Genomic DNA, 72,089 nt, shown 5'->3' with positions numbered 1-72,089 from the left:
CTGAATATATCACTGCAAAGAAAGGCAGAGCATATGGAAAGAAACATGTTTTATGGGACTAGGATGCACCTCTAGAAGGTAATGCTGAGCTCTGGTCCTTGCTACAAGGGAGTCCTGAGTTTTGTTGTAAAGGAAACAGCCACTGGGAATACTGTCTAACAACTTGGACTTACCTGTAAGGTACAAACTAGTCAGAAGGAGATTTCTCTTGGCCTTTACCCTCGTCAGCTGGCTTCTCTAACCTCTTATTGTACTAAGGCCTCTGTGCTGGGACAAGGTAAACTTCTGTCTACCCTTCACTTCAAATCCTCTTCACCTTGTGCTTTTTAATTTTTATTTAAAAAAAAAAAAAGGCAAGCAACATCTCTTTCTGGAACACGGTATATAATCATCACTTGCTTAATCAATTTGACTTCACTGGAATAATGCTAAGACCTTTATCTAATGCAAACTATGCAGCAGTTGTTATTTGTTGTGTCAGAAGCGTGACTAACTCAGGACCTCAAGTTTCTTCAAGGAGTGAGTTGCATATTACTACATTATTCTCTCTCTGTTGTGAAAGTAGGAAAACAGCAGTTACTTACACATTCAGCTTTGAGTATTATGTTTCACCAACCTCACCTACTCATTTTTCTGCCCTATGATGTTGATTTCTGAGGTTCCTGAGGGATAAATGGAGTGGAGATTCTTCACAGGAACATTACTGTTAAGTAGTTTCTCGCCACAATTTGCTATGTATCACAGGTTAACCTGGAAGCACAATGTCAGGAAGACATGAATCTTTTCAATGGGAGTTGTAATCCGATCTTTGGTTCTGAGAGAGTATTTCTGCAATAATTACAGATGACTAGATCTTTTGTAGCTCTTTCATTTGTCCTCTGTGTTTGGTAGGTGTTTTTCCCTTTTTAAAAGGGACCCATTTTCAACTTCTTAATCCCTCTGTCAAAGAAAAAACAACACTTACAAGATCTTGTAAGACTTTTTTTCCTTCTTTACTTTAAGTAAAATGAGAGTCAGAACCACATCAATGAATAGCAGAAATAATGAAAAACCTACCCATGGACTGTTCCCTTTCAATAGTGATATGTTAAAGTTGATTCTGAACTGGGTAATGTTTCCTGGATATACATCAAGATACCAAGGTATAAAGGTTCTCATAAAGAAATCTCGAAGTTGGTTGAAGTCAATAAGACTTAGTCTAATTGTGAATAAAAATATTTCTGTAAATGGGAGTTGTTTAGTCTTTTATCTTTCACTGATGTTTTCTTTAGTTAATATTTTAGTGCACTTATAAATGCATTCAATTACTGCAAGATAAATAGAAGGACACTGGATATCCTATGAACAAATATTAAAAAGAATATTCTAGTAATCCTTGGCTCTGATCCTGATATCTCTGATACCTTCTGATTTTTCTCAGGGAGAAACCATTGTTAAGTCACCTTGTTCATAGACTAAGAGTAGATGCAGACCAGTAAGGTAGAAGAATATTAGAATTTTTGTACCAGTCTCAATATGAAAGCCTTCTAATCTTTTGTTCTGCTCTCCACTGGATCATCTATATTAATTTGTGAGATATTGTTGTAATGGATTATTATAGTACAAGTCATTTCCTAGCACTTCTTGATCTTGTATAATTGCAGTTCAGTTGAAAAACTCCTGTTGATATCAATGATGCAGGATCAAACTTACTGTTTGATCCCATTATGTTAACAATTAATAAAAATAAATGTCAAGATAAAATTAACCTAAAGGAAATATATTGACTTGCAGCTAACCTTTGGAGACACACATTTGTACCAGTTTCTGAAACATTTGCTATTTTACTTTCACAGAAAGTGAGTGTTCCAATAGTTCCTGCATTGTTCCTGCATTACATTTAAAGAAAGAACACTAGTCTATTTAGATTTCATACATATGGCATGGACTTCAGCAAACAGGTGTCTGATTTCCCTCCTCCCCCTTCAAACCTTGTAATGCAGCTACTAATTTTCCAGAGACATTTTTAGTATATATTTTTCACTTAGTTTTATTGATGGCCTATAATGATTATTTTTTTAAATAAAAATTCCCCAAAAAAAACAAGACGACAAAGAAACAAGAAAAGAATATAGATTTCAATAGTCATACAGTTCATCAATGTAGGATCATAAATATTCTTGCAGTGCAGGTGGCTATGCTTACTTCTTCATGGCTTGGCACTCAGCTCCCCTTTAAGCAATTAAACTGAAGGACAAGGTTGTGAGGGCTCTTCCTGTTCCAGTGAATGCACCAAGAATGTCCTGGATACCGACTGCTTTGAATTTTGAATATCTGTGCACTTTGTTTAACATCTTCTGTCTCCTCAATTATCAGCTCAACAGTAGAGCAGAGTGTGTTTTCTAGAGCTTCAGTATAGCGTACTGCAGTTGAAAAGTATGGCTGTGCTGTCGTTTTCTATAGCAGCTTGTGCTATAAGAGTTGAATTCTGTCTGTTATACTTGGAGAACAAAGTTCATTCCCTTACACAAGATTGACTGTGCAAAGCAAACTATTTTTAATATGTTTTGTAGTGCACATAAGATTTGACTGGAAGTGTTCCTTTATTTACCTCTAAGGATCCTTTTTCATTTTGTGTGTGTGGTTTCTTTTTATGCCTATTGATGGTAAAACAATTCATTTATAGTACTTCTGCTTACATTGAGAGGAGTATGAGCTATATGGTACTATCTAACTAAAATATTTTTTTATAGCTACTCATGTAATAAGACACTATTGCCCTCTTTAAAGCCTTGGGTATTATGTACTTGATAAGTATCACATATTTCAAAAGATTCCTAATTCTTCTTTCTAGGCTGAAAGTAACTACTCCTACATTTATACAGCCCTAAAATGACATTTGACCCTTTGAAGGCAACAACCAGGCTGATGTGGCCCCCAGTGAAAATGAGTTTGACACCCCTGCTCTACAGTTTTCTTTAAAGCATGGGAGACACAGTCCAAATAATGGATTAGGAGAGTTATTGCTTTTTATTAATACTTTTCACTTTAAGAGATGGCATGTCTCAGAGCACTAAATGAATAAATGCAAGGCATAATACTCAGTAAGTAGGTTCTGACAATAATTTTAGAATAAATGAAATCTCCTCCAAAGAACTGAATTAAAAATACATGGAAGAGAAAGATATTTATATAGGGTGTTACCAGCTATATGTCTAATGTTGAGTGGTGATGTTGTGCTGCCATTTTAGCTTCTATTATTTCATTGATATTGTAGAGCTCACACAGCTCAGATCTGTGGTGTTGATTTATCTAAGAAATCTTTGTTCGTGCAAACTCTGAGGCTCATGTAAAATAATGTTTTAATTCAACAATAGACGTTTATAAATCTTTTGTTACGAATCTCCTTTATTTCAAGCCGATATGATTAGAATTACAGAAAATAGCAGTTGAAATGAGATTTAACTTTTTTGTGTGTGTTGTTAAGCATTTGGATCTGTTAGAGAGTGCTTTTTAAACCTGTGGGCTATTGCAGATCTTACTGAATAATACTAATTGTCTCCATTAATATTTAAATGAGGGAGCAATTAAGGACCCTGCTTCTTAATAATTGTTAAAAGAATAAAGGTTGTTGTTCAAAGCACAGATGAGTTATACTGCTAGGTTTTTGTTCATTATATGAGAAAATTCCTTTAAGACACACTGCAAATACAAGGGCTGTGTTCTTGACTGCATTGTAAACGTGGCAGAAGCAATCGCTGGAGGCATGAAATTACTAGGAGAAAGTAAAGGGAGAAGTTTCTTTGGAGTTTAAACTTTAGCTGAAAAGGTAAATTCTGACACTTGAACAAATAGCAACTGTCCCTTTTTCTTTTTTTCAGGAAAATGGGGTTTGGCTTATGTTCTTCATAAACAGGATTACAGTGACTCAATACCTGACTCAATAACTCACTCTATATCTTCTAAATTTATTTTCTTGTCTTAAGGTAAATTCCATACTAGTTCAGCAGTGGAGCCTTGATGTAATGCAGTTAAATATTTCTTTTTCATTCTCATCCTGGCTTGGTAGTTTCATTTACTTGGGGAAAACCTTGTGTTTCTGAGACAGCTCAAGTAAGCAAAGCTTCCCTGTTTATAGACAATAAAAGAAATAATTCAGAACTCATCTCTGGCTTCTCCCATTGCTTCTCTTTTTTTATCTGTCCTTCTCTAGTTATTTGGGCTCTGTTCCTTACAAGTCAAACAATTGACACAGGTCACTAGATTAACTTGCTTTTTGTTTGCAGAAGTAAAACCTAAGAGGACTGAAACAGGAATGTGTTGCTTCTAGACTGGGAAAGAAACTCTGTCTACATACACATTTCCAAAAATTAGAGACATTTTTGGTGCAACAGCTGTGATGTGTTGCTCCACCTGTGTGCTACTGTCTTGCCAGACACAGATGTAAGGATAGATCAGTCTAGCTGTTCTTATAGTTTTAAGGAAGAAGTGATAATTTGCTCTAGGGTTGCAATTTTATTGGGTGAACATCAGCCTAAACTACTAAGAAATATTTGATTTATCTAAGTGTAAAATTTCCAATCTCAAAAAGCAAAGAAGAAATAATTGGTGACAATAATTTGATGTGTCATTAGGAGGAATCCACAGTGTGAAGATTAGTGAAGGTGGATGAGGTGACAGTACTTGTGTACAAATGCTGAACACACCTTGACTGAAAGGTTCAAGATTTGAGGACTGCTGGAACTAAACTAAAATGTGGTATTTATTATTGTAAGATTTGGGATACAGTTTCAGGTCTAGATTTTTGAAGCTTGTGCTACTTTTGAACATTTTGCCTAGTGGTTGTTTTCCTCATCTGCCTCCAAAATTTTGTGCAAGTACAAAAAACCTTCCAATTTCCACACCAGCTATGTAAAAATCAGTGAAGTAGTTGAGTGGAACCAAAGAGAAGCCTGGCAGAAGGGACCGAATCCAGAACACAATGCCATACATTATTTTCATATAGATCCTATACCCTTTATATATTCTGTTCACTTTGGGAACCAGATGCTATCCAAACAGATATTTCAATTCTGTAAGCCCAAGAGATAGTAAATTAATTGAAACTTGTATTCATCTATTCTCTAGATTTCTTTTCTTTATGGAACCATTGATTTGCTTTATTCTTGCCTTCCCCCCATATTTCAGTGATGGTAAAAGACGAGTAATACATTTCTACTGATTTTCTGTATTCTGTTACTCAGATTGTTGCTTGTAATATAAACCATATAAACTATAATACTACTTCTTTATTCTGTTCTCTAGAAGAATAGCTAAGGAAATATAAGGAAAAATTATAAAAGGATGAGACTAACAATATAGTCATCTAGCTACGCATTGTGTTCAGTAATAAGGCATTATTTGGATATTACTTCTGTAATTCAAAACTTATTTTAGTCTGAAATCCAAGCTCTGGTGTGTCTACTCCTTTACTGTGGGTGTTTAGATACTGGACATATGTTCTGCCTTTCCTCTAACATGTCCAAGATTTAATGAATCAATACAGCTTTTTTACTACCAGCTCTGCCCCTGGAACTTTAATTTTCACTATCAAAATCCTGAAATGTACCTATAGAAGGTTTGAATGTGATTTTTCTTATTTAAAAATGTTTAGTACTAAGAAGGTAGTCTTTCTTGCAATGTAGAGTCTTGATCTTTTAACAAACCCTTTATGAACAGATGCTTATGCCCATACAGGGATGCACCACAAGATAGGTGCCAAGGTTAGATATAGTGTGGCTATTGATAAAAGAAAAAGGGAATTAAGGCAGACTTGTATGTCATGAATTCACTTTATTTAGTGTAGCATATTTTAGAGGAACTTTTCTATAGGCTGCATAATGAGAATAAGCAGAGAAGCAAACAACAAAATGTTGCTTTAGCAGATGGGTTGGACTAGATGATCTCCAGAGGTCACTTCCAACTCTAACCATTCTGTGATTCTGTGATTTTTTTTTTGTTTCACGTCTTAACTTTGTTTCTTCCTCTCCTCATATCCCCATTTAGAAAATTGTTTCAAAGGAAGGAAGTCACATTGTCATCAATGAAACCTTTATATTGACCTTTGTGAGAAGTTTGGCCCACTACAGCCAATAACTGTTAACATCTATCCTGCCCAGCTAAATACTTCATTCCACTCTTGAAATTAAGAAAAAATATGCCATTTGAGCACCCTTCCTTTTTAACTACTTGATTATGTGAAAATTGATACTCTTTAAAGTCCCTTAATGATAAATAGAATATAATTAAAATATGGCAACTGTTTTTTAAATCAAGTTTTATTAAAATTCCAATTACTGTGACTTTTTTTACAACCAGTGTACTTCAATGTTTTCTTCTCTTATGGAACAAGAATATTGGCTTTGTGGATCTTCTAACACTAACAAGACTGTGTACTAGTGCAATTAAAGACAGTAAAAAAGTTGAAAGAACTTCAGTAGCGTGGTTTGTTTGTTTTTTGCTAGAAGGCGAGTACTTGATTTCCTCTGAGTTGTGACTTCTCATGATTCACATATAGCCAATATGAAAGGATCCTGGTGAATTCCCTGCTGCTGGAATACCACAGACATGATGCTGATTTTACAGCTTCACAAAATTAAATTCCATGAAAATCAATAAAGTAACAGTGCAGTAAAATTGACATAAACCGATGAGGCTCATCATGTTGTCTGAAAAATCCTTTACTAAAAAAATAGATAAAACAGAAGCATAACATTTGGGCTATTGACTAACATTTGCAAAGGCTTAGATTTATTTGCCAGTCCTTACCTATGACTTTCAAGTGGGTCTGAAATGTCATAACAATTATATCATCTGTTTAGGAAAGATGATTTTTTGCTATGACATTAGGACAGTGAAATATTATGAAATTAAGTCTTTTCAAAACAAAACAAAAAAGACAACACGCACAAAAAAACAGTTAAAGAACGTTGGCAAGCATATTAATACACACTCAGTTTTGAATGAGTCTTTGTTTTTTGAGTAATAAATAGACTTATTTACAGATTAATGGAGAATTTTAGCCCTCAAAAAGCCGCTGTATGGGAGAATACCTTAACTGGAAGAAAACAAAACCAAAACAAAACAACACCAAAACAAACCACACAAGCAAAAAAACAACACCTGAAATGAACCAACCAAAAACCACATAAAAACAATGGGCAGTGTTCTGTCATTTGTTCCACTCTCCTGAAGTGTAACTGTTAGGATATAGATGATATTTCAGAACTAGATTTTCAATAGCATTAATTTTTTTTGTCTCTACCTGTGATACCCTGTGTTCTTCCACATAATAACGTTTATTGCATTTTCTTTGTTATTGCTACTGACCCACTGAAGGTTTGAGAAATCAGGTTCAGGATGTGCTTTTGGACCTAGGGAGTGTGTGGGGGGTGTACTTTCACTAGTTGAACTTCAACCCTGACCATCTGGAAAGGAGGAAGGGAATTTGGCTATCTATGCTGTGTTTATGTGAGACCTGGTAGTGTTACATGTGGATGCTGTTAAAAGGTAATGCTCAGTCTGTGGAAGTCTGCAGCTGGCTGTGTTGCTTGCTGTCCTGGGCTGGTCACACACTGAGTTGAACTTGCAGATGGGAAAGCAACAGTCACATCCATTGGTCTGAGATGGAAAAACTGATCCATTGATCCCTGGGTCTACATGCATGCTAGGCTACAGCAGCTGGAAAAGAACAATCTCACAGGCAGTAACATTAAGCGCCTCATAAAGGACACCTGAGCAATCCACTCCCAATTAACAACTACCAAAAAAAATCAAGTTATAGCTGTAAAAAGCATTTTATTTTTTTCAGTATTTCAATACTGTTAAGAAAAAACTTTTTTAACGCTTCTTTACAGAAGAACTTACTCATTACTTGTGTTCAGTTATTTTTTGGAATTTCTGTAAGGAGTCATGTGAAGACAATTCAAAAGTAGATAAATGAATCAAGACAATCCTTAGTTAAAAATTCAAGGGAGTTTTTTGCTGTGATTGAGACCTGCTCAGTTTATGTATGTTATGATAAAACCCAACATCACTGGTGGCATGGTCTCAGATACACTAGTAGCACATGCTGAAGGATAAAGGAAGTAAATTTAAAATTGTGTGAAGGAAGAGTAAAAGACTGATGAAAAACAACTAGTGAACTGTCCAGTTATAGCATCAAAGTTGTCAGGTTGATAGAAAACTCGGTTTCTGACTGTTCTAAGGTGAACCAGAGGGGGAGAAGGAGGAAAATTCTTTGAGTATGGAATTTAACACGAGTTCAATTCACAGTATGATTTTTTTTTTTTTAATCAGTCACAAAAATGAAGATTTGAAGCCTCAGATATTTATGCAAAAAATATTTCTCAGTCCAAGCAATGGTTCCAATTAGAAAACTTGTAGTGGTAGTGACCTGTGAAACTCAAAGGGCACAGTTTCCATAATACATACTCTAAGGGCCAAGACATGTCAATGAGACAGAAATGAGCTCTCTTTCCAGCAGGTGAACTTTTTCATGTGAAAAATGACCTTGAAAAATGTCCCTTTCACAGGTGGATGCATATTATAGTGTCCAAGAAGCTTGTCTTGAAAGTTAAAAGACTATATCCTTGCACAAGTTGTAGGTTTTATGTATGTTTTTCTCATATCTTGAAGGAGAATAGAATAAAAGCTGTGGAGTAGGACTACTTTAGATGGTGCAAAGAACCAGTCTAGAAAGGATTCCACATAAGCTATTGTAAAAGCAACAACCAAAGAAACCACAGGCAAGGATCTGGCACTAATATCAGGTCTCTAATCAAGGTCAGAATAACTATATTGAAAATAATTGTTTAGGATGTAGAAGTTGAAGTACTTATTTTGAAAAAAATCCAACAGCGTCTTTAATGTTACTAGAATATGGTTAAATACTTCCATAATTCTATTCTTGGTGTGGTAAATTAGATTAATAATTATTTTAGTCTCCTCTTTTAACCTTACATTGTCCAGCCTTTCCTGACCATGTGCAGCTTGATTTGCCTAATGTTTACTGCTGTGTTAAACATGGCATTTTCTTTCTGAAACCATGTTGCATTTAAAGCTTAGTGATGTCACTTGAAACAAATTCCTCCATCTTTCAAACCCATACAGGTAAGGGAGTTCCAAGTCCTGTTTCCTGTATTTCCTTTTGCTTTAAAATAAAGGGAGAATTCTTGTTTTGAAGTTTCTCCCACTATCTCTCAACTCTTACCTCTCCTTCGAGCATGGATTTTCTTTAAAAATCTAACTTTTGTTGCCTTCCTCTTGTCTTAAAGAAAAATCCCTTTGTCTTTGTTGGCTTTGTAGCCAACACCTAGGATGCCGAACTCTGGCTGCTGATCCACTGAAGTGAAAATGCAGCAGCTGGAAATAGGTTATGCACTCAGGCCCAGGCATAGTAGGTGGTCACTGAGTCAGAATAAGGACAAACTCTTAACAACTTGGAGCCAGCTTCTGGTTTGCAGCCATTAAAGAAATGGGAGCTATATCTTTGGTTTTGAAGACGAAAGAGATGGGATTATTGCTAGGATATCCAAGAGGCCAAATATTTATAAATAAAAAGCCCTCTAGCCATATTCTAACACTGCATAAAAAAAAGGAAGTGTCTAAAACATTCTAACAGCTACTTAAAGAAAACTAAATACAAACCAGGTTTTATAATATTTTCTCAGCACTAGTTTCATGATCTTTAGTGTACATTGAATACAATCCTTTTTAAATCTATTACTGATGAAAACTTAATTTATTCTTTCCATATCATTAATTTCTAACATTCTTCAGTTTTACTGCGGCACTCTGTATTCCTTGTCAGCATCTAATATTTCTTTCATGATGCAGCTCATGATGAGTGAGATGTCTGGATTAAGCAAAGTGCAGCAGCAATTATGAGCAGAGTGGTTGCTGCAGTTTGAGTGCCCTTGCACAGATGATACCACTGAACAATAGCAAACAAGGCACTAGTATTAGGAAAAATAGAACCTGTACCAGGGTGTACTTGGTGGATACAAGACTAGAGTTTGAAACTAATATTTGAATATTTGAAACAGAAGAATGGGTCAAGAATTGTTTTTTTGAAGTGTTAGGGGTGTTCCTTTTCAAAATTGACTAGCATGTCCATATTCCTATATAAAGCTGTTTGGATGCCAAGGAAGGAATGTATGCTGCTGCTATTCCCATGGTTAATTTAAAGGTATTTTTTAATGGAGAAATGGGGGAAACAGAACAAGGTAAACATGAAAAGCTGAAGGAAGCCTTCAGGCATTGATGTGGATGTGCTTAAGTGATTCATGGTGAGATCTTAAATACCTTTGTATTATAATAATGCTATCTGAGGTCATGCTAGGTGATAAATGTTATAAGAGCTTTGCTTTTGGCTTGTATTTAGTCTTGATGCCCAGAACAGGAAATGTCAATGCCACTGCAAGTATTCAGCTCAGGCTTATTCATCTGCATAAATGCTATCTCAAATGAAATAATCATTCTGGTTGTCTTTGACCTAGTTACTTCTAATAATTCAGTTTCCAGAGCAGCAAACCAATTACAAAAATGAATACACTGTATCCATTGATTTGTTTCCACTCTGACTTGGACAACCACTACTTCTTTCTCTTAATTCTTGTCACTTACTTTATCAGTCAGTTATCTTAATTTTGCATGGTTTCTCTTTATGCCTAAGGAATCATCTTTGTGTGCAAGTCACAAAATATTTCACACTGAAAATGTACATAATCACTGATAGCAAGTCTCTTATCTACCATCCACTATCTGAGTCCCAGTACAGTATTTTTTAGAACTTCAAAAGCTACTGCAGAAGCTGTCAGAGAAGATGCATCATCTTAAACATAAGAACTAGCATTTTTTCTCCCTCTTCTGCTTGTTAACAGAGAGCAGTTCAACCTAGAGAAGCAGACTTCTGCTGAATTGTAATTGGGTTGCTATTCACATATCATTTTACAAGCTCTCTGCTTTCATTTCTGAGGCAATATGTAAAACTCTGGTTTAAAAACAAAAGGACAACATTTCAGTATTATATTGGCAAAAGGCTGACTTGAACTCTGTGACAGTTGCACATCCCCCTGAGATCTGGAGCCTTCAGTAGGGCAGTTGATGGCTCTTTAGCACCTTTTGTGCCTCCTTGTGCCTGTCCCAATCTACACATCGAGGGTGGAGCCGAGAGGCTGACAGTTACATTCTCCCCTACACCGGGGCAGGGTGACTTCATCTCCACCCAGCTGGAGGGGCAGGAGGGGTGGGACCCTCAGTCGATTGACAGGGTCCTCAACAAAGAAGATGCCCAGAGTAGCTGAGAAGCTTCTGGACCAAATGACTTCTGTAAAGGAGGGACTAATCTGTTTTTTCATACCTGTAATGGATAGAACAAGTAATAGGCTTACACTACAGTAAAAAATATTCAAGATAAAAGTTCAAAAAACCACTTCTCGGTAAAAAGAGTGAAGCACTAGAACCAATTGCCTGGAGAAGTCATACAATCTGTGTATTTAAGGGTCTTTAATACAAGGCTAGATAAATATTGATCAGAATGACATAGGGAAAGGTATTCATGCTTGAAGGCAGAGGGGTTAGAGAAATGTAAGTTGAGACTTTTCAAGTCTACGTCACGAAGTGAACCAGTATAATAAGCATAAGGCAGTAGAAATTTTCATTTCTTAAAAGAAGTACATTATAATCAGCATTCAAGTATCTCAGAAAGAGAGCTGACTGAGGATGTTGCTGATGTATGTTTTGGATAAATCTAATAACTCTGGGATATTTCAGAAGTAGAATGGTTGCAATAGCTTGACGAGTCAAAGCCACTTCCATCGAAGAATTTGATTTTCAGTTAGGTAAGCTTTTGTAGACCTCTGAGTATTCATTTACTTCTCTTCTTGACTTTTCTAGCTAGTGTGCACTCTTACTGAAATTCAACACCCAAATCTGGATCAGAGATTACAGTTGAGTATGAGACACTTCTTGGTCTTGTGGACCTTTTCCCATTATTTTTTTTACAAATACAACAACTCCAAGTCTACTTGAGTGATCCCACCAAGCAGAGCTAACAGAGGAACTCATTCAGCTGTTCTTTCCTACTGCATTCCCACTCTGTTAATTGGAATAGACAATTTATCACAACTGGTCTTCTCATTGATGCAACAAGCCCAGTTAGATATTTCCATTTCCTCAAGATCAGCCTTGGATACTGGTGATTCAAGAGCCAACAGGAATACTTTTTTTGCAAAGACTTTTAATTCTATTCTTATGGAGCAGCTTCTCGCTTTACCTTGTCCTGAATTGTCTCTACATGCCTATGCTCCATTTGTGTGTGTGTCCTTAATAATTTGACTTTTTTCCATTTTCTGTATGCTTTCTTCTTATGTTTGAGGTCAATGTAGAACTCTTTATTCGTCGTATTATCTTTTGACATGTTTCTCACCTTTCTTCCATAAGAGGATGATTTGCTTGAAATATCCACTTGAAAACAGGAATATTTATGCTGTTGCTTCTCCTTTGTTTTCTGAGGGTTATTGACTATTCTGTTTACTTATAGATTTCACTGAAATGACTTCTTACCATGACATTTTGCTCAGCCATTACATCCTTGTTCAGAATTATATCTAAGAGCCATTTGGGTGCTCTCTGACTTCTAGATCAGGAAACATTCACACAGCACTCCAAGAATATGGTGGACATCTTAGCTGCCAACTTAATAATCTAAGACAATGCTAATCACCTAGGATTCTTCTGTAATTAATGAAGACTAACGAGCCTCTGCAGACCATGATGATAACTTTAAGATAAGGAATGAAGCATTCTCTGAAATAACATTTTCCATTGCATTCTCTATAGAGTTTTAGAAGACTGGTTTAGATTTTGAAGAAAAACTTTTCAGGTTGCTAAAGTTCAGTGAACTGAATCATGCTCTCTTCATTTTTTGTATAATCTTTTGTGAACAGATGTTTGTGTAACTGGAATTCTTCATTACTACTGAACTTTAAATTCTGAATCATACTGCCATTGATTCTCACCAAGTCTAATCTTCTTGAAGCTTATGGTTTACTCTCAGCTCTGAGCATGATGGTACTTAGTATTGCAGTGCAAGGCAGTGCCTGCCTTCCTCTTTTCAGGCGTTAATTGATAAATGTATTGGCAAATCTTTAGTATAGAATTTACTTTTTTTTTCTCTAAACAGGGAAATATAAATTAAATCAAACAATAAACTATCAACAGAATTACTGAGATTCAGGCCAAAAGAATAAGGTGTGAATGCTTCAGGGAACAATTTTTTAACTTACCTCCTAAGTGGACAAACCAGACACTTGATATGTATACTGGAAAAATATTTAAGCCTTGTTTTTGTGTGTGTGTGTTTTGGTTTTGTTTTTTTTTTTCCTCTTACAAGAATTGTGGATTTTCAGAACATTTTGTCCGACTCCCAAAATACCAAAGTAATTTGCTATAGTGGTTCTCATTTTGTCTGTTGGTAGTAAAATAAAAATATTTTATATCCTAAACAAGTTGGGAATGGTAATTTCTACCATTGACTGTTTCACAGTCCAAGCTGTTCATCAAATGTGTTGTCACGATAGCTTCTTTGGGTAATAATTTGAAGAATCAATAGTCTTCTCTCTTTTTTATTTTATGAAATCTGGCAGCTTTTCCATCGATTGCTTTTCTTCTTCCAGCACCGCACCTGCTGCCTTTGCATTTTTTGATAAATTTTCTAACATCTCAGCTCATCCGTATATTTCAACATACCATGGTGATGTGAGTTTCTGAGACTATGCCGACTGTTCCTTTCCTGCTTGGATGCTGTAACATAAGTTGGTAATCAGTGCCATATTTTACATAACATTGTCTGCTTTAGGTAACAAAAGAAACGCATAGATAAAAGTATAACTCTTTTCTGCATACAACTGTGGGATATTATGGTGAAATAAAACAGAAGAGAAACAAGTAATGTTTAGTGTAATTGCTAGCTAAACATGTTTTATATGGTAGTTAAGCAACAGAAGCTAACTATGGTGTCCGGAAGAATCTCTCCTACTTATGGTTTGCAGTATATATGGTAATTAACAGTGAATGTTGCAGAGTGTAATAATTACTGTTGCAGGTAAAAATAAAAGGAATGTTTGCTATGGCCATGGCATGGAATAACCTAACTGCATTTCCCTCTTGGGTCTCTTTTGAAAGGAAAGGTTTGAAGTAATGACAAGTTTAATGCTCATTTGGTGTTTCCAATTGGAGTGCAATTTTGTGTTATCAAGTGCACGTTCAGTTATTACTAGAAAAAGTTAATAAATGAAGGGTGGACGTTATGAACATTCACAGACATGATGTTTTTCAGATGGCTATAAAAATTTGAGTAGAAGTGTTCTGGATGGCTCTGAAGTTACAGTTTATCTATGGCTAAGTGGACTCTAGCAAATAGCCATTAAATAGCAATTATAATTTATAATATTTAGCTAGCAGTTTCTTAATTATTGTTCAAAAAGCCAGCATTATTCAGCCTTCCCTAGTATTACCTCATCTTACTGTCAGTTCCTGGAATGAACCATCTTCGACCAAGACTCTTTCAGTGCCAGGGACATGCTGAATCTATATAGCTCAAATTTTCTTCTCTCCCAAACTGCAAATCTTACAGTCAAACTGTTTCCTGTGTACTAATCTTTATACTTCAGTTTCTTTTAGTTATTTTTATTGCTTCTTGCCTTTTGAGAGCTGACTAGATTTTCTTGCTGTCCACATATGTAGGATACGGCATGAACTGAGCTCTAGACGGGCCTTTTAAAGTGTGCATGTTGAGCTGGTGGTGATGTCCAGGATTTGGAGGGGACTGATCTTACATATGTATACAGACAGTATTAGTCTAACTGCTATTTCAATACCAACTTACTGCACGTTAGCAGATTCACCTTTTGCCTTGTATATACCAAAGCTACTGAGTAACTATTAATTGGCCTCTCAGACGTAAGTATTCCATTTGTTTCCTATTCATGCCTTTAGAAGATGGGCATCAACATTGCTAGTAGGATGACAGCTCTGATTGTCTCTCTGGGAAAACAGACAGCATAACGCACCTTTACTGTGTGTCCTGATGAGATGCAGGAACAGATTTTTATAATCTATAAATTAATGGTGGTAAACATGGATCAACTGATAAGAAGGTAAAAATATCACACTAAATTAAGTACAGACATCTGTGCATCAACTTAATTTGCTGAGGCGAGCCTAGAATTATGGGGCATATGAGTATATCTTTTGTCTATTTACATATTCTTTTAACAGAACCCATTGAAAACCTGAATGTCTCCTTATCCCCAAATGTTCCATACTCTCATGAAATGTGAAAGCAGTCCAACAGAGACCACAAGAGTATCAGTGTTCTGTTTTCATAGTAGAAGTCCCAGAGCAGACTGTGGTATACAGGAAGCTCTCTCTAAATCTATTGTCACTTCCACTTTGTAATTGGAGGAAAAACTTCAAACATTTTATTTTCACTTATCTAATTATGGATATACATTCAGTTGGTTAAGTTGCTGATGTTATCTTCCCCTAATAAGAGAAGGGTTTAGTTTTTTAAGAGATGGCAAGTGAATATTGACTGCTGCAGTTTTACAAACTTGCAGAAAAGAGCATCTCTGCTTAAAGCAGATCATTAACAATATTTGCTTATCTGCTCAAGGATAAAAAATACCAAACTGTCATGTTGCTTACCTGGATGATGCAGATGTATACATTTTAGTTACTTCAAGTGGTCCAGCAATGCATTTGTGAAGCCAGTCCGCATCTGGTTCAGATTAACTGAAAAATATCCAGCCACATCTTAGATTTCTGGGATATCATGGGTGTCTATTTTATTTGGTTTGGATATAGGATGAAGAAAAATCACAGGCAGTCAATGTGGGGTTTTTTGCCTTAGTCTTTGATATTACTGATAGACCTTGGACTGCCTGGTTCCCTGAATTGGAGGACTATGAGTGCTGGAACATTGCTGTCTGCAGCTTCCTGAGGAAGGGAAGTAGAGAGGGAGGTGCTGAGCTCTTCTCACTGGTATCCACTTCAAAGCTGCACTAGAGGAGGTTTAGACTAGACATTAGGAAGCATTTCTTTACTGAAAGGGTGGTCAAACACTGGAACGGGCTTCCTAGAGAGGTGGTCAATGCCCCAAGCCTGTCAGTGTTTAAGAGGCATTTGGACAATGCCCTTAACAAAATACTTCAGCTTTTACTCAGCCCTGAATTGGTCAAGCAGTTGGACTAGATGATCATTGTAGATCCCTTTCAACTGAATTAGTCTATTATAATATAGTAATATTTGCAAAAGCAGTACTAACTTCTAGAAAATTTTCAAGGAGTTTTTTGCATTTCTAAATATACTTACTAGACAGCTATCTGTATTCCTGTGCTCATGAAACACTTCTACAAAATAGGTCCATGGGGAATACCATGAGCATCTCCAGCAAATTCTACTCTGTAATTTAATGTTAGCTCTACCTTGTTCTGCAATCACAGCTGTAATTATCTAAGTGTTCAGTCTAAGCTTTTGAATATAGACATTTGAATTAATTTGGATCTGGAAAAAAGTTATAGACTCAACTATATTTTACATACAGATAGATTTTCAAATTCAACTAAGAATCCCATAAACAATGTTTTGTCTTTTGAAAGCAGAACCTTGATTGTAGGAATAATTAGTTCTGCAAATCAGAAAGCTTATGCTCCTAACTTCATTCTTTGCAAAGGTGGACAGGTGGATAGATGCACAAATACATAGGTTAGCGTGTTTTTGAATTGTGGTTACAGGACTGAATGCAACTTGATTACTAGTGTTTATTACACTTGAGGAGGAAAAAGATTCTTGAAAACATTGATGTGAATCCATCCTATATTTGTAGTAATCCAATTTTCTCTAACTGTACATTATTGGTCTGTCTGTGTACACTCACCAATTTGATTTTGGTGGGATTAGTGAGTCTTACAGTGAGTGACTGCTCCTCTCTCCAATGACATTGTTTCTGTGGACAAGGTATAGAAAATTGAAAAGAGATACAGCCTTCTCAAATCATTCACATCTCAATTCAGCAGTGAAATACAGTCCCTAATAAAGTTGAATTCCTCAATTAGCTGGTTAAGTAGGAAGATTTATTTGTGAACATTGATATTTTGTGAAAGGTTAACACTGTTGAGGAATTCTAGAGCATTTCTGTATTACAGACTCTGGGTAAATATCATCCTGAAAAAGCATAGGAATGCTGCTGAGAAGTGAAGCAACACTTCCATTTCTTGGATTATCACGTTCAATTTTGCAGGGATTTGGGAAGGGTACAGATAAAACTGAGAAAGTCCAGAGGGAGAAGATAATTTCTGAAGGTACTTTGAGCCACCAGGATTTTGTTATTTCAAGCTATATGCATCAACTGATAACTCAAGTGACACCGATTTCTTATACAAGCAGATGTGTAAAAATGCAAGCATCTGACACAAGTATCTGTATAGGAATACCTTGGCATTTTTCAGTAATCTGGAGATATCTACTAGTTCAGAGCTGTTCCTTACTGTCATTAATTCAAGCTCACTAATCTGAGTAGATGAACAGAGATGGAGGTCTCAGCCTGTATTCACGACAAACTATTCTTTTGAAGACAATAACCAAGCCATGCAGAACTTAATTTCCTTTTCTGTGTAGATAAGGACAGCAATTTAAAGTCAAGGGTTATGCTGATTAAATCAAATACTGAATTGCTGGGAGTTAGATGGCAACATTAGCTTACAGTACACTTCTTATAGTTTGTTCTTTTGTTCAGGTTTCTGTAACACTCTTGTGACCTCAATTTTTTGGAGCATCTCTTAATGTTGTATTAAGCAACATGACTAATCTGTCATGCAGTTCTCTCATTCCTTCGCTATAGGAGAGATGTGAGCAGTGGCGTGACTTGTTTTGCCTTTTTTTTTTTTTTCTTTCCCTTCCTACTTCTATTTGATTTGCAGTCTTAATTTTACTCTTTTTTAGGAAGTCATCTGAGTCATGTTGCTACTCTACAGAGACTTTGAGCCATATTTGGAGATGAGTAATGCAGCCTGGGAGACCAGAGGGATTCTAAATTGGTGCAACTTGTAGCTTCCTCTGCCATCCTAATACATCAGCTGCACTTTGTAAAATCTCTGCAGATTGTTTTAAACACAGCATTTATATCCAAGTTTGTTTGTCAACACGTAAGTTACACTTCCCAGCACATCCTCTCTTGAATGGCAGAATTCCAGTGGTGAAGGGTCCAAAGAGGGAAGAAAGGAAGAAATTAACGTCTAGTTCCTCCCTCTGTGAAGCTATTCTTGCTTTAGTCTTCTCTTTTAGCACTTTCACTATGAGAGTCTAAGTGTAAATGCAACTGATTTACCTCTGTGCCTTAAAGTAGGTTTATGTTGTAACACTTTACAGTTGACCCTAAATATAAATAAGTGTGGAAATAGTTTCTCCTAACCATTTTAGAGTTTAGATATTTCAAAAATAAACACTTTAAATCTCACACTGCTTGTTAAAAAGGACTTTATGAAGAAAAATTACTCCTAGTTGAATTGGCTTAGACTAAACATTTAGAGATGTTAAAATATGTGCTGTTGATTTACCTCTGCAGGTGTAAACATAAGCTTACTGAATAAATCACCTCTCCATCTTGGCATAGGTTAAAGTATGGCTTTTTGGATTATGTTAGTCTGAGAAAGTTCCTCAGAGTACATTAAATCATATATCCAGTTTTCTGGATTCACTATCTTCTAGGAGAGACACTTTCTCACTGAAGACATAAGCACGGAGGCGCTCAAAATGAATGTGCATCAGTGGGTGTGAATTGAGATATATATTAATATATATAGAGAGATATTTATATGACTTATGCTTTGGGCCCATGCTTATGCTTCATAAAGTGATGGACAGTCCATTTGTTAGAGCTTATTTCAAGGCTGCAGCTGAAGCAAAACTAAGTTAAAGGGGAAGCAGGAGAAAGAGAATAACAAATATGCCTCTGCCTTACTGACTAGGATATTAAGGGAAGGACGGATCCAATTCTACATAGATCTGGATGCTTGTCAGAGTAGCCAGTCAGGTTAGAGGGCGCTAAGATGGCTTCAAATTGTATTCATTTTGAAAAAAGGTCTCCTATTTCCTTCTGCCAGACAGTAGCTCTTCCCTCAGTTATGAAATATGTTCTTGTTTCGAAGAATGTGACCACTCATGCATGCAGACACAGACGCATGCTAGTCTCACCAAGTTCCAGGGACTGTGCTTGTCAGCTGATGGTCAACATCATATATTTGCAGTTTCCACCTGAAATTTCTTCCAAAACAGACAAGAAAAATGTAATGGAGTACTGTATTATTTTCAGGTTGACCATTAGTCTATTCCTTTATGGCTGCAAATTTGCAATGTTCATACTACCTTTTTGGGGAAAACAAACCAAACCAAAACAAACGAAAAACCAAAACCAAACAAACCCCCAATCAACCAAAAAAACCCACAAAACAACAAAAACAGCAATAACAAACAAACACTGACTTTCAGTGTTAAGTTCTTTGGGCTCTAAAATGGCAGTTAAATATCCATACACATTTGGTCTATAGTTCTCAAGCTCTTGATGTTTTGGTTTTTTTTTACCTAGTTTCAATATGTAACACCCTTGAGCTGAGAGCATTTATCCTTGCATTTTTAGCACTTTGGGATCATTGGCAGTAAACATTTCTTTCATTTAGAAGGGATGCAAATAAAGAAAACATCCAAGAAAGGAATAGTTCCTCAAGGACCTTCAAAGAGCATCTGTTCTGCCTAGGGCCAAGTTTTGCTTCCTTTTTAGTACCAGGTTGTACACATTGGGTGTTTCATTTAGTTTTTCTTGTTTGGAGGAGGTGGGAAGCTATGTTTTTCTGTGTATTTTCCTTAATCAAATTACCACATCCAGGTATTGAAGTCTAAATCAGGCATAAAAGTGTCTTGGTGTGAGGATCTCCTTTTTGGTGGGATAACACTGATGCACTTGCAACACAGGGAATTGAGAAAACACAATGCATGTCTGGATATTTGAAACTTGAGACATGCTGCTATTCAGATATGTTGGTGGAGGTGTATGTACTTATTTGGATTATAACATCTTCATTCATTAAATCATTATGACTGAAGTTGTTTTTTGTCCCTAGGAAATAGTGCACTAATTATCTTAATTTTAGCTAATCAACATCATTTATTTATTCTTTGAAAGACAGGATGTATCGACAGGTTGACAGACCTGTGGATAATTTCTTATCAGTCCAACCACAAGTCAAAAATTGCGCACATCAGGAATTCTCTTTGCAACAATGAGTAACGCTATCCCTGATCAGTAGCATTAACAAAAGCAGACACGAACCATCCTTTTTGATGTTTACTGATTGAAGGTAGATAGCCTATAACCAGCTAGTCCCAATCTTAGGTTACTAATTTACATCTTGTACTGTTATTTTCAGTGATACAAAAATGCAAGTAAGGAGAAAGGGAGGAAAACACCACTTTAGAAGTGCATTATGCATTTCAGAGTTCTTGTGAAATTTCAGGAGTATGGAAAAAAAGTGTTGATGCTTATTGAACCTAATAGGAGCTCTTCCATGGCCTTCATTTGGCAGTGAATCAGGGCTACTACTATTATGATTGTATGATGACTTTGAAACAAGATTAGAAAAAGCATCAATCATCTGCTTTTCAGGAATACGCAAAAGACTAGGCTGGCTCTGAAGAATATGCTGGGAAAGTATGCCATGATCCACTGTGGTGAGGAGAAAAGAAAAAAAAAGGGGGGGGAAGCACTAGAATGATGGTCTTCACAGCCTTTACAGGCAGAAAGAAACAGAGTGAGAGAGAGGAAAATGTGACGTTCCATCAAAACTGAGATATTGGCTGGCATAGAGGATTGTGGGGGAAAGGTTTACCTTCAAATACTGGTGGTTTTCGACTACCATAATACTTTCACTCTTAATCTATTTAGAAAAAAGAACAGCTCATGTGAAACAACTGTAATTCAAATGTTTCTGACGGGAAGTATAAAGGGTAGTGACATTTAGAAAATCCTTGATTTATGCTATTTTAATGTCATAAAAATTTCTTAGTTGCATGGGTAGAAGAAAAACAAACATGATTAAATAGTCCGTGAGTCACAGTCAGAAATTGCAACTGTTGTATCCCTTAGGTAGCAAGTTCCAGTAGTACTTTTTTGCAGCCATCTAGGTGTTTGCAATTTGTTCAGCTATGATAACTCTCATTGATCAGTATCTTAGTAGGGATAATTATATTATAAATGATGGTTTCTTTCTATGATTAATATTTTTCTTTGTGTCACACATGAACTGGATGTTTATTTGTCAACAAGGTGGTTTTGATAGAAGAAATAAAAATCCTAATACCGTTTAAATATATGATAGATAATGTGCCATTTTACCTTGAAAAAAGTCCAGTATATTAGTTGTAAGGTACTTGTGAAACAGTAGATTAATCATTCTAGTCATCTAAATTCACCCCTCAGTCTTCATTGAAATTAATTGTACAGACTCTACTGTCCCTCATCACTTGGTTGGCCAGCCCACAGTTTATAGTTTGTACACCTTTAAGCACCTAAGCTTGCCATTAATACCTGCTATTAATTCACTGATTTGACAAGAATGGGCAAATTCCTGGGCTCGTGTCATAGGTACAATATCCAGTCCCTTTGCCTTGATGTCTGTACCAAGAGAAACATCTTCCACAGATGTAAGAAAATTGAAATGCTGTTAGTTTTCATAGTCATTATTTTCTGAAATAAAGTATACTTAGAATAGACACCTGGCTTATTTGAGGACAAAATCAAAAAACCTAAAACTTTAAAACCAGTATAAAGGATTCATTTACCACATTTACCTGTGTTGATGCTTTCCAAGTGGGTACCTACAGCAGGAACTACCTGGTAGCTGTGGAAAATACTCTCCATGCTAGCCCATGCCACCAGTAAGATGACTGACAGAGTTAAGTTCTGCCAGGTCAGAAGCAGCAGAGGTGAAAATGGTTTTGAATGCAGCAATGCTACAGATGAGAGGTTGTGGGAAGGGTATGAATCCCTGAAGTATTAGAGCTGCATTAGGGTTCACTAAAAATGAACCTTCCTACTTGCTGTTTCAGCTATGTGCTTTCTTCAGAGAGTGTCAGAAGTGAAAGACTTGAAATTGCTGTCAGGGTCGAAAAATGGATTAGCTCCTTCACCTATGACTCAATTTATGCAATCAAATGTGTGTGTGAGGGGGAAGGTTTGCAAAAAAGACTCTTAAGGATTCTAAGAGTTTACTTCACTAGTCTGGAGAGATCGTGGCTTATTCAAAAACTGAAGGGATTGCTGTTTTGGTTTTTGTTTCTTTTTAATAAATGAAAACTTTGATTCTCTTATTTCTGGAAGAGAAAGGACAAGTAGAATGCTAGAAACTACAAAACTGTTTACAGAAAAGAATCCACACATGAATATGAATACTCTCAACTTGTTAAGCTTAATATCATAATATTATCTTACATGTCTCCAAGGTGTACAGTTAATAAGGACATGTTTTGTATTTACTTTTCTTATTTAGGAACTTTCAATCCTTTAAATAGGAAGCTTTTTCAAGTTAGTGCTGACAGATATGATACCTATCTTGAAGTTTGGCAGAGTGCAGGCAGGGAAGGAGAGACTTATTTGTAGTGTTGGAAGGAGCAGGGAGCATGTAGGAGAAATGATCCTTTGTGATCTTTTACCAGCTTCCCCCCAACCCTGCTACTGCTGTGCTTGTGAAAACAGCATGGTCTTTTTGCAGTGTTTTGTTTTCCTTATTCCTCTTATCCCTTGGATGCAATGATCCAGGCATTTTTATTACTACAGGATCTAGGCAACAAAGCTGCTGTGTTAGGTTTCCTTGAAGTCTAGCTCTCCAAAGTGAGCAAACTTTTGGTATTTCTTTTATTTTTTTCTTCCTTCCATACAGCTCTTTTTCTTCTTCTGAGAATGAGATTTTCCTGCCTTTGTAGTTGTTTGCAAGCCCCTGGCACCTTTCCTTTAATCATCTTTCTTCTTTTTTTCTATTTTTTTTTTTTTTTTCCCAAGGGAATCCTGGCACCCTGACAGTAAACCCCCCTGACCTCAAACTTTTGGCTTGAGCCTAAAACATTTGTGGAATTTACAGGCCCTCAGGCCATTTCATGCTGCAGCTGTGACAATGACTTTGAGTGCAGAAGGGGAAAAACAACAACAATTTGGATACTGTTTAGGCAGGCTGTGAAGAACACCACTGGATTCACTGGTGTCTGAAGCTGCTTGAAATTTTGTTGGTTTGTTTTTTTCCTGCATGACAGAATAAATTTATGCACACTCCATAAAGTGATGCACAGCCAAAACAGAAATCTCAGCTTTGTCAGCCTCCCACTGCAGGTGGGTAACTCTGGCAGTACAGGCTTTTCTGAACACTGGTGGAGCACTGAAAGATGAGGAACACTTGAACCTTTTCTCACTGTGGAACTACTGTCTTTAATTCACCCTTCATTTTTCTTCCTGGTTTCTGGGAATAGGAGGAAGGGAGGCAAGCCTCTGGAAAACAATACCAAATTTTGCTGTGGTCCAGTGTAGTAGCACAGAGTGATGCAGAAGTTTGCATTTTTTTGTGGGGGAAATAAAGCTCAAAAGTTTTAATTTCTAGTTTCTTCTGCAAGTGTAGGTTTGTAGACAAGATAACCAACAATGTATAGAGTAGTTCAGTACCTCACAAGGACATTTCAACCCTATCCCATTAGAGATGCTGAAGAAATAATGAGGAAATGAAGCAAACCCTTCCTCTTGCACCACTGTGTCTCAGGCATGGTAGGAACAGCTCTCTGCCAAAAAATCTGAAGCTTGTAGTCAAACATAAACAACCAATGTGGAACCCAGCCTTCCTTTTCCAGGAGACTTGTGGATCAATGAAAGAAGAGCTGCCTTTAGACTCAACTCAGGCTACAGGCAAGACTGACAAGTGTTGAGATGGACAGAACACTCCATCTGGACACCCCCACAGTCCAAATTGATTTGCCCAATTGTTTATGTTCCTTTTCTTATGCCTGCATGCCACTGGACTTAATTGACAACCGCAAGATTGCCAGCAGGTGATTTATAGGAGAAGGTTGTTAGTGCCTTCTCGTGTAAAAGAAATAATTTTTTTTCACTTTTGTATATAGCCAATTGCTTCTTTCCTGTCTCTAAGTTCTCATGAGAACATAGTTGGTACCTTATTTAAACATTACACAGACAGCACAGCAGTTATGTGCTCACAGCTCTCTACCTACCACAAAGGAATGTGTGTTTAAATTCTATCGTGTGTTTTGAGGGGATACTGCAGGTTTTTGGTGTTGCTCACAGAACATCTGTGCTGGTTCTGGCAACCTGGATGACAACTTGACTTCTAGGTGCAGGCAAGCTTTATGTAATAAACTTGTATTTAGTACTATCTTTAGAAAACCAGGAGACAAAAGGGAGGCCTAGAAATTCACTCAGACATTCAAGTGTAGCAGTAAAGTCAGAGGCCATTTTAAACCGGAAATGTTCGCTAGGTCAGTGAAATCCTTTTATGGTCAAAACAGACTCCAAATGGCACAGTGGAGGAAGGAAATACTTGGCTTCATCTAATGCATTGACCACATGCACAGACTCAAGTAGTGATGATGATGTTGTTCAGAATTTTCTGTATCTTTAGATTTGTATCTCTCTGGGATTTTTATTTAAAGGCTGAGCTGCGTGTCTAATAAATTCCTGTGATAAGTCCACATTCTCTTTTTTGGTTTCTGACCCATGATGTTAGAAAATCAAAGATAAATTTCAAGGTGTAATGGCAGAAAGGAGACTTCTGAGAAGTGAGACTGAGGGAGGTTTTATTCCTTAACTTCCTTACAGCAGCTCTTCCTAGCAAGTACCTCTGTGGTACTATAAATCAGAGGTTGCAACTTTGTCAAGGCTGTACTTCTAAAGTTACAATTCAGTGACAGTGTTAGAGGAAGGTACTCTCGTCTAGTCTTGCTGGCACAGCTGGCTATGTGGCTGCATTATGGATGGCACTGTGAAAAGAAAATTAGAAGAAAAGAGAGATAAGTAGTCTGTATATATGTGTTTTCATGTGTACAATCTGATTTATTTATTTCATACAGGCTGAGAGAATAAAAGGTGGCAGAGAGTGCATGGAACTGAAGAGGAGCAGGGTTGAACTACAGTTGCCACCGAACACTTTATACTATGAGTTGTGGCCTCAGTAAGGAGGAGAATGAGAAGTTTTGAAAATAGTCCTCTGAATCTGGAGATCAGAACAAGTATAGAGTTGTAATAAGTATGCTTTACAGTAGTACTTACAGTTATTTTTTATTTAATTTTCATTCAATGCAGGCAACTGTATGAGGTTAACCTAGCCAGTAGGGTTACATGTTTAAGTACAGGCCCCCCAAAAAAGACAAGTTTGGTTTATAGGAAGCTTCCTGTAGCATCTCCTCACTAAGACACCAGCAAAATAAATGTTCTCTGGTTTATCAGGCAGATCTGTTGCTGTTTCACCAAAAGGATCCAAGCTTGAATCTTGGGTACACTAATGTTCACTGTTTGCAAACACCAAAGGTGGACACTGGGGGACTCCTGTAATTGCTTATATTGGCACAGGTGTCTGGTCCCCAGCTGGCAAACACTGTGGCATCCTAACCCAGTGCATCATAGTGTGTCATCAAGATTCAAAGCACTCAAATTTTTATATGGAAAATGAGTAGCTGTAGGAATGAGAGGCTTGCTGGTTTGTAATGGACATCTTCCACCATGCTTGTTATGCTGGTTTGGGAGCACTCACATTCATGTACCCTGACAAGCTGCCCTGGCACAGGCTGGGTTTTTTAAAGAAGGCTCCCCAGTGCCAGCAGTTCTAAATCTTTATCTCACATAGGAACAGATGGAAATTGTTCGCACGTCTGAGCAGCTAAATCTCAAAATGTACCGGGCACTGTGGCTGACATTTGGCTGGCTATTTGTTGTTTTCTTTGCTAGTCGATTTCCAAGGCAAAGTGCATATTGTCAGGCATTTGCACACAGTAGGCATAAAACTATACTGTGCGGGGGAAAAAAAAAAAAAATCAATCAGAACACCTGATATAATGTTAGCTTCTTCCAGTAGGAATAATAGCATGCTGTCAGCGCTCCTGAACAATGCATAAGCAAGGCACTGATCTCTGGAAAACTTGTGCCTATTCACTGGCTCAGAAGTTCAGTAGTCAGATACATCCTAGGATGCACCTTATAGCTTATTTTGTAGCCAGCCTTTAATTTTGCATTTTGAATTGAAAAAAATTGACCTGATAGAAGTGAGGAGTGGATTCCAGCGTTGTCATTATTGCCTTCAAAACATATTGCCTGTGGAAGTATCTTGCCAAATATTACCCCGTTCTGCTTGCATAAGACCAAGAAATAACTGTTTTGTTGGTTCAGTGATAATGCTTTTAAAGGGCTCACCTTTCACAGTAACGACAGCATTTAATAGGTATAATAACAAACTATAGAATGAGATTGGGGTGAAAGCTGGAAGGACCTGAGGCAGGCATAAAAGGAATGAAGATGAAGGCCTCATGCTCATGTTTTCTGAAAATAACTTTACTATGTGAACAAAAGGAAACTGTGTTGCAGAGCACTTGGCATTACTTTCCAGGTGTAGAGTTTGTATCATCTGGACCTGAAGCGGGGAAAATCGACTGCACAAACTTTATTGCAATACCCATTGGTTTTTAGTACTTTGTGCTTTTCATACCTGTGTTGACTTCTTAGATAAGTCAATGTCTACTACAGTTTGCTCACTAACTGCTAACATGTCTCAGGAGAAGTATTCCTAAAATACAGATGTATTAAAAATGGAGAAACTATTGTTATTTGTTTCATTTTTGGACCCTTTTAAGACCATCTTTTGTTTTCATTTTATTCCTATCCTCTATTCTTGATTATGTTGAGCGTGGCATGTGTGATTGGTTCGTGATCTCCTATCTGTCCTCAGTATTTTAATTTTCTCAGCCAATTCTCTTACATACCACTGAGTTCCTGAACAAAGAGGTTGAGTACTTGACTCCCTTAGGAAAAAGGGTAGAACTTTACCAAGATTGCGGTTCCTAGGCTGAGATATCTTAAAATATTCCAGGTAAATTATTTTTAAGTCATGTAGCTAACTTGAGGAATAAAGACAGTTACGAATAACATGGATGTGAATTTGTAAGTGTATCATTATGTTGTTCAAAACTGTATTTACCAGGTCTTTTTCATGTCTAAAATACGTTTGGAACACAAACATCCACCCTTGGATAAAAGGAAAACTGATTCAAAAAAGCTGTCTTGAGCAGGCAACAAAAAACAATATAGTTAGGCATCTAGCTTTGAATTTTGTTATAGACCTGCGCTGGACAATATGAGATCTAATTCAAGGTCAACAATATTCCCTAAATAGTTGGTATAGATGCTAAAGCATTTTGTAATTTATCAATTTACTCAATTAATGTTAAGTTTGCGTCAGATATCCCTTTGGCAGAAGCTCTGAAAGGAATCCCCATAACATTTCATTTATGCCAGAAACATCTGCCAAAGACAGCTACTGTACTATATCAAAGACTAAGGAGACTAACGTTGGTTAACACCCACTAAGTTAAGTCACTTTAAACCATGGTGCTTTGAATAAAGGCTCCCACTGATTGCAATGGATTTGAATTAGTGCCCTTAGGAACTAAAGCAGAGGAATAAAGGAAAGTATTTGGTTGATGATGAAAATATTACTAAAGAAAATAAGAGAGTGATTGTGATACTTGGAAGTACTTCTAACTTTATTTAGAAATGCCTGTGTCCAAGGTTATTGGTTCAGATAAAGGAACAGTACTTTTACTAAAACTATTAGGTTTGAAGATAAACCTATGCAACTTCATAATTTTGGTTTAGTGTCAGTAATCCAGAAAAAAATTTCCTTTAAGTTTGCTTGGACTAGGCCATGTTTCCCAGCTGCATTGCAGTGTATTGGTAGATGGTGGCTGAAGTGCAGGGTTCTTGTGTTTCACTCTTTCTGGGGAGGTGGGGTCCTGCTAGGGACCCCTCTTCATCCCCCACTTGCAAGGAGGGTCTGCACAGCAGCGGGCAGCAGCCACCCCAGTTGTAGTCCACACTGCTATTGAGTACCTGCAGCAAAATACTTTGGGTCAGTTGAATGTTTCCAGGTGTCTCACGTGGCAAAAAAGTTAAACGAAACATTGTGGCAGGGTGTTTTGTTTGTTTGTTTGTTTCATTTGCAATTTTTTGGCTGTTGGTTGGTTGAGGTTGTTGTTGTTTTCTGGCAGGAAAATTAATGGTAGTTGTTTGAGAGATGTTGCAAGTTGCAACATTTCTTTTGACAGAAAATCCTCTCCTGCTTCTTTCTGGATATTGCAGACTCTCAAATCTGAATCTAAATGTCATGGAAAAAAAAAAAGTGGTAATTGGTAAACTTTTTCAGAAGTGCAATTAGCATAGCCAGACCTTTACTTGTTAGCTGTTTCCATTCTATTAAAAGATTGTGAAAACGTTCCTCTGAATGTCCCACATGCAGACCAGTTGACATCTATAAATTAGTGAAACCCATCTATTATCTAACAATCGTAAATCATCAATGATAACTGTGTCATCTGGGGCAACAGAAAAAACTCTGTACTTGATGTTTTATTCAGCAGGAGGTTGTTATAATGGCACTTTAGTGCACAGCGAATGTAGTTCTCTTGCCTTACATAAAAATTTTATTAATTACATTAATTAGAATATTTTTATTTTTAAAGCATAAAATGCTTCTCATTCCAGGCCCTGAATACTTGTATTTAATTTAAACTTATCATAAAATTTCATGATAGTCTGTCTACTAATTCAGCTTCAGTAATATAGAAATATGTATAAGCAAATATAATAAAACAGACCCATTTCCAGAGCAGCCGTAATAAACCTTTTTATCTATCAGTGTTCTTTTCCCTAAACATGAAAAGGAAAGATAGCCTATGAGTGTGCTACGAAACTAGTAACTACTAATAATATTAGGAGCAGACTGAGGAAGAGTGAAGTTGGGTGTCTGTTAATATCAGTGTCTGCTAACTTCCTTGGAATCAGGATTTTAGCCTTCAGTGAATGATGTAATCAACACAAACTCTTTTATAAGGCTGTTAGCATCATCTAGCAGTTAAGATCTTTAGATTTTGTCAGGTGCTGTTTTAAAGCTTTATTTTTGTGTATGTTCTTCTCAGGTTCCCTAGGTAATTATTCTAAAGTCCTTCACTTTCATCACTAGTCTTAGAAAAGTAAAAACCACATTTTCTGATGGGATAAATGAGGAGAGAAGGATGACATTAGTTTTAATAATTTATGATTAAAATAATTTTGATCTTCAGAGGTAATGACAGTCAGGTTGTAGCAAGTAAAAAATGCTGGTGTGTATATATATGTATTACATGCATTTTTTTAATATATACATATAGATTGGATCCTATGTGGTATATGTATAATGATCCAGCTCCAGTTACTGACTTCAGTTATGAAGTCTTAATGACTGCATCTGCTGGATTCAGGAAGATATCTATATGTCTATATGTCTATAAATATCCTTTAGATTTAATATGCAAAGAGGTTGATTAAAAACAAAAGGGAAGACTGGAAACAAAACTAAATATTGGTGCATGTAATTAAATATACATGATCATAATATGATCACGTTTAATATCTTTATTGATGGTGTGGATGAGTGGATTGTGTGCACCTTCAGTAAGTTTGCAGATGACACCAGATTGTGTGGGAATGTTGAGGCTCTACAGAGCGATCTGGGCCAGCTGGATCAATGGTCTGAGGGCAACTCTGTGAGGTTCAACAAGGCCAAGTGCTGGGTCCTGCACTTGGGTTACAACAACCCCATGCAATGCTACAGGCTTGGGGAAGAGTGGCTGGAAAGCTGCCTGGCAGAAAAGGACCCGGGGGTGTTGCTTGACAGCCAGCTGAACACGAGCCAGCAGTGTGCCCAGGTAGGCAAAAGGCCAACAGCATCGTGGCTTGTATCAGGAATAGTGTGGCCAGCAGGACTAGGGATGTGATCGTCCCTCTGTACTCAGCACTGGTGAGGCTGCACCTTGAACCTTGTGTTCAGTTTTGGGCCCCTCACTACAGGAAAGACATTGAGCTGCTGGAGAAAGTTCAGAGAAGGGCAATAAAGCTGATGAGGAGCAGCTGAGGGAGCTGGGGCTGTTTTGCCTGGAGAAAAGGAGGCTGAGGAGAGACCTTCTTGCTGTCTACATCTACCTGAAAGGAGGTTGTAACATGGAGGATGTTGGTCTCTTCCCCCAAGTAGCAAGCGATAGGACAAGAGGAAATGGCCTCAAGTTGTGCCAGGGGATGTTCAGATTGGGTGCTGGGAAAAATTTCTTCACTGAAAGGCTTGTGAAGCGGTAGAACAGGATGCTCAGGGAAGTGGTTGAGTCACCATCCCTGTAGGTGTTTAAAAGACATGTAGATGAAGTTCTTTGGGGCATGGTTTAGTGCCAGTGTTAGGTTAACTGTTGGACTCGATCATTTTGAGGGTCTCTTTCGATTAAAATGATTCTATGATTCTATAACCATAATGAATTACCTAGTACATTGGATTTTGTTTTTATGATTGCAATGCTAATGAAATAGCTTTTTTGTGTGTGTTTTTGTTTGTTTGGTTTTGTTTGTTTTATGTTTGTTTGTTTGTTTGTTTTGTCAGAGTTCCCAAAGACTTTAACTTAGTTGTTTTCCACAAGCTAATGGTGGTAGCAAAAGTAGAGGTCTGGTGCAGATATATGCAGCATAGGAACCTATTCCTTTGCTGAGGATTGCGGTGATTAATGGAAGCCTTACATCTCCAGAGAGTAGCCCTCTAGCAAACTTCTCACCAAATATATCCATTAAAAGCTGGCATACAATATGCAGAAAAGATTTAAAGAATTACACTGGAAAGCCTTCTGGGATTTCAGTGTTTCCCAGATGGCAATTTTTTGATGGCATTAATGATCTCCTGTAGTGAAATCTGTGTCTAATCATTCTCTTTCCCTGCATGACTCTATGCAGTATGACATCCTGCAGTACAGATTACCACATGTATACTCTAGGGTATTCAGTGGCTGGCAAATTACTTGAGTGGGTTATTTACTTTTGTAGAAGTTTTGACTACTTCTGCACTTCAGCTCCTCATGAAAGAAATAACAGTTGTTTTCCAAAGTGTTAACCTTGAGATAATCCCAATACTTGGTAAACTAAAGTTTAGTCTTAAAATCACAGTAAATATGCCTTCTTCTACCATGGTGAGGGTTCGCTGTCCTTCATGATTAGCTAGAAAATCATGATCAGAGAAATGAGCCTGAAGTAGTGATAACTCAAGCTGATCTATAGCTGCAAGATGAAAGAGAGAACAAAATCTTGGAGGAAAACGCAGGTCATAGTCAGCCAGAAGCCTCACTGTGCTTCCTGCTGCCTGGCAAGACAATGTGTGTGGCAGCCTAGCAGACATAAAAATTCAGAATCATTCTCTCTTTCTTCCCTTTAAACCAAACATAGCAAAAGTTCTTATCAGTAAAACATAAAGATACAGCTCCCTCAACTTTGTCCTCCCTCTGTAGACTGTGCCCTTTTGATGGGACCAACTTGGGAAGGTGATCCCTGCAGCTGCCCTTATCAAGCTAGAGAATTGTTCCTTAAGCCTACATACATTGTGTGCAGCTTTTTGTGTCACTAAACAGGGATTTTTGCCCATTCAGATCTTGTAAATGCCTATACAGTTCCTTACAGAAACTTTCATAAAATTTAAAATATTTCACTGGCCCATTTTCTGTTTTGGAATAGAAATTGGAAGAAGAAGTAGATTATTTCAGTGACATTTTAGTTTGTTTCTTGTTTGGTAAAGGACAAGTGTCACTGCATCCGCTGTACAATCTCCTTGAATTTCTAGAAAGTGTGCATTGTAGCAACGAATACAGTAAAACAAAACTGCATTTGCTTGATTTTACATACAGTTTCTTTAGAGCAGGAATGAAATTAATATTGTGACCACCTGCTACTGTAAACTCCCTCTGATAATTTTTAAATTTTTATTAATATGTTAGTATACTTCAGACTATGGTTCATCAGTGTTCTCAAACTCACCAGAAAAATATGAATGTATTATAGAGGCTAGCTTACACTTTCTCTCACACTTTATAATAAAATGAGTCACATTCAGAAAGTGTGCGTGGGAAGTAATAAGGCAGGCACTTCATTTATATCTCCTACTAGCTTTTTTACACAATTCCTTATTTTTTTTTAAATTTATTAATATGAACAAACTGAATAAAGATAATTCTCAAGTAGCTTTACATGCAATTTCACCACTGCATATCAAATATATAGAAAAGGTAAATTCATTCTTCAGCTGTGCTAGCCTTGATTTAAACAGTCTGGCCCTCATGACATGAGGGTAAATATTGCATCCCATTTCTGTCCAAACTAATTTTAGAATTTAAGAGACATAAAGATAAACAGGAAAAGGACAGAATCCTTATTTTCCCAACTCAAAAATCAACTAGTTTGTTTGTGAAAAAATAATCCTTCTCGTATATGTTACCAAGACTTACTGTAGTGCAATCATAAAAGCTGTCTACTCAATGTTGCTTTCAGCTGTGCCTCGTTAAAGGTTTTATTCTATTAATGCCAAGTTAATATAATTATAACTGAGCTGCATTTTCTGGAAATCATTTAGTATACTTATTCACACCATCTATAACAGTGACTTCAAACCCTTTTATAAGGTAATTTTTGTGTTGCAGTAGTCAGATAGGTAATTAGAGCCTGCTCTAGTAAGCATTGGGTTATACTATTTTCAATGGAATGAGAATGATACCTGAAGGTGTAATTGCCCTTATGTTTTTATGGATTCTTTTAAGATCAAAGCTATCAATTATGAGAGACAAAGACATTAAGACAATAAGAACAAGTGTATACATCAAGAAAAGTCGGGCAAAGGTAAATCTGAAATTGCTTCAACTTGCAAGAGGAAAATTTTAATGTTTGTACTACTGTACTACTTAAAATAATTAAACATGCCCCCTCTCCCCCAAAAAAAGAAAATTATAGAGAAGGGTTGTGTTGCATTTGCTGTAAGTTTCTTATGCATTATCTGCATATGAATCTGCAACATAAACATGCCCATGCCGTTATAAAAGTGTTTGTTTAAAATTAATACATGTTGTTCATATTAAGTTGATGTAATTATTTTTACAATAAATCCTTCTAGTAAATTGGAGGGAGAGAATTATAAATTAAACTGTTCTTGGTATCATAGCTACAAATCTCACCTAGAGTACTGTATAGAGTAACTTCAGGAGAAAACAGCTCTGTGAATTACAGCCACTGGTTGTCCATGTTGGTGAGCAGACCAGTCTTACAGTTCATGCAGCCACCATTTGAGAGCAAGGCAGAGAAACATATTTTTGTTTATAACTGTCTACAGGCAGGTGTGACAAGTAATCCTCACGTCATTCTAGGTAGTTCTCCACTGAGGCTTTTTTAGAAACAGCTGGCTGTATAGGTGCTTCCATCAATGTTACAGCCTTTGAAGAACGATGGGGGTTCTCAGGGATTTGCAGTCCCACAGTATGACTGGCCTACCAGCCCAAAGTCCTCTGTCATACAGAGTACACTTCACTGTGTTCAACTCAAAAGGGGCAAGTAGTTTAAATTCTTACTTCTTTGGTATTTTAAGTGGAAATAAATGCCTGATGCCATCTGTAGAATAAATATGTGAACACTGTTTGTGTGACTATTTTGTCTCCCTGAATCAATTTTTGATCTACACAGGAAACATTACAAAATAAGTTATTTTTCACTCCAGTAGAAGGGACTCCCCAGAATGGACTTTAAGGGCAAAACTTTAGAAAGAGTGGATTTAAACTTACATTTCAGTTTCATTTATAGGTTCATTCAACTGTGAATGATGGAGGAAAACTGCAAATGCAAAGGAATGTCTATTAATCGTAAGGCACAGGTGGTCGGATTACTTGAATGGTAATAAATTTACATTGCAAATGTGATAAATCTGCTGCAGTTCTAATGCTACTGTAATGACTATCAGCTGCAAGCACGAGGACAGAAGAAAACTGTTAAATGCATAGTCAGTGCATGGAAAATGTACTCTCTCAGCAGTTTATGTACTGCTTGATATTCATTTATGAGGGCTTCTCTTTACACAGGAACTTTCATTTCTATAGAAATTTACTTTACAATGTTTTATTTGTAAATGACACTATTTGGTTATTAAGGTTGAATAGATACTCATTAAGCTTCTTGGTAATATGAACATGTATGGGAGTTGTGCAGGGTACTTTTCATTCTCAAGTTACTTTTCATCAGCTCTTTCTTTTCTAGCAGCTTCCTGCACTGCAGCAAAGTCATTGCTGACAAAACACAAGCCAACAATACCAGTGAAAATGGGACTCTAAGATATGGCTGATATCTGTAGTACCGAATCCAACAGCACATCTTCAGATAAATGTTTTATTTCACCTTTCATCTATACTGTTTGGCAATCAAGCTAGAAAGCAACTAAATGATGCACAACATGCTTGAAAATCAGTCCTGTGCAGTCAGCAGAGCTAAACTAATGCAGTTTCCAAATCTCTTGTATCACAGGAGGTTTCTCATACTGCTGACTGAAATGTTGGATCATTTACTAAGGACAGCTGGGATATGACTTTTTATGAAATTTTCCATGAAATTACCTGTCCCAAATGAGCACAGAGGCAGCCATCTGTGCCCCACGGGAGCACATATGCTAAGCATGTATGTGGATGCTGGTGCAGTAATGAAGTGGGGGATTTCTTAAGTTTCCTACCCTAATTGCAACCATGGAAGTATCCTCCTCACCATGAAGCCTGGACACAGGTGCAGCAGAGCTGGAAGGGCTGAGTATTGGTAAGGTCCCATCATATCCTCACAGATCTGAAGAATGGTCCCCTCTCGCTTTGCCTTCTGAGCTGCCACTGGCCTCTTACGGGCAGCAGCTCACTTGTGTGCCTCAGGTGTTTGTCTATCTGGTTTCTTGGGTGATGGGGAAGGAGGAAGCCCTGGAGGAAGTGGTGGTCAATCGCCCTGTCTACCAGGTTGAAAGTTTGAAGTCTAGCCAGAGTATGGGTTTATGTGGCTTGATCTACCCCTGCTGCATTTGAGTTCATTATTAATATCTGTAACCTTGAGACTCTTACTGTTTGCCCCAAAATATCTTATTCCTATGTCTGGATAGTATTGATCATTCTAAGTTTCGGACTTTCAGAAAGGTGTGATTTCTCAGCCCCTCTGGCCCATAGACAGAACAGATCACACGCAGCATGGCCTTTTCTCAGACTAAAATCGGTGGGCTAAGCACCAAAGCAGGAAGCCTGGCTACTCTACCTCTAAGTCCAAAGTATTCATTTTAAGGCTGACCTGTTCCTGCTGCAGCTGACAAACAACACTACTGTAGTAACTGATAACCACGCAGTCTGTGTGACAGTGACGAACAGATCACACTGTAACGTGTGGCTTGCTTGCTGTTTGGTTTTTTTTTTTCAGTTCATAACAGTTGTAACTTTAGAGGTTTCTATCTGGCCTGCTTGCTTTTTGCTGTGGATTTTCTTTAAACAACAGTGTATAGAAACCAGGATTCAGGTAGTCTGGAAAGGATTCTGGAGGTCGACTGGTCCAATGCCCTGCTTGTATCAGGGGTAGTTTCTGATTCAGATGGATGTGTTGCATTGTTTTGTCTTGTAATGCAGCTTCGTATTTCAAAGCTGCTGTCCTTAAACCTCCTTCCCAGCCTCTTCAAAATCCAGTTTGCCTAAGGTCTAGGGATAAGATAACAGAAACACCTCTTTCTTCCTTTCTGCAGGGCTGGCTTGCTCAGCATTGTTATGAAAATGAGAGGTTATGGTCTTTCCCATTCATGGGAAATGAAAGAGATGTAAAGACATGGTATGCCAATGGCTAGAGCTTATAATGAAATACTTAATGTTACGGCAAATTATTTGCTTGGTGGACACAACATTTTGTCACTCCAAAGTAAATGAAATCAGTAGTTTGAAGTACTTCTAAGGTAATGTTTTTCTCCATGTAGGGAAAATGAAACAGAAAAAGGCAACAACATACTTATCAACTTATAGATTGGAATGCTTTGAATATAGATGTTATTCCTAGTTCTAAATTTCTTCCTTACTTCAAAAGGGTAATTCATTGTATTCACCCAGGCCCCATTTGTACATTAAGTAAAATAGCATTGAATGGTTATTCTAATGTCATTCAATGTTTATTAAATCTATTAAAAAATGATGTCATTGTTTGATAGTTTTGTTTTAATAAACCCCCCTTGCTTTGGACAAATTAATTTGGGATAATTAGACAGTCATACCTTAGATGACACTTTTGCAAGGATTTTACAGGCTAGATTAATTAAAAATATAAGCTTATAGCTACTGCATTTCCCCCACATCTTTACAATGTTTTAAAATAACAGAGGTCATAGTGCTCCAGAGTGATTTTGCTACTTCATCACTCTCAGAGGCTTCCCATAACATCCTTCACAATATGGGCTTAAAATTTCCTTTATAAATATTACATAATAAGGTCTCAAGTCTTTGTAATACTAGTAGTAATATTGATAGTAAAAGCTGTGCTGTATCTGAGAACACTTCTTCATTTAGAAAAAGCTATGCATTTTATCTGAGAAAAATGAAATAGCACTGTGTACTTCAAAGTAACAGATTATAAAGAATAGAGTCATAAACTTGTAGGAGTTTACAATGTGGCTAATTGAAGCTTTTATAGCAGTAGAAAAAAGTAAAAGGTGAAGTTTTGTAAAAGCAAATGATGTTTTGGGAAATACTAAGAGAGAAGGAGGGGAAGGTTTTGGTCACACTGAGAAGTTTCCATGTGAAAGTAGCCCTTCCCATGTGAGCTGCTCATGGATGGTGCAGGCACAAGCTCACAACCTACTTTTATGTCCAAGTGTAGAAGCACTTTAGTGTTTTCTCATGTACTGATTTACATGTGGGTGAACTTGGATTTTTAAGCACGTTTTCCTCAATGGAGAGTCCAGATCATATTTCTTTCAATACTGCCGTCAAAAACTTTGTCTTAATGTGAATCTTGATTTAAAATAATATCTAGTAAATCATGGCGAGCAATTAACATTTTCGTAATAAATAACATTAGAAGTCAATATCTCACAAAATTAAGACTAGCAGCATTTTGAAAATAATGTACGAAGAGAAGGTTTTTATCCTCCAAGTTTTATTTTATTATTTTTAGGCACAGTATGCATCTTTAAAGGAAGTTCACAAGCAATGCCTTGAGCAAGGATAAGAGTTCAGGACTACTTAATTCCCCAATTGTACTCCAAATGATGGGGTACAAATTCTATCTTTCTTATTCTTGTCTCTGACTCTTCAATTCTTACTAAGCAATGACATTACCTCAAAAGGATGGACAAGTTGGTTATCCTGCCAAGAATAGTCTACTCTAGTAGAGCTGGAGCAGTATGTGAAACAGAGTGATTTCAAGGACCATCTTCATTTTCTTCTGTTTGTGGCAATGAAATGAAGACCACTCTTGAAATTCTGTGTAGAACAGTGACCTTCTCCTGAAAAACAAAAGTAGAAAGTACAATGCAAATGTTGAGATTTCATATCAGCGATCTTATTAATTATAGTTTGAATAACTGTGCTGCTTCCCTTTGGACACAGACAGAAGGGCATGAACATCAGCTTTACATCAACTTCTCGTTTCATATGTTGGTGGATTTTTTTTCTTTTTTTTAATGAAAGGTCAGATTCCTGAAACCAAGAGGTACTCAAAGCAAAATCAAAGCACTGAAATCATGTCCTGAACCTGGCCAGGTGAGACTCTAATTTTTTAATTACACATAGTTGACAAAGAAGAATTAATAAATACTTTTATTTGCATATAAATACCACCTATCACATAAAGACCACAGTACTTGTTTAGGTAGGATGACATTAGTTCTCCAAGAAGCAGCGAACAGTAGGAAAAGGCGAGTTGAAGAAAGTAGGCTGTAATGAAAACATTTTGGGAACATGCTTTAGCTCACCTCAGCTGTATTAACAACCTGCAGCTCTAGTAGATTTGTCCTTATTTATTTACATTCAAGAATAGAGAATTCTTTAAAAAGTGATTGATTTCCTTTTAACCTGAAAACTGTCTGGCGTGAGGACTACTCTTTCTGTTCTGTTTTGATTGTACAACTGGTTCAATGAATGTCTGTGATCCCTGGGTATTATTGCAGTAGAAGTAAATAATCATTATAAGAAAGACTAAATTATTGCCATTTCTTGTCAAAGCTTTTAGTGAAAGAATGGTTCTGTAGATAAGTATGATAATGATCTGAAGAAGGGGCAAAGAAATAAGAAAATAATAGATGACATAAGAGTAAAAAGTGGAAGGAATTTCAGAATTAACCCCTATATTGAGAAAACAAATATGAATTGTTCACATATCTTGTTTCAAAACTAACGTCATTTAAGGCAAAACCAATAAACATATAGTTCTATCTGCCATCAGGGACAGCTTGATGAAAACATCTAGGGAGTGTTTAGCAATGTGTGGGAAAGTGCCACCACATCTAGAACAGGAGAAAAGAGAGGAGATGTTAGAGAATAAAAAGTGGTTAAATCATTCAGATTAAGGAAATTTTATGGAATACTGACTTCAGTTCTGTTCATCCTATTTCTTTCCTGCTCCTCCTGCCATCGGAAAAACTTATGACTGAGACCAACAAGGTCAGCTGTAATTCTTGTAGAAGGTGGACTCATGTAGACTAAAATCTGGATGAAACTATTTGAAATTTTGTTTAAGTCAGAGGAAAGAATGCTGGAAACAGCATATGGGGGAAACAACTAGTAGCTGTTGAAGAAAAGAAGGTCAGGCAAATACTTCTATTCACTCTCCTTTAACAGGACACAAAAATAAATTTAATTATAACACACATGAAGGTGTTTAAAAAGAAATCCTTTTATACAGTGTATAATTAACCTGAGGAACTTGGTGCTATAATGTATTGGTGCAGAAAGAAGCTTACTAGAGCTAGAATTAAGAAAATACTTTCATGGGGATAATAAGGACAACCAGGACTCAAAATATTGCTGAAAATGGTTCAAGGAAAAGAAATGTTTTTGATTTAAGACACAGGAAGAACACTAGGTGATGTGTTTAAGAATTCTTGTACACAGTTTATCCCACACCGTATTCTTGTATGGTTTACTATAAGCTGGAAGCTTATATTGCATCTAGCTCTGGAGCCCTCAGCACAGGAAAGACATGGACCTGTTGGATAGGTTCCAGTGGAAGGCCACAAAAATGACCAGAGGGATGGAACACCTCTCCTATGAAGAAAGGCTGAAAGAGTTTGGGTTGTTCAGCCTGGAGAAGGCACCGGGGAGACCTTATTGCAGCATTTCAGTAATTAAAAGGGGCCTATAAGAAAGTTGGGGACAGACTTTTTAGCAGGGCCTGTTGTCATAAGACAAGGTTAATGGTTTTAAACTAAAGGAGGGGAGATTTATATTAGATATAAGGAAAAAATGTTTTACGAGGAGGGCTGAGTGGTGAAACACAGGAACAGGTTGCCCAGAGAGGTGGTAGATGACCCATCCCTGGAAAAATTCAAGGCCAGGTTGGACGGAGCTCTGAGCAACTCGATCTAGTTGAAGATGTCCCTGCTCATTGCAGAGGGGTTGGACTAGATGACCTTTGAAGGTCCCTTCCAACCCAAACTATTCTCTGATTCTATGAAAGCATGAAGAACATGATACTTGTGGTTAGTGGAGGTAGGATGCTTAATCTCATATGGACTACTGTCTTCTGATTATACCACCTCTTCTAGATCTAGGTGGAAAGTTTATTTTAAATGTAAGAATATCTGGGGTTCCTAATTTTATTTTTAAGATCCAGAACCGGAGAATGGTGGAGAAAATATGCTTGTTTCCGTAACAGTTTTTTCATCATTTTAGCACTGAAAGAATTAAAGGAATAGGAAAAGGAAAGACTTAGTATGAAAAGAAGTAGTAAACAGTAATTTATCAGTCCTTTACCTATATGGAAGAACAAAAAACCAAACCAAACCAAAACCCCAAAAAAAACCAAAACAAAAAAACAAAGCAAAAAGCAAAACCAACAAAACAAACCAAAAAAACCAACCAACCAACCAAAAATACACAAAACCTCACAACTCCCACACAGCAAACAACCACCAAAATCAAAACAAAACAACAACAACCCAAACCTATAGCTAAACAAAATCAGACTTATCATAGGTCTAGTTAAGTACAATACATCAATGTTATGTAGATACTGTTGTGCAAGTGCAAATATCAATTCACAGTTCTGTTCAGGTATATTAAGAAAAAAATAGGTTTGGAAGAGATCAGAAGGTACCTTGTACATCTCCTTACCTCAGTGCAGTATTAAATCTACCTAAATCATACCTGACAGGTGTTCATAAACACTTCCAGTGAGAGATTTTACAGTCTTCCCTGGTAATCTGGTGCTTCAGTCTCCTCAGTGTTTAGGGAATTTCTTTCCTCATGTCTAACCTAGTTATAGTGCATATAGTGCATTACATTTTAACTGGCTTCCAATTACCCTTAATTTGTAGAACTTGCCTTAGAATGAACACCACGGTTCACACTGACTCTTTCTCAAAAACAAAACAAAAAACCAACAAAAAAGTAGCAAATCCTGCTAATTAAAATGGTAGTCTTGTATATATCAACAGGATGAAAAGCTATTTAGTGCTATCTTACTCTGAATACAATTCTGAGCAATGTCAAGTTGTCCATCCCACTCCAAAAATTATTAACTCTGTAACAAACATTAACAATTCTAAAATCAGTGGTGATGAACTGTTTCACTGCTTACCTACATGACAGAATCGAGCAACCAGTGTGCTAGCCTACGGTCCCCTTGGTGTCTGTGTGAGAAGTCCTAACTGACTCTATACCTCTGCTAAAATTTCTGAATGTCCTCTACCTACTTTTTAGGTTATATTTTCAGTATGATGTTCTGTAGAAAATTAAAAATGCAAGTTTATCATAACTGAATATCAAAACTGAATATCAAGCTACATATTACAATTAATATTGTTAGATGTAATACTGTTTTTCATATTTGATTCAGTAGAAAACTGTTGTGATTTTTTTGTTTGTTTGTTTTTAATCTATCTGCCAAATTTTCTCTTGTATTGCACAACACCACAGAATTCAGTGAGTTTGTCCCAGGTCTCATGTTTGAACTTATGATGGTGTTGTAGGTTTTGATTACAGCTGGTTATGTAAAATGTAGAAAAGCTATATTAAATATAGAATGGGGAGTGAAATACATAAATCAAGTTACTTAAATTTAGTGGGTTTTATTAAATAGGGGCAGACTTATTTATAGCTTAGTTTGGCAAAAGTCCCTCAGTACAGTAACCTGGGTTGCAAATTCAGCAAAGGCACCTGGCCATTTCACTGTTACCATGCTATCTGTTACAAAGGGGTGACTTCTGCTGAATGGAGTGAGTAGGATTTGAGAGAACTTCTGAAAGCAGACAGTCCTCCCTAGAGCCACAAAGAATGGGAATCGCCTTTTTTTCCATTTATGCTTCTCTATACAAATATTTTTAAGGTGAGTCTTGCTTTCCAGAGTCTTACTTAGTGACAGGCTCGAGCAAAACGTGACTTTTTGATAACATGCTTGCTGACAGGATGAGAGTGAATTCTGCTCCTGATCCACACACTTGTCCTCAATGATTATTTAATCTCTTACTGCTTCAGCGTTGAGCCTGTTGCAATGAGGACACAAATTCTGATTCTAATCTGTTAATCACCTTGCCTTCCTGAAAGATAAAACCATCACAACAGGAACTACCTCTTCATAGATGTATACCCTGAGTTCTTCCAGAATGGGTCCCAGTTTCAGCTACAACAATAAAAGTGGTGGTAGGTATTCAGGTATTAAAATAAAACACATTTTGAGTGTTTTATGGCTGGTGGGTTTTTTTGGTTGGTTGGTTGGTTGGTTTCCTCCTTTAATGAAAATGTCAAGGCACAAGCAATTTTCTACTTCTGGGTATGGGAGAAATGATTTAAAATTCTAATAGGATGGAAAACTGTCAACTCCAGATTCCCAAGCTGCAGAAAATGTTATCCCTGCTGCAGTTTTACTGAGGAGGAAAAAAACCAAAACCAAACCAAAACAAAAATGCTCAACCCAGAAACCAATCCTTTTTCTTCTAAGTATTTTGTAAAGAAGAATTTGAGTGTGAAAATGATGACAAATTGACTGTGCTTGTATAGCTAGCGCAGTATTTCATTACAGTCTGTTTTTCTGCTCTGAGCTCATCCATTTAGAGTAAACATGTTTGATACTGCTTGCCCACAATGTTAGCAGAATCTGTACTGAGAAACAGAAAATGCATTAGGGAGCAGTGTGTTTTCCAGCTGCAGTATGAATCATACTTTTGTAACTTGTGCTTCTAAAAAGAGTTCAAAAATAAGCTATGACAAAGAAAGTGAGAAACCTTAATATGAGGCTTTAGCTCATAGATCTTTTGAATTTCAGGTTCTGAGCAGATTCTTGCATCAATAAAAGGATTATCAGCATTTAGCTTAATTGGTTCGTTTATCACTTGCTTCAGTCTCTGTCTTCTTATTCATGACTCAGAATGCACAGTGTTCCTCGCTGAACTTCTATACTTCTGTACTTCACAGCAATTAACATCCCTGACATTGAATCTCAAGATAAGATGCTCATCTCAGAAGACTGGTAGGAAGTTAAATGCAATCTGTCATATTTAAGCCAGCTCTTTGATAATGACCCATTCTAATAAGGACAAAGTCAGTCCTTTTCTTTCCAGTTCCTAACCTCATATCTTTGTAATATACATCATAATTGGTGTGTTATCAATAGTATCACCTGAGTATCTCTGGACTTCACAGGCCTTTGGAGAGGTAATTAGCTAGAGATAGCTACTCCAAGTCAACTTGGAAGAATGGGATGCAGCTGCAATATGCAGACATCTTTAGTGTGCAGCATGTTCTTTTTTAGTTAGACTTTATATGAGAGGCATTTAAGGATTGACAGGGAAGGAGAGAGTCTGTGAAGACATGTAAGTTTCTCGTGAGTACAGCTTAGTATGGTATTGATGCTCTGTGCCAAGAGCTGTTTTAGCAGTTGCATGAGTTTGCTGTCCCATTATTCACATGGTGATTACATTTGTCCTTTTCTCATTCAAAATGAGCAGATAAGATACCTGAATACCACTCTATGCATGATAAAATGATCATCAAACCCCATTCCTTACAAGCCTTACCTATCAAGAAGGCAGGTATCCAAACATTAGACAGATTTTACTAACAATATTAATTGCACCTTTAGTTTTAAAGAGCATTAACTGCAGGGTCAAGGAGGCTTCAAAAAAGGCCAGCTGTCCACTATATTGTGGTGAGGACTAATCACAGAAGTGGGGACTTCTTGAAAACACATTCTCAGTCTGGAGTGGGCATGGCTGGAAAAGTTACCATGACTGTAGCCTTAGTGCTTCCTTGTGGTACGAAAAGGGTAGTTGTCAGTGAAAAGTTTCCAGATTAGCTTAAAAAAAAGCTCACATAGCCATCCAGTATATTTGTACTGTTGTTCCAGATTAAGCATCCAAAGAAAGTGTTTCCATAGAGAAGTACTAATTTAGATGTTAAGAAGTATTCAGAGAAAGTTCATGTTCTTTTTGTTTGGTTTTATTTCTTTTAAATTGTTGAGAGAAGCCAGTGTCTCCAGAAGGTACTGGACCTCCTCAAGTTCTACATTTCACAAACATGAAGTAAGTTAAAGGGAGTGGAGTTACAAATTGATACATGGTTTTGTAATGGTGTCATAAAAATATAAACAGGCTTGTGGCAATAATTGTTTTAATTAGACAACATTCATCTATGTATTCATTTACTGCTTTACATTGAACCACTGTTCCCTTGAAAATCTGCATTGTAGACCTGACTTGAAATAAACAGCGCAAGTGTTTTATGTATCCCAAACAAAAACAGTTCAGTGACTCTGAGTTTAGGTTTTCTGGCACTTCTTTTATGCTGTCTTCTCAGCAGCAGAAGCAAAGAGACACTCTGAAGGAACTTCACATTTTGGCAAGCAATCTAAGCTGTTGCACAGCCTGAAAAGTGATGGGAAGATGAGCGTGGGAAACCTCTGTTCCGTTTGAGTAAGTGTGAATGTCAGGAATGCTCTTGGTAGTTGACATTCAGTCAAAGCAGTGGTTGGAGTTGCTAAAAGTCATCATAAATTGGTGATTAGAGCTGGCTTTATTTCAATTACGAAAATAATGTAAAGCTGTCATTGTTTTTAGAAGGTTGCCACAGAGGCACCTCAAAATTAGTTTTAGGTGGACAACGAGTTCCAAACTAGACTTTATTCTAGCTGGAAAAGTGGAGCCAATAAACCAACTAGAATCAGGGTCTATACAATTATTTAGCACTCTGACAACACCAAATACAGATTTGGGTATCAGTTGAAGAGACTATTGGGGTACAACGACATAAGAGTAATGAGGATCCATAGCATGCTCACAAGAAATGAAACTGGAGGCATCTCACTCAATGGTACCCAGAAGAAATAATCACTTGCCTGGGTTAGGCAAGGACTCACTCAAGGATATATCCAGCAGAGAAAAACAATCACTCACCCAAACAAGGAGGTGAGGCTCTCTCAATCCCAGGAAGTCTCCTTAGACAGCGTCCCAAGCTAAGGAGAGGGTTCCAGTTCACAGACCCGCTGCTCGGAGAAGACCACTCAAAGGGGGTCTTCAGTGGGGACCCTGTTTTATAGCCTGGTCAGATCTGGCTGTGGGCATTACAACGTGGTCCAGAAGCTTCTCAGCTTCTCTGGGCACCTCCTTTGTCAGGGACCCTGTCAACTAACTGAGAGTCCCACCCCTCCTGTCCCCCCAGCCAGATGGAGGTGAAGTCACCCTGCCCCCAGCTCTGGGAAGGATGTGACTGTCAGCACCATCCTAGATATGCAAGTGGGGGCAGGCACAATGGGGCAAAAAAGGTGGTAAAGGGCCATCAACTGCCCTATTGAAGGCTCCAGATCTCGTCAGGGGATGTGCAAAGGTAAAGGTGAAGGTAAAGCTAGAGGATATGCTGTTGTTGTCTGCTATATGGACTGCTTACATAAATACATGTTTCCAAAGAACATAAATTCAGCAAACTAAACAACATTCAATATGGTCTGAATTCTCATAGTGTCAGTGCGGGCAGAGTGACTGTCATATGCCAGAGGTGAAGAAAAAACCTGTTTAAGGAGGTATTCTGAAGTCCTGATTCTGGTCAGTATAGCTTACTACTGAGCAGTCTATTTTTTACACTGCAGAGAAGATAACCAAATTCTATACGATGTGTGGGTTAATGGAGAACATTGTAAAGACTTCTATTCATTTAGGAGTATATTTATTTTGGTGAGTGTTGATTTCACTGAAAAACCTACTGAAATTAAACTATTGCTTAGAAAAAAAATAGAAGAAATTAATTAAAAAAGGGAAGGTGTCAGCAATGTAGTTTATTGGCCCAAACATTTGGATTGTCCCAAAGTTCCCTATCAAGTTGCCAGGAAGTGTATTTATTCCCACCCACCCCGTCTTTTTTCTCTTTGGTTCAATCACCAGCAGCAATGACTAAACTTCCAGCTCACTCTGTACCATGTTTCCATAGAGATTGTTTGCCTCTTTGTGGAACAGTATGGATTATCCTTTTATGAAATCTATTTTTGTGCTAATGGGGAAACTAAAACAGTATTTTGATTTCATTTCCCATGTGTATAATATCTGTAGGGAGCTACTTTATTTTCTATGTAACATTCACCTTTTACATTTCTAAAGTCTGGTAGTCTGAGGAGGATCATATTTTACATTATGCTTTTTTATATTAAAAAAGTAAAGCAAGAATTTATGAATAATGTTCAAGGACAAAACATATTGTATCCATTAAGAAGTGTTTCTGTAGTGGAAGAACTATAGTTGCAAATTCTACTTGTGCTGAGAAGCTTTTTTTTCTAAGAACACTACTTAGTAAAGACTGATTTTTTTTCTTGTTATGTAGAGAATTAGTTTCTTCATATGTTTATTTAAACCATGCAGGGATATCAGATGATCATAAACACAAAGTAAATAATCATAGTATTTTGTTTCTTGAGTTACTAGGGGTGTACTGTATTTTCTCCTTTGTTGGTACTTCGGTTTCCCTTTCTTCCTCAACTGTTAGTTGATTTTCTATTACTTTCTGAAGTTTTCCACTGGAAACTTTGACTGCACGTAGAAGCTTGAGTTGGACTAGTTGATTAACACAAATATAGAAGATTTAGAGGATCCAATTCCAATTAAACAAGGTGAAGTCATTTTCATACAATGTTTTCAACCAGAGAGCTATAAGACAGTGTAGCTCTGGGGGTATGAAGCCTCCCTCATTCATATTTATTAGATGCATCTGGCACTTCCTTAAAATTTATATGCATTGAATTTCTGTAATAAATACTAAATATACATACCACACTTTTACTATCTTGCTATTATGTCTTATTGATAATTTAGTAGTAGATATACTTTACATTTCAAATATTTTCTTATCCTGACTTTTTATAACTATGAGTGGAGCCTTGTCTTAGTATGATTACTAATTGCTGAGGAAAACATTCTTCTTGGTATTTGTGAAATCAGAAAGAGCCTTTTGGTTTTTCTATGCATGCTAGAGGCAGCATAATGATGTGGTAGAAAAGATAAGAAAAACAAAATAATAAACAGTCAGGTATAAACTTTTTTAAAATTTATTGGAACTGAGGGAAGATTTAAGCTTTAGGACTAGAGAAACCTATTACAGAGTGCTTGTCAGGCAGTCTTTATTAGTGTTGCTTGTTATACCACAGAATCCCTGCATGACCTTGTTTGAGATGCTCATTGCTGGAGCTTGCTGGCTTTATCCATTGTGTATGCTGTTTACTTATTGAAGAGACTGACTCTGCCTCTGCTCATTTCCCACCCAGCCCACTGTGCAGAGAGAGATCCCCGCACCCAGGCACAGCTTGCTCAGAGGAGTGGTCTTGCCAAATCTCCCTCCTGTGTTCTTGCTGCCATCATTTCATAAGAATGCATTTTAGAAGCTGCGGTTTACTCTGTTATGGAGAGATGGGTGTCTGTACTATAATTTCTTCGATTCAGCTGAAAGGACTGTTATGTTTGCCGTTGTCACCGTCAGCCCAGCCTTCACTCCATGAACATATCGTCAGTGCCCTTCGGGAGAGCTTGTGGGCCAGCAGAAATGTCCTTTTGTCTTTCCCATGGGTCAGACTCATTAGCAAAGGAATGGAAATTTAGGGTGCGTGCTGTGGCTGCCTAGTGTGGCCAAGCAGCAGAAACTAGTGAGAGAAATGAGCAAGTGGTTCCTGCTTCCCAGACATCTGCAGCTGCTCCTGGGCACAGTCTTCATGTGGCTCTGCTGCAGGAGGGAGGAGGCTTCTGCTTTTTCCCAAACGTGCTTCAGGCAGTGTGGGAATTACTCCCTGACTCTATGCAAAATAGATAGCACTGTACAGACCAAATTAAACTTTTGCTGGAAGATGAGAGAGGGAAGGAAGGAAAAGTATTGCTTTGAGTAGTGCTAAAAACTAGCTAGCTCTCCCCTTTCTTTTATAATACTTGAAAAATGAGTGCTAATGATGGCAGTAAACTCACTTTCTGAGTGTTTTTCTGTTATGTGATTTCTGCAAAATATCTTGTTAAGACCAGAGGTGGAATCTGCTTGCTGTTGTATGAGACCTGTCAGTGATATTAATTCCACATCCCTTTATTTTTGTTCTGCATGCATCAATAGCTCTGGCAGTAATAAGAAATTATTACAGAAAAGCATAGTGTTGGTAATGCTGTTATCATCCTGATCTTCAGTGAACCAGAATCCCAGTGTCATGTTGGTCTCCTTTCTGCTCTGAAACAGCTATTCAAGAAGTTAATGCTGATGACATGTTCAGGTTAAGCGAAGTCATTTATCAGGAGCCAGAAAAACTGAAATGTATCTGCAACACATCTAGGGAAGTGGAACAGAGGAAAAAATTGAAATAATAAATACACTGAGTTCAGACACTGATTACTCAGAGGAAGATCTTGAAAACAAAACATCAAATTGAATTTTTAGGTTCATGCTGCCAGGGTGTAGAGAGCTAGCAGGTGGAGCTAGCAGGCTATCAAAGTATTTTTTACCCCCCTTTTTGATTCTGAAATATGTGTCGCTTAAATTATTAAAATGAGGCTTTACAAAGGCATCCCTAAGAGCTTTTGTTTGCAGCACTCAGGCTGCTGTTCTATGGTCCAGACCCAGCAGGTGGCTCACTGGCAAGAAATGGGATGCAGGACTGTGAATACCACCCTGCAGTAGCAAGGGGACAAAAATGGTGCAACATGGAACATTATTATTTTGGGCCTTACCAGTTAATGCTTCTGACATTGATTCTGTTCCTATCATGCAGGAACCTTGGATTCCAGTCTCCAGTCTGTTAAATGGATGGGGCCTTATAAAGGGAATTTGCTACTGATCAAAAATTATAAAGCCACTTTCTGAATCAGCATGCTCATAACATAAAGAATAATTTGTTATAATATCAACTGATAGGAATGTATCAATGTACTTAATTGCTAGATATTTTAAAGTCTATGACTTTTGAGTTTGGGGATGTTTGTGGTGTTTCATGTTTTGGAGTCTTGAGCTTTCCTGCTTGTTTGTGGTTTGTTTTTATTTTTTGAAATAAACAGGTCCCCTCCTGCACCTCCTCCAAATAAACCAGCCAAACTTCATTATGCTGGTGCCTAACCACTAGAATTAAGATAACATGAATTTCCCCTGCTGTGTTACTCTTAGTCACTAAGACTTTGTGGATACTGTTTATCAGTTTACTAAGAATGAAAGCAAACCGAAAATAATCCATAGGCTTTAAGACAATTGCAGATTTTCAAGTTATAACACTTAAATAAATATTTTTGTAACTTTTTTTTAATGCTTAGAATTTGATGTAAAATTGCATTCAGATTTGAATGAAGATGATTATTTTTCCTTCAACTGGTGATCTATATGGTTCTGTGTTTCTTGAGTGTTTTTATAGGGGAAAAAAAGTCCACAACAACAAAACAGAACAAAAACAAACAAAAAACCCAACAGAAAAATGAAACATCAATATTTATTAAAAGTTTCAGACTTTGTAGTCGATGTTGCCAACTGGTCTATATGGAGAACTCTCTAGAATATGCTCTATATCCCAGTAACGTAAGAAACATATCAAGATACTGGTGCTTTTGCCAGTGTAAGAACATTAAGGCTCTGGAATTGCATATTAGCATTGATGAATGTGGTTTACTGCAGGAGAGAAGAATGTTTGCCCTTTGAGATACGCACATAACATGTAGCATAATATAATGTGATTCATTCTGTTCCACAGAATCATTCATAATTGAGATTCATTCTGAAATCCTTGTGTTATCTCAGGTGGAATGTTTTTTGTTGGAAAGCTAACTATACACTTATGGCAAAGCACGTTTATCTTTCATATTATGTCCCTCGGAGTGCGGCATGTTCAAACCTCTTATTCTAACCCACCTTAGGTAGCCTTTGAGACCACTTGTCCTTTTCTTCTAAATTTCTCATGTTTTAAATTTGTTCCAGGGTGGAAGCATCGCTGTTTTATAGTAGATCTTTTTATAATGTTAACCAGACAGCAGAGGTACATTTTTGAGGTGACTTTTGCAGTCATCAAGTCCCATTTTGGGAACAGGAAGGAACTGTAAACGTGTGCAAAACACTGGCTACAAGGTGTGCCTAAAAAGACAGCAGAAGCGTATGTTCATTTCTCTATTTAGCCTTCTACTTTCAATTTGGAGTGCAGTTTCTATTGTTGTGCTATTCTACCTTTGTCTTTTACAATCACCTCCGTCATCTTAATTGTTTTCTAAGAAGCCTCTGTTTTAAATCTTCAAAATGTATTATTTCCACTTCAACTTCCTTCATTGAATATTCTTGCCACAGGTGAGTTTTATTAGTGCTTGTAGCCATCCCAAATATCACAATTTTTGATCAGTTATTTCTGATCCCAAATGGTTTTAGTTTTGCCTTTTCTTGTAGCATTTGTCCTGGCAAACAGATACTGAACATTTATTTAAAACAGCAGTTTAGAAAGATCTGGTTGGGAGAATCTCATTAAGTCCCCAGTTTGCAGGTCTGCGTAGTGAATTTTTCTTTATATTATATTGAATATGCAGACTTAGTACCTAGAGGTGTTCTTTTTTGTTTAGCTGGATTTAGCATTACAAAGGTTTGTCTGTTCATTGCTATTCTGACCTTATTTTCATTGCCCATTCTATCCATTTTATTCTTTTTGTTGCCAAGAGACCTGAAGTACTGAATTTCTTTATTTCTTTTCTCATTGCTCAGAATTCTTCTTGTGCATCAGTGTTTAATGTTTATAGGATGGATTTTGAAAGGGGCGATGAAGGTTGATTGTGGGTATTTGATTTCGTTTGGAGTTTTTTTCCAGTCCAACATACCTGGTATAAGGCATCTCTACTGGTACCTGTAGTTCCTTTAGCTATGTATCTATCTTACGTATTTCCTAACCTTTCATAAAATCTTAGTTATGTTAATAATTTTGTCAAATTCCATTATATTCCAGATGTTTCTCTGAATTTGTTCCATAAATTCTATGAAAACCTTTGTTAAAGTCTATGATATCTATCTATACAGAAATAAATGCCACTCATTAATTTCTGTTGTGAAAGTGAGATAAGTATTTGATCTTTATCTTTCATATCTGAATCTTGTCTATTGTTATAAGTTTGTATCTGGTACTTTCTCTCACTGAAGGTGTAGTCTAAAATAATGTATTTAAATACTTTAGTTGCCTCACGATCAATGGAATTTCTATCTAGATATGGTGTTGGTTAAGATCTCTTATCTCTGCTTTACTATCTAAGAATTTTTCTTCTCATATCATATTTTTCCTCTTCCTATACCCTGTGGAAGATTTTATCAAAATATCCACTATATCCTTTAGAAGTCACTAAGAGGTTACTATGGCAAGTATTTCCTCAGGTTGTTCAATTTCCAGTCTTTAACAACATGATGGGCTTTTCTACTTACTTTCTGCTACCAGATATCTCTGCTGAGTTTAGCCACATTGTTCTGCCATGTACTTCCTGGTTAACTTTTAATCTCTAGGAATACAGTTGTTCAGGTATATTTCTTAATTTGCCTTTGTGGTTCTGTACTTATCTCCTATGTTTGTTTTCATCTATGAGTACTGTTTTGAACTGAGGAAATCTATGCAATCTGTCATTTAACTATAACATCTCTTAATTTGTTCCTAGTGTTTTTTGACTTGGAAAACTTTTGTCATTCTCCTCCTGAAGGCTGTTCTTCCTTATTTTTATCCATTAAATATTAGCTTAGTTTACAGCTCTCTCCTGCTCTGTGCTGTCCTCTGACAACATTTTCATTTTCCTTTTCAGCATTTCCCTATACTTCTATATATTAACTCTTTTGACTTCATACTATACTGTACTATATGTTCTTAATCTGCATGTTTTATTCTGATACAGGGTTGTAAATAGATGCTGTATGTAAAGTTGTGTGTTTATGCTGTTGTAATGCATATATCTTTGGTTTTGAGTTCTCTAAACCCCTTGTTTGAATCAAAATTCTGGAGCATTTACTGTTCAATTTTATGCTCTGCAAAAGCTATCAAGCTATCTAAGGTTATATATATATATATAGGTATACATTCATATATACATGTCTAAAGGCATATGCAAATAACATCTACATACATAAAAGCTTTGGGTATAGCCTTGCCATTATCAGATAAAATACATTGGCTACGATGAATATATGGCAACTCCTGGCTTCTACAATAATCCGCATTTAATTCCGAAGTATGAACTTTCAGTGGACCTTGCACATATGGCAGACCAAGTTCTGCCTTCTTCATTGAGTCCAAAGTACTACTGATTTTAGTGGAATGCATAAAACGGTGGTATGATGATGAAGATCCAATTCAGATTCTAATCTTTGACTGCCAAAGGGTATTTTACCTACTGCAGGACAACTAGAGATTGCTCAGCTAGTTAAAGAACTTGTGGAAATGGAAAGAATAAACCTGTATCAGGGCTGCTGTGCTTGAGTCCTGACTTGATCATCACCCCGCTATCCTCTGACACGAGGGTATGAGCGAACTTCACGACACGACCAATATGATCATCATGAGCCATTTATTATTAGTCACACAGAAATATTTATACTTCTTCAACATACTATTTTTAGGTTATAACTTACAGGGTTACATAATACATCTATTTTTCTATTTGAACAAGAAAAAAGCATTACTCAGTTATTATTATCAATCACAAGAAAGCAGAATCTTATCTATTTGGCAAAAGCAAGCAGTAGAGGTCTTATCCATTTGGCAGAAGCAAATGGTTCAGGATGCGACTTGCAGTTACATAATTGCGGTTATACAGACCTGGGTGCTTTCCTCCCTGCACCTGCATGAGGGAGTTTCTCTCCTCCTGCTGTTTTCCACATGCCTGGCCTACAGTACACAATGACTATTTTTGAAACACTGGGTTGTTCACATTCGGATGACCAAAGTCCTGTAAAAACTCAGCAACAATCCTCCTTGCCATAAATTGATCCTCTGGGTATTTTTAGTGTCTAAAGGACAATCAATGACTTCAGCAAAGGTACAACAATTCAGATAAACTTATATTATCCCAGTAGAGACATCAGGTGTTTGACAACCATGTTAGAATGATATGACAGAAATTTATTATCCCAAAAGTTAATGTGTTTCTAGCTAGCAATCCACAGTCTGCAAAAGACAAACTTTGTTCTGTCAAATTAAAATACTATAATTGAAAGGAACAATTCCAGTGTGTTTTTTCTGTACTTCATCACTGAAATGCTGCTTTGCTGCAAAGTTGGATGCATTCAAAAGGATAACTGATTAAGCCTCTCAAGTAAATTACTTTCAGCTGAGTTGCTTATAGGGGAAGAATTCTTGCCCTGACCTCAAAGCATTCTCCTTTAAAAATGTGAGGTCTGTGTAAGACATTAAAAAATCTTGTGAGAAAAATGAATCTTGTATTATTTCAAAGGTATTAATATTCTTCAGTTACGTTTTTAGAAAACACTTAAAGCTGGGTGACTGCATTATCATTTACATTTCATTAGCACCTAAAGGCCTCAAGTGAAGTCAGGCCTGGAAGCATTTGGGAAATAGAAATACAGGATAACATACTATCCTAGTTGCAAACCTCTGTCACTGTTAAGATGAAAGAATTAGAAAAGGGAATAGTGGCACACTGGCTTGTGAAGGATAGTGCAGCAGATTCTTACCACTAGACAGAGTACAGGTTGTCTGAATTCCAGTGCAATGCCTTGTTTGTTAGGCCATGTTAAGCTAACATATCCCAGACAAAGAAGAAACAGAGTTTGGGTGAAGTGTAACACAGATGCTATAAAAATTCCATTCCCCCTGCCCTGGTTGCTTGTCATAATTTTATGTTACTAGGAAAGCAATTTTGTAATGTTGCATAGTAATCACAAGGGCTGAACACACAAGAAGTATCATAGCTTTCGCAATTTCAGCTAGGTGGAACAACTAAACAGTTATAACCCATAACTAGTTCCCTTTTCCATCATTCAGGGTAAAGCATGGGCTATATTTAACACTTCTTTTCTTGAGGAAAAGCTCATCACATTTTTGCATATATACTATATTATATGTAACCAGTCAGTACTAAGAGCATGTAAATATCTTCATTATAAATACATCTTTCTTAATTAACTAGCTATCCACAAATCTGAAGTGTGCTTTATCTGAAACTTTATATCTGGAGCAATGACTAAATACATGTGGAATAGTATGATGCAGGGCATGTATAAAATCGTGGTGATGGAGGAACTTCATTTTTTTCTTGTCTGTGCTACTTTCTGAATTAGAAAAAAAATTATATATTTTTGTCACATTTTGCTTCTCTTGGAGACACTGGAAAAAGGAGCAAAACCTCCCCTTTTTGCTCCAGCATCTCATATATGTGTTGTGGTAATTTTGTCTAATGTAGTCATGTGTCATGTTTCTGATAAAGTTTTCCCTTTGAGCAAGTCAGAGAAAGCATCTTCATCTTCTGTATGAAGAGAGAGTAAAAGGAAACAGGTGAAATTAGATGCTGTGAAACCCAAAGTCTCCTTGGGGCTGCCAGGAGTGCAAGGGGTCGTACTCATCTTATGCCAACTGGACAAGTGGGTACACCCATAAGGAAAATGCTATTGACAATTCTAGATGTTTTCTGAGAATACTTTTTGAATTGTTCAAGTTGTAATAGGATTTTGGGAAAATTATTCCTAAAACAAGGCAAGATGAGAAAATGTCAAACTAAATAATTACATTAATGATGTTAAATAATGGTAATGTTTTGGGCCCTTGCCTCCCAAATATACAAATCCCTTCTTCAGATATTTTAGTGTTAGGCAGTCCTTTCTAACTTCCTTTTGAAGAAATGACAGTGGTATTCTATTCAGAATAGGAAACAGTATTTCTTAGAAAACTTCAAAACCATTTGTTGAATGACAATTTTGGGAAAAATTAAAAAAGGAAAATGTGTCTGACCTGCAGAGCTCATTGAAATTCCTGTTGATCAAAGCTACTTCTGTATGCTTGGAAACAACAGGGAGCTCAGACCTCAGGATTGTTTTAAACCATGCTGGAGATGATGTAGCTTTTTTACTTGCATATCAATTCCAAGTACAGGAAATTTGCTGTTATCATTTAGAAAACTGAAAGGAGTGAATGAGGAAAATATTACCTTTATTTCCCATGTAAATGTATAGAAATCAAGTAGTAATACCCATTAAAATCACACTATGGAGAGCTGATGAATTTTGCTAAGCAAGGTGTTGCACAGCATTATACTAGCCTGCTAAAGAGGTTTTCTTTCAAAAAGTGTGACTGAGGACTAAGTTTTATTCCAATTTCTGCATAATCTTTTAGCTCCCTGTTCACATGCAAATTTACACTGGCTAGCTGACACTGAGAAACTTGAGAATAATTCTTTTTAAATATCAAAGGAACTGCTTCCTTCTACATCTTCATCTACCTAAAATAAAATGTGCTTGGGGGCAAGGTTGTGATAATTTTATATTTTCTTGATTCTTTCTTTTGTATCTTTAGAAAAATTTTTGAGGTCTGTGGTGAATGCTTCACTGAGCCCACAGTCTGCTTGTTGAATAGGCTTTTATCATATGCTGATGATAATGTTAGGGTTGTGTTGCTGTGTTTCATATGAGTAGCTTGGCTGGTAAGTCATTGTTTTAAAAATCACAGTACTCTGGAGACCGTTGCAGATACATTAGTAGATTGCTCAATTTTATATCTGGACCTCTAACTATGCTGGAGGATACGTAAAATAATAACTATTAGGCAGACCACAGCCAATTCATTAGTTACATGATGAGCAGCCTTTGTTGAATTACAAGACAAGCAGAACTGCATGGCTTCTTGTCCTTAGAAATGGCAATGCATGTAGCAGCAGCCATAGCCATGACCTGAGTGATGGTTAGGAACGTGAAACTTCTCCTCTGTTACATGGCAAGGTATGTCTGCATGCATACATGGGATGTGCATGATGAGGGGAGAAGAAGGAGCTGCTGACCTGGTAGTCCATCTAGTACATCCACGGTCTCTGTGTGCACTGAAGATCTTGAGAAAAGGCCACCATTCGGAAGAGGGAAATTAGGTACTGTGGCATTTGACATAACTACTGTAGTAGTGTTGGGGAAAAAAGCACTTTAATGTCAACCTTATCCCACTGCAAATGTCTCCTCGTGATAAGAGTCTAGGTTAAATATTGAAGTCAGCATAAGAAATGTTTTGGTTTTGCATCAAGGTGAAAAGAGCTGAAAGGGGGTAGTGGTCAAGGAAATGGAGTTTTAAAGTAGTTGAACTTTTTTTATTATAGTGGCATTGGAAACTATGATACATGACAGAAAATAAGTTTAAGTGTGGCATCTGAATCACAAAGTCAGGACAAAACCCATGAGCTACACATTTCCAACAAAGGCATTTTTCCCTGAGAGTGAAAGGCTTGAAGTTGCTATGTTTTGGGTTTTGTTTTCTCAAAAACCATATTTGATTTCCAAAACAGCCCAATTGCTATAAACTCCTGTGCAGAAATGGACAGCTGGTCAGTCATGGTGTGCTCATATCTTACAAGCAGTCTGGAGGCACTGTATCACGAGAGTCTCGATAGGTTGCCCTGCCTCTGTGAATGTGGGTAACCTGTCTGTGAGAGGTAAGGAGATAATAACATCCATTACAGATCTCATCACTGGATTTCGAGGGTCTCAGCACTGCAGGAGGCCTACCTACATGCCACTCTGAGATGGAATTCAACATCATCTGTAGCTGTGAACCCACCCCAATCTCCTTGTCAGTAAGTTCTTTGGAGCATGTGAGGTCTTGCAGCTCTTGGGCCACAGAAAGCAGGGCCAGGAATAATGACTGTAGCTGCTTAAGGTCTAATACATCCCCTGTTGTACGCTTTTTATTTCAATTAAGTCATGTAGATTTTGTTCTTAGCTTGTGCTTGAATGCACATGTGTAAGTTAAAAGGAGCAAAAATAGATGTGATTATCCCGGTTGGGATGAAGGTCCCTGAGACACCATTAGAAAGTGCTAATAAAAATATTTTTTCTATGTTTTTTGAACTAAAGGATCTCAGAATCTTTGAGCAAGTTTTTCCAACTAAGATGTGTACATCTATATATTCTTTTTTCTATTGCTATTTTCAGGTTTTTTTCAGACTTTTTTTGTGTAGAGCTTTTAAATAAATCTTTTGAGCACAACACATGCTATTTTCATTGCACAATGTAGCTTCATAGGCTATTTAACACAGCAGGCCACGTTTCACAGCTGGCTGGATCTCAGGAATTTAACCAAATTCTGCTTCCATTTAGATCAACAATAAAATTTACAATGATTAAAGTGGGACTCAGAGTTTGTGGCTGGATAATTTGCTTGTCTCAGCACTTTCTGATAACTGTAGATTCTGGCTATATCTACTCTCTGCCTGTCACTAAGGGAGCTAGTCACTGGCAATCATCAATAACTAAATTTGGAACTCATCTTCAGCTTGTACTTATCTGCACAAAGTTATATTTTCATGTAATGTTTGCAGAAAATTTACTTTGAAGGATGAGCTTATTTGTAAAATATGGACACATTGGCATACTCTAGTAAAAATACTAGTAGAGTTGAAGTACTGAGCTAGTTTTGTAGTTATTTGTCTATTTTATTGGACCCAGGATCCAAACTCTCCAGGACAAGCAGAGACATATTTCCATTTTTGATTTGTGTAGCGTTGTATAAACTTGCAGAAAATAGCAACATTTTTGTTCAGGAAATGCTGCAGTCTTTCTTTTTGTTTGCTTTCTTGTATTTTGAATCCAGATAAGTTTCAGATGGAAACCATGAATGCGTTATTGCAGTGTGGTAATACATGTTAGGTTACACAGATGTTCAGGTATCAAAGTACCTTTAAGTCACTTTAATAATACTCTGTAGAGCTATACATGAAGAACTTCTGGATACTCAAAGGTACGAAAGGATATTTAATGTTTTGGGAACCCTTCTATATAGTGCATAATAGTAAATATTAAGTATTCAAATAACTACATAAATATTTTAGGATAAATGGAAAGAGAAAATCTTGTTTTATTACACTGGGGTTGTTCCAAGAATACCAGAACTGACTGCAACACCTACTGAAGAGCAAATCTAGAATCTTTTTTCCGCCTCCAAGTAGTCGGTCCTCTTAGACTGTTGACTGTACAGTAGAGGATTTTATATATGTTGCTTTGCTAGTTTGTAAACTGTCTCAATAACTGAACCTTGTTGTGATTTTTTTTTTTTTTTGGTTCACATTAAATGAATAGTTTCATAAGACTGTATTTAGTCCAGGTGAACACGTGTCCTAGGAAGAAAGAGGGTTACACACATTAGTTAGGAAATATATTCCATTTACAGAATTTTCTACCTGGTGGCTTCCCTGTGGTTGCTATATATATTCATTTCTGTTTTGATTTTGTGAGAAGACTGACAAAACTAGAGAAAAAAAAATACTTTTTTTTTTTTTTAATGGCATACCTTTAAAGTCTGGCCTTCTCACGGTTTCATAGATAATGTTGCCTATGCCATGGATATCATTGATTTGTGCTTCTTGAGTACAAACTGGTATTGATTCCTAAGTCTGGAAAAAACAGTAAATAACCTGAGGCAGCTTTTCATTAATCCCATACTTCACTTTACTGAGTGGTAAAATGCAACATAATTATGGAACAAGTTACTTTAAGGACAAATCTGCACTGAATGATTGGGAGTCTGGTAAATTGAATAGAAGGAACAAAAAAAAATTAGAGATGTTTGGGTTAAATAGGAACAGAAATTCAGGTGTTTGCCTGAAGTGACAGGAAACCCTGTTAATTTACCTCAGGAGACACACTGTAGGCTGATTTGAAGGCAAGTATGTATGTTAGTACAGGAAATCTATGTATATAGAGAGATATATAGCTAGGAAAGAAATTCTTAACAATCTTTACATTTAATTTCTTTAAAATTTTTCTAGCAGTTGGTAGAACTGGAAGAGGTGGACTAAATACAGATCTCAGCTCTCAGAATTCTGATGTTTTAAAGTATCACTCAGGTGACACATAATTTGAGAAAAACATTGATTGAATTTCTTGCAGCTCATTTTTGTTGTATGTGTACATTTTACTGAAAATAAAGTGCATATGAGTGTATAAAAAAATTAATCCAGAAAATACTTCATTGCCTCAGAGTGCACACATATGTATTGGTCTCCTTTTATTGAAATACAATAAAATGCTGCTATTAAAGTATGCCCCATTGTTTTCCTGTGGAAAACATAAAATGTGCTTAGTATACGCAGATAAGTAATTGCATTTTTACTGGAGATCAACCGGAATATTCTGTATATGACAATGCTCTAGAAGTTTTTTATTAGACTTTTAGAAAGCCCCTTTGATGTTAAGATTGTAGATTGTCTTTGTGTATTTCTGAGAAATCTAGCTACTGTATCTTTTTTTACATGTTAGCTATGTTAGTCACTATTTGATTTTTTGTAGCATGGAGGACTAAGGGAACAGTATTACTGACAGAACAAAAGAGACGAGCTCATGTATGAAGAAAAGCTAAGGCATACATTTCAACAAGATTTAAAATGGAACAGTTAATTAAGTTCCTGAATCTATTTTTGTCTCTGTATTTGAGAAGTCACTTACTCTTCAGACTGAAGGAATTATTCTGCATAGACTTACAGCAGAAATTTTTTGAGACTGAGTTAACACAGCTGTTATTAATTTTTTTAAGGAATAGCTTGCTATAATTTCGTTAAGGATTCACATCTGGTTGTAGTACTTCATACTTCCTTTAGAGTTTCTAGCTCCTTTTGGTCTGTTTGGCCCTGCAGATTGAGCGCTGTTTAGCTTGTGGACTGGTTCAGTCTCACCTGAACCAAATTATCTCAAAGTTATGTACAATGTTATTTGTAGAGATATTCATGTTTTATGGGTTAGAACCAAACAAATTCTCAGTGGTAAATGGGAGGTAAAAAAAGGGGAGGACATTACTTTCTAATGAGATGGGCTATGTGCTGGGGGAGACGAGACAATTCAAGTTCTGTCTTATGGATGGTTGTGTTTTGGAGGTAGTGAACAGGAGAGTATCTAAACATTGCTCTGTGTCTCATTGTATGTAGTTGCGTGTCTGGTGCAGCTGAGATGGGAGAAGGAGAAGGCCATGAAGCATCGTGAGCTTAATCTGGCATCTGTAACTGACATCCTCACTCCAGGGGTGAGTACATAAGCTCACAAATTTTTCCTTCATTACGCACAGCAGTGGTATATCCTCTTCATCCTATACCCTCATATCTTTTTTGCTCTATGGTTTGTTGTTGTTGGTTTTGATTTCTTTTTAAACATTTTGAGATGTAATTATTCTAAATGCAGACATGAGAAATAAGGTTTTGGCAAAGAAACTGACAGAAATTGTTATGATAATAATGTACTTTGAATGTTATTTAAGAAACCAAAAACGATTTGTTTTCCAGTTATGTCTCCAAATGGCAGATATTTTGTAATGGCTAAGTCAAATCTAGCGGTAATGAGTTGTTTTAAACAGGGTAAGGAATGAAATGACAGCCTTAACATTTTAGAGAAATTTCTCATGTATTATCAGTCCCCCAAAGTCTGTAGTGTCTGAGAGTATGAATCAGCACAGGGATTCAAGTCAAGATATTTCTTAATAGATTTTTTTTTTTTTTTTTCCTAAGTGAGAGACAGATTTTCCTGTTTTCCCCCAAATTGCTAAGGGAGAAATCTACCCGAAGCAGAAAGAAAAGGTGAGAAATTTCTGACTCTTATCAGCAGCTGGTTTTCTTTCCCAGACAAGCATTCCTTGATTTAAATGGTGGTTTTTTTGGTTGCATATTGCTCTAGTAATTAGTTTTCTTTTTTCATAAAACATGTAGTTTGAACAAAAAAAAAAATTGTTGTAGATCTTGGGGTATGTTTTATCCTTAAGGCAGAAAACTTGCATGGAAAACTGTAGAAACAAAGAGTAAGTTGTTACTGTGTGGTAATTAAGTGTTGGTTGTGGGTATAGATGGGATACATTTTTCTAAACAGTAGATAGTCTTGTAATTTATTATTTGCAATATGTGTATTGATAAATTCTTATTAGCTTGGCTATTTACAGAGAAGATTATAGCTTTTTTAAGAGTTTCTCTGACTAAAATTTTACCTGATACTTTATAAGAATTGTGGCAGAAGGTTAGATCTGCTTATAGGAAAATATAGGAATTTTGACATGATTATTATTCTTCATCGTATAAGAAAGACACTGAAACACAAATCCTTGAAGGCTTAATGTAAGTGCATATTGGAGACTAATGCAAGGAGAAGTAATTTGTTGTGACTTTTTAGATTCAGTTCTGTCCATACATGATGTTGCCAAGATGAGTCCTAGTTCTCCAGAACTATGATCTAGGAGGCATACATATTAAGGCGGAGCAAATCTAATTGATCTCTCTATGTATCAGACTTTTATCTCAGGGCCCATGGGCTAGAGGTAGGAGATCTAGATTCAGGTTAACAGGCCTTGCTCTTTGCCCAGTGTGCCAGACCTGCTTCTGGAGCTGGTGCTAGAAGAGCCAGTACCCTCTTGTCCCCAGTTGCACCCCCGCAAGGTGGTGGTTTACTCACACTGAGAATGGAGCTCTGTGTATCAGCAACACCTCACCAACTGAGGTCTGGAGCAAGCACACATAACCTGGAGACATGCTGCTTTCTAGCAGGTACGAGGCAGGTCACTGGACTAAAACCCCACGCTTCTCACAGCCTTGGTCATGCATGTGTTTTGTTTCCACAACACTGAAGATCTTTGTGTCTGGTGGTAGGCTCAGCTCTGATTTCGCTGCTCAGAGCTCCCCAAAGACCTCAGCATACATATTCATCTAGCTGTACTATTGTCAGTGCAAATCCACCAATCCACAGATGTGGCCTTGTAGCTGGTGAGACTTCACTGAAGGAAAAAAAAAATGGTAAAGATTAGACTAAGCAAAAGAGGTCATAGCTGATCTTGACTGCAAAAGGGCTGCTGGCATAATGTGTGCCATGGAAAGTATATAGAGAAAGAAGTGTGAAGTGGGAGAACAGAGGGAAGAGTTACAAAGCTGGATTTGTAACGGAGAAGGTATATTTTATTAGGGGGTGGATGGGGAGTGTGGGGTAAAGAAGACAGTTGAGGATTTTGAGAGGGAAAGAACCAAAGACTCATTTATGAACAAGAGGAGTAACAAGAAGAGGGAGATGACACTGGTGGAAATGTATTTGGAGAGGGTAAAGAAAAAAAGGCAGCTAGGAGATGGGAGGGAAAGCAGAACTAAAATGACAGAAAGGGCTTTGGGTGGGATTAGTGGGGGAAGAAGAGCAAAGGTTGCTAGAGTGGGAAGAGAAGCACCTGCTTTAAAAAACGCTTCTGACTCATCTGAGCCTGCAATAACCACTGTGTTTTTAAGCTGGCCAGGATCCATCTTGATACTTAGTGTGCAAGGCTGAGAATTAGAAACAAAGGAAAACAAATAAAAAAATAATGGTTCTGACATCTCATCTACATCACACATAACTCCTTCCCTTTCTCCTATTTTTTTTTTATGCAACAGAACTCTGGGTATGTCAGTCACTTTCCCCAGCAGTGCTTTTGTGGAAGTTTTGCGGCAGTGACTGGAAGTTTTGCGGCAGTGACACGAAGTACTGGACCTAAAATACTTTTTTCAGATCCATGAGTTTGTTCATTTACTGTGCTTTTGGAAGTCTCCACAGAGATACTCTCCAGAAGTGCTTTAAACTCCCTTGGAGGAGACTGCGAGTTTGCGAGTTGTTGCTTCTCTTACAACAGCAAGTAGAAGCTAAAGGGCAAAAGCTCAAAAATAACAGTGTTTGCAATGTTTGCAAAACTAATTTAACAAAGAGTTTAGCGCTTAATCTATTCAGTTAATCCGGTCTCTGTAAATCCAAGTCTTGAATGCACGAGTGATCTAGGTTTTTGAGCGAGAACTATGTCTGTTGTTTCTAGGGCTAGAAAGCTGCCACAGTGACTTGTGTTTTCTCACCCACTTGGAGAACTGGTCTTTACATATGACCCTTTCTTTAAGATGGTCTGTGCTGGGAGGACCTGTGTTCTCAATTATGTCACTTGGACAGTGTTGCATAGTAGGGGTATTTTTGTCCTTTGTAAACAGGCGTTCTCATTTCTTTTCCCTTGCTTTATGCCATTTTGTTGTGTAAACAAGGTCGTTGACCCTTTTTAACAGAGCTAACATAAAGATTTCCTGTTAGTGCTGCCATCTGAATGAGATAATCATGGTTCAAACACATAGCAAGTGCTGTCCCTGCTAGGACAGCACTGCCCAACCTGTAAGGCACTTGTACCCACCAGGCTTTGCAAGCAATAAAAAGAAGTGGGAAATGCCAGGAAGAATTCCAAATTGCTGGAATTGAGTTATGGACTAAGAAGGTTGTAAAGCACTGTCTAGACCGCAGAGGTTATATTTATATTCCAAGTTTGTCTTGACAAGCTTCTGTGAGACCGAAACAATAGATCAGCTGTGCTTCCTAAAAAGCTGAACAGTAAAAAGAGTGAAATGAAAATGGGTACCACACTGCAGTATTCAGCAGCATTTCATATTGTACCTTTACAGGAGGAGAATTTCTTCCCCACAGTCACATATCTTTCTTTTTTTTTTTCTTTTTAAAATTTTTTTTGCACTTTTGTCATTAAACCATGAGGTATCAAATCAGAAACATTATAAATATCCTAATGAGAAAAAATAGTTGGAAAAATTTGGTATTAACATATTTAATGGTTCCGTTCTTGTTTATGTCTTTGACTTGACCCGATTTGAATAATAATGGCACCTTCCTGGAACAGTATTTTTAGCTTTTTAATCACTAAGCTGAAAGGCATTCATGAAAATAAAAAAGATTGAAATGCACTTTGCAGTCAAAAACCTCCTCAAAGTCCAAAGGGAATAAATATGCTTAAAACATATTAGGAGACTAAATGCAAATATAACAGAATTCCAGACTACAGACCTTTGGCTATAAAAGACACTGTCTAGCTTTTGTTATTACCATCAGAGATGAGGTAAACCAAGAAAACTGTAATGTCAGTTTAAATTTTAATATGAAGTGTCTGAATTGTTTTCTTGCTGTATTAATTAGCATTAATTAGTTAACATGAGTGTACAGACTTTTAAAAATGTGAAGTTCTCTATATAATAGCCTTGGGTCATCTTGGCACATATCACATTTGATGGCACTCTGGCAGTACTTGTTGAAAAGAAGCAATCTGAGTTTCTAAAGAGACACATACATATAAAATGTATGTGTACATATATATAGGTATCTCACTTAACTGAAAAAGTATTGCAAAGTAAACTATAATTGCTTGTCTTAAAAAAACAAAGAAACAAAACCACACACACAGAAAAAACCCCAAACCACCCAAAACAACAATTGAAAAACCCCCGAACAAACAAAAAATCCCACAAAACTGCAACACCACAGGAACCAGTAACAGATTTCTGCAATTTCGGCAGAAATGGGAATTGTTGGTACTCTGGTTATAGTAAAATAGTCAACACTCCCCCCCAAACCTCAGAGAAGACTAGAGGAGTACATAATAAAAAGGCACAGAAAGACATAATTAATATCTGTTTTGTACTTAGGAGCCATATGTGGCTTTGAAATAAAAATGCCAAACAGACAAGTTGCCAGCAGGGACTGAAGCTCTTCACTGTCCTGGTTCAAAATGTTACAAAATGGAACTGCTGTCTTCGGAAATTTACCAATGTTGTCCATATGTACATTAAGGCTTGTCTATTTTTACAGCTAGACACATTTATCTTCAAAGGTACATCTATGAACAGGGGATATGGAATAGGAGAAGGAATGCCGGTCAGATTATTTGCCTCAGATAAATACTGGTTTTAAATGTAAGCAATATTTTCTGCAAATGTACAACTGCCTTGTAGAAAAATGACAGTTATGATTATGCCCAATGTCGGCAATTACACAGAACCATGCTGTAGCTGATTCTTCTAAATAAGACCATAGGCTGTTGATTCCACATACTACCCACTACCAAGCAACTTTAGAAATACTAGAAAAACACACCTGTCTAACAGAAAATTTAAGGCTTTAAAATACACAATGTGATGAAGACAAATCAACAGCTTTGCTATTCTCCCAGCTTTCTGCAGAAGGGAATTTCTTTAGTTAAAAAGCCAATGAACCAAATAAAAAACATCAAAAGAAGTAAGAAAACACACACAAAAAACCCCAAGAGCCACCTATTTAGGGCAGATAAAAATGAAGAATTGCCAGTGATAAATAGTGGATATTCATTAGAGAATAGTGCAGTTGCAATGCAAACTTTCAGATGAATAATCATTCATGCTACAGCCCATTGAACTCTTGGGATTCACAAACATCTCCATGAAAGCTTAGTAGTCACCTGAATGCTCATAAATAGTGAATAATGTGGGCTCTAAAGAACAAAGTAAATGAGCTGCTTCTCAAATATTTTTTTTTTCGTTTTTTGAAGAGCAGATTCTGAAGAGTGCAAAAGAATGAACAGATTCATCTTACACTGAATTAGAGTTAGGGAAGAGCTCAATGACAAAAGAAAATGACCTGCACAGCTCTGTATTACAGTAGCTCATAATTACACAAAATTCCTTAGTTAGATATTACTCTTCTAAAAATGATTGCACATCCAGTTAAAACAGCAAATTTTCATTCACTTGTGTCAACAGCGGGTACATAAGTAGATGTCACATTATCTCAGAAGGAATTTTGTTTAAAGAGCAATATTATTTTTAAAGCTAAAAGGCAATAGAAAAAAAATTAGGAGGTAAAGGCTGAATTCCATGGAAGTATACTGAAAGTTTAGAAAGTCGGGGTAGATACATGTGGATGAAAATTGCTCAAGTTTTTTGTGGGTATTAATGTTTATTTTGCTGTAGCGCTTAGACAGATGACAATTTAAATGGTGTAATGATAGAGGCAGTATATCATATAAGAGAAGATTAGTCGTAACCATTTCCAGATGCACAAAAAGTACTATGTACAGGAAATACAGGCAATCATGGCTCATGGGAACATGTGAACTACTGAAGCAGAAATTTTCTTTGGTCTGTCTAGTCTGCTATCTTGCCCCTGACTGTATCCACATTTGTATGAGATAGTACCTTGAGAGCTGCACATCCAGACAAATCTGTTTCTCTATGAAATAACTTAAACTAAATGAAAAAGGACAGTAAGTTCTTATTGACTGTATTATAACTCAAGAAAGTCTAACACATGTTAAAAGACTGAATGCAAATGTGTAGTTTCCAGATAATTCAAGGTGTAAAGAGAATCAGAGTACAGGCACTGTGGAGTACAAGGAAAAACTATATCAAAAGCTTTCTTTTTTTAATAGAGTAAGATTGGGAAAATGTTTAATGTTCAGTTCTGGGGAAGGCAAAGACTGACCACCTCTGAATATAACAGTACTTCTGTTCCTTTGTGCTGATTCACTATAACCTTTCTGAGAAAGACATTCTGCAATGATCAAGTCATCGAAGTATCCAGTTCAGTTCGCCTGGAATTTGTCTTTCTTTTTAGACATTACAAGTACTATCTCTCTTGTAGCCAATTCATCCCAGTAGTTTGGCTATTTTGTTGATTTCTGTAGGTAGCCAAACATGTGTGATATCTCAAAAATTACAGATTTCTCCTATTATATAAATTATCTCTGCCTCTGTATAAAATTAATGAAATTCATAAATAACAGACAAAGGAGAATTTGTAGATTTGAAAGATATAACTGAAACTTCTTTCTCTACTTTCTCCTCACAGAGCAGTTCATCTTAGCTGTAAGTCAGAACACAGCAATCTTAAATCCTGCTTGAAGTAGGTGTAGTTCTGTTGATGAAATTAGATTCAGCAAGCTTAAATTGAGAAAATTTTGTGAGGAATCTGTATAAAACAAAGGGCAATGTTACATTTGTTGTGAAGAATATGCAAAATTAGTGAGAGCCAGTAGGTTCTCAGGGTGCAGACTTGTCTCTGCTCTTCGAATTCAAAAGGTGTCTGTTCAGCAGTTGTTAGTAAAATCAATCTAAATCAACCTCTCTAGCCACTGCATGCTGATAGTTTGAAAATCTGCCTGCTGCCTTTTATTCCTGGGTCTGGCTAGTCGAGCACCACTGCAATGAGACTTGCAACTAGATCAGATTGCTCAGAGCCTTGTCCAACCTGACCTTGAATGTTTCCAAGGATGGGGCATCTACCACCTCTCTGGGCAACTTGTTCCAGTGTTTCACCACCCTGATTGTAAAAAATGTCCCCCTAATATCTAGTTTGAATCTACCCTCTTTCAGTTTATAACCATTATATAACCCTTGTCCTATTGCAACAGACCCTGTTAAAAAGTCTGTCCCCATCTTTCTTATAGGCCCCCTTTAAGTACTGAAAGGCCTGAATAAAGTCTCCTCAGAGCCTCCTCTTCTTCAGGCTGAACAACCCCAACTCTGTTTTTCTTCATATGTGAGGTGTTTCATGGAATCATAGAATCATTTAGACTGGAAAAGACATTTAAGATCATCAAGTTCAACTGGTAACCTGTTACTGCCAAGTCCACCACTAAATCATGTCCTTAAGTGTCATATTTACACACCTTTTAAAACCTCTGGGCTCTGTTCAACAGGTCCATGACTTTCAGGTACCAAGGTCTCCAGAGCTGGATGCAGTACTCCAGGTTGGTTCTCACCAGAGTGGAGTAGAGGAACAGAATGACCTCGTTCAACGTGCTGGCCATGCTGCTTTTGATGCAGCCCATGATATAGTTGGCTTTCTGGGCTGCAAGTGCATATTGACAGGGTTTTTTAGCTGAGGAAATGTTCTCCAACAGCATCTCAAGCAGAGATGAAGTTATATGTGCAAGAACAGAGCTATCACACATGACACTTCATTACACTCAAAACATTTGTATTTGAGGAATAACTGGCATGGACCTGCTTCCATGAATTAAGTAAGATGTAATGGACTTCTCTATGAGGATTTAAAAGCACATCCATGTAAGTAACATTCTGGATTTGAAATATTTGTAACAATATTTCTTATTGCCTTATTCTGGTTTACCTGGCACAATTACTAGAAGCATAGGGGAAGAATGAGGGGGCAAATGACAAGTATAGTAAGAAATTATACATGGCTTGTGGAGCCTTGACTGGTGATCTGCAGAGAGCTGGCTGGTTGAATGCATGAAGTCATGCATAGAAAGTGCTCCTTGCAGAGCAGTTCCTAATAGGAGATGGAAGCATATGGAGCTACAGATTCTCTATGCTTGGCTGGATGCGATAGCTCCAAGTTCTTGCTGTGTGAGTTGGACCTATTATGGAAACTGTTATGGCTGCTTGATTTTAACAGCTGTTTTGTGCTGATTACTGTCCAGTCATGGATGAGAACAGTTTGAAAAATCTTTTAATCCATACCATCTGATCTGTGCACTTCTACTTGGTGGCAGCTTCTCTGCTTGGTCCTCTTATTTTCATCTTTGCTGTATTTTATTAGGGCAGTAAGAAATGATGAAATGTAAACAAAGTGGCCTGATACACCAGGTTGTTTGATTATCTGTTAAAGATCTTAACTGCATTCTTTAAGCTGACTTCTCTCTACAATTTACTTGGCCTCTCTTAACATTATAATCTGAAAGTAGTGCTACCTGTTCTGCTTTGATTTCCTGCAGACTAAGAGAAGACTGAGAAGAGTGATACTTGAAACATTCAAGCCTTTTGTTATTCCCCATTTGTCAGTTTTTATCCATTAAAAACAAAACAAAAAACCACCAAAAAATAGAAAACTAGGTAGGTTTTAACAGAGAATAAGAATAGAACAAAACAATTGAAGAGAGTAGGCAGGGATCCACATTTAAACACAAAACTCTGTGGATTCAAGCATTTTTTTCTTGTATAAAATGAAATAAGAATGGACTAGCTCTGCTTCAGAAAGGAAGACCGTGGGCATGCATTAAAGAGATCTGGTGGCATACTCATCTTTCTGTTAAGCATGAGATTTCCTATCAAGGAGAGAGAACATAAAAATGTACATTAAAATGGCAGAATTTTATGTGGAACCTCCTTTCCTCATTCATATTGTTGTAGACTGGATGATGATTGAAAGTATAGATAACACAAACACTTCGGCAGCAAGGACGAATGCCTGTTTCTGATGCCTTTATGCAGCAGAGCGAACCTTCCAAAAAAAGCAGAGAATGAAAAGTGGTAAAAAGCATTTTGGAAAAGCAATAGACCAAACTGGACTCAAAATTATGTTAGGATAAACATCCTTTAAATACCTCGTGAAGAATGAACAGGAAACACTTTTCAGATGGACAGAGAATGACTGACTTGTATTTTTTTTATGTTCATGGAGACTTCAAGAAAGAAGTAATATCAAGAATAGAATTTTTTTCACAGCATTTAAACAAGTCAAGAGCAAGTTGAAATCAAAGATAGATAATAGAATAAACTGAGAGTTTCTAATTAAATACTGACATTGTGGTCTTTTACAAATAGATTGCCGGGTTAAATATTAGTGAAGAAACTATATACCTTTTAAAGTAGGTATTTATGCAGCAAGTTCTTAGTCCAAAAACCTGAGAAAGACAATTGATCTATTTAGGGCAAATGCACATTGAATCTTTGAGGAATAGTCTCAACCAAGAAACACCTTAAAATGAGTCAGGACAGGTGAAGCAACAGACCTTCAGAATTGATTCTTTTTTGTTTGTTTAGTTTGTTTTCATTATAATATGAATGCAAGCCAGTGTTAGAAGAAGACATTTCTAAAACAGAGAAGTCTCTGAGACTCATGCCTCAGGGCCAGGCCTCTATTGCAGTCCATTGCTTTGTCATCTATTTCCCTAGGTCCTCTTTAGATATGCGTCACAGTAGTTGCACCACACTCAAATGTGAAGAAATCATGGGTAGGAAGGTAAAGTTTAATGAACTGTGATTTCCAAGTGATATTCTGAAAAATGCTCTTCTCTGAATCATATGGACTCATCATGCCACCTGGACTTTTGGAGTTGTAGTGTCAGCATGAGGATGAAAAGCAGACTCTTCTTTCCACTGGGCTGTGGGAAGAATACACAAAAGAGACTTCTTTCCTCTCCAAATCTGCTAATTTGGTGCTTAATGTGCAACAACTTCTCTACACACTCCAAAGCACTTTATAATATTAGGTAGTGTGATTAGAGAGGTAATTAGGAAGCTGTGTAATAATGGGATGAGCAAGAACTGATGCTTTAAAGCCTGTACATTATAGCCAAAGCAATTTAATTTCATTAATAAATCAGATTAATTTTCACTCATAGAGATATCTCATGCTACAAATGATGTTGGATGCTATGACTTAAAGTGAAGGTATGAATCATTGTCATTACATGACTTGGAATTCATTGATTCTCACAAATCCACCCACAAAACAATGCAGAACGGTGTCTTGCAGTGTGTCAGCACTAGAGCTTGTACAGCCTGGTGAGACAAATGAGGGACTGTTACTTTTGGTAACACCAGCAGCAGAGAGCTTGTGGACAAACCATTACTCACATGGGAAAATCAATAAAAGCCATCAGAATGGATGGAAACCTTTTAATTTCTTCATGGATGAGAAAACATGAGGTTCACAGGTTGAGAAAGGGCTTTGTTAATATGAAATTTGAAGGAGTTCCAGCCAGAAGTCTACATATAAAGACTGTGAAGACAGCTTGCTTCTGCAGTACCTATCACATTACTTTGGGCTATCCTCTTTCTTGGCTTTTGTACAATATTAAGAGTGGAGTACATTAGGTGATGCTAGGACCTTTCCTAGCTGGAGCTATTTCAAATACTTTAAAGATGCTTTTACACTTCTGAAGGAGATGGGTTTCCCCAGGCTACTCAAAGCCTATTTGCTTTGCCAATTAATAGTCACCTTGCCATCTACAGGATTGTTCCTGTGTTCAGATTTAAAAAAAAAAAAGTGTTTACTGATCATCAGGGAATACAGTGAGGCAGTGGTTGCTTTCATTAGTGATCATTCTAATGCACTAAAAAGAATGACATTTTCAAAATGAAATAGAATCTACTTTTGAGGAACTTTTGTGATGACACATAGTCACTGAATGTATCATGTCCACAATCTGACTGTTAGTGAGCAGCTTTTTTGTACTCTTCATATAACATGCAAAATGTGCGTAAGGCTTTTCTTGCTTGCACACGCATGATCTTCAATCACATCAACAGGAATCACAGTCTCAGTTGTCTACTACAGAGGATGTCGTTGAGCATATGCTGTGCACACCCAAACCGCCCAGTTCTTAGTAACTGTGTAAAATCATGCTGTTGTTGACACAAGAAATGTGACCTAGGAACCTCCTGAAAACTGCACATCCTTTTAAGGCTTGCACTAAAGTGTGAAAGCTATTAATGAAATCATGCATCCATAGCATATGGAGGTAGGAAAGTTCAGCACATGATCACATTTACATTGGTGAAAGTATCATTGCATTCTGAAAATTTCAGAAAATTTGATGCTCTCTGGGAAAACATGTTGATATCAGGAACAGAATTCATTTAAAATTGTATGAAGTCTGATCTGAGGTTCAATTCTGTGCATTGTTGGGTGCCACAAGCTGTTATTAGGCACCCTGAGCTGAAAATGATGCTCATCAGAACTGAAAACTCTCATGTCTCACAGGGCAGAGCCCTTGTCCTCTCATTTCCAGGATTGTAATGATCTGGGACACACCGTTACACACAGACAGAGACTGGCAGATACTATATTGCCATAAACAATTAATGAAGTCTTTTTGCTGTTATGAACAGGGACTTGCATGCATATTTTATTCTGCAGATCGCTGAGTCTTATGTTTAATTGTACGACCATTTCTTGAAAAAAAGAACGTTAAAATGAATAAGAGGTCTAAACTACATTTAGAAGCAAGTCTGTTAAGCTGCATGTTTGAGCTCCCATGTAGCATTTCCATTTGAAAGTTTTCAAATTAGGAACATCAAAACATCATCTATATTTTTTCAGTTATGTATTGTACTAATTTATTGATCTGAATAAATTAAAATGTTTATCTATAAGAAAACAACACACCATTCTTGGAACATGCATTTAAATGATACTTTTACAAGAACTATTTCTTTTCTGCCATTGGAATACTACATACATTTCCTTAAATCACATAGATATTGAGGGTATAC

This window comes from Caloenas nicobarica, chromosome 2, assembly GCF_036013445.1.
Source record: "Caloenas nicobarica isolate bCalNic1 chromosome 2, bCalNic1.hap1, whole genome shotgun sequence".
NCBI lineage: Eukaryota > Metazoa > Chordata > Aves > Columbiformes > Columbidae > Caloenas > Caloenas nicobarica.
This window is presented reverse-complemented; position numbering follows the sequence as displayed.